Raw genomic sequence first — 71,332 nt, forward strand, 5'->3', positions numbered from 1 at the left:
GCTCCAGCAGTGCCAGGCTCTGCTGCAACCCCTGTTCAGTGGGTGACAGCAGGACCAGGTCATCTGCATAGAGCAGGAATTTGATTTCTTTGTCGTGTAGAGTGATGCCAGGGGCTGCAGACTGTTCCAGCACCGTAGCCAACTCGTTGATGTAGATGTTGAACAGTGTTGGGCTCAGACTGCAGCCCTGTCTCACTCCACGCCCTTGGGTGAAAAACCCTGTTCTTTGGTTTCCAATTTTCACACCACACTTATTCTCTGTATACATTGACTCTCTCTCTCTCTCTCCTCTCTCTCTCTCTCTCTCTCCTCCTCTCTCTCCTCTCTCTCTCTCTCTCTCTCCTCTCTCTCTCTCTCTCTCTCTCTCTCTCTCTCTCTCTCTCTCTCTCTCTCTCTCTCTCTCTCTCTCTCTCTCTCTCTCCCTCCTCATGGGGATTCAAACTTCGAATCTGTTGTTTTGTGCCTCATAGCCAGCGCATTGTTTTTCTAATCCGTTCACCACCTCCTACATACTACTCCCTTTAGAGGTAAAAACAAAAAAAAAAGTGAGCATTACAATTGTCCTCTGTGTAGTCTGATCGACAACATACCTTGAAACTCACTGATACCATTACGCCGTTTCAAAACAGTTTTAGCTGCTGTATATGTTAATGTGTTCATGTTTACATTTGCCACAAGATTCACTAAATGTAATCAAAATCCATGTGTTACCCACCACCGACCAAGGGTGCTGCCCTGTAGAAATTGCCATGGAATTTGCTTTGACAATCAAATCCGTGTGGCAGCTGGCCTACACACATAATAGTTGACTACATAATAGTCAACTGAAAATGTTTCACTACTGACTTATATTTCACGATTCGATTTTAAGTTTCCGTTTAGCAGACCTTAGTTAGAAATCGCCAACGTAACTTTCTCTGCAGGTGAAGAGTAAACTTCCTGGATATGGAAAGCTTATTCTGATCTGCTGTGCTACGTGTCCACGTTGCACTGTGTCGTCTACGTGGAAAGGCGGGGCTTGGGTTTGACTGACAGCAACCTCAGTGTGATGTGGAAGCTGTGACCCTACAGTACAGAGTCAATAGTCAACATTACTGATACAAAGAAGAAATGATTAAGAAATTCGACAAAAAGGACGAGGAGTCTGGTAAGTAATCGCATTAATTTTATTTACGAACTAACCTTTTTAACACTACATTTTCAGTCGGAAGGGTGTCCAAGCGAATATGTACCGTACCTCCTTATGCAGGCCGTACGAGCCTCGATATGTTCTTACTTTTTCTTCTGGGATTGGAGCAGTATTTGGGGCCTGATTCTGACTCTTTAAGCAGTCGTAAAATACAATAATCAAGATCATGCGGTAACATAATTAACATTAGCCCAGAATATTAACTTTGTCAGCATTAATAATACATCTATGTTAACGTAATGAATGTACTAATTTACCGGTACTGGTTGCTGAACAATACATTAACGTAGTTAATTTCACACGTAAGTAATGCAGCTTGCTTTAAGTTGTACATCAGTGATGAAGTAAAATAGTTCAGAATATATGCAGTGTACAACTCAACTGCCAGCTGTGACACCCAGCGTAGTACCCCATTCAGATCTGACTCATCAGTTGCCCTATGTTGGTACATCTGTATGACAGTTTACCATGATATACCAAAAGTATTTTTAAAAAGTATCATTTTATTTTTATGGTATCTTTATATATATATATATATATATACAATCACTTAGATGACCATAGACAGTGCAAATAGCCAGTATTTGATGTTTTTGTTATGTAGTTATAAATCCCTTTCTAATCTTTATTTTTTTATTTGTCTAGGAAGTGGCTCTAACCCTTTTCAACATCTGGAGAAAAGTGCTGTTCTTCAAGAGGTGGGCCAGTGCAGTTTCAATGAAATTCTTTAATACTGTACATACATGTATTATTTTTATTATTGTTATTAGTAGTAGTATGTATGTATTAATATGACTACTATTTTTATGCAAAGGAAGAAACAAGAAACACTAGATATGTTTTAACTATAGCAAAATCACCTTGGGTACATACAGTTGTGATATTTCCAGGGGTCAGTCATGTGTATTTTAAAACTATGTTTTATATTCAGCCTGGTTTAGAAAACCTTAATAGTCAATTTTGACAATGTGTTGTTTTCCGTTTTATTTCCTAATCTGTTTCTGTGTGGATTGTTTGCAGGCTCGTATTTTTAATGAAACTCCAATAAACCCCAGAAGATGTCTTCATATCCTCACAAAGATTATTTATCTCCTGAACCAGGTAAGAAAAGGACATTTTTGGTAAATCTGTAAATATATCAATAAACCGATTGTAAAACTTTAAATATCAACTTTTTTTTGTATAAATATTGAACTGTTTTTATAGGGTGAGCATTTTGGAACAACAGAAGCTACAGAAGCATTTTTTGCTATGACCAGGCTGTTTCAGTCAAATGATGTAAGTACCGTTTTGTTTTCTATAATGCACCAATGCATTATCTACTAATGCATACTACAGCTGACTGGCAAATAACATTGTTAGGTAAAGTTTCAACAACGAAAAATATTGTAATTTAAATATTTGACATCATTCAGTAAACCAAACATTGCTTGGCATCTGTGCATTTTTTAAATACCAATAATTATAATTATTTTTGTAGGTAACCTGTCTTTTGAACACAAGGTTTTTACCATGCTTTCTGGCTTTAGTGCTTAACAGAATATGTAGCCTTCAGTTTTGTGAAGGTATTGATTCTTCAGACACAAATATCTTTATTCATCCCATGATTATATGAATAACTTATTTTACAGCAAACACTGAGAAGAATGTGCTACCTGACTATAAAAGAGATGGCAAACATCTCGGAGGATGTGATCATTGTCACAAGCAGGTAAGGATGTTATGTTTATTGGGTACATTTCTTTACACTCGCATAAAAGGTAAATAAGTATGTCAGGTTTTGAATATAACATTTATCTTTGTCCGCATTAAAATTTCTCATTCCCAGAATGTTTTGACCCTGACAGTACTTTCTCTAAAGTTGTCATACATAAATCTACTTGGACAACACGAGAGTGCTGAGCTTACTGTATTCAATGCTGCTGATTTTTTTATTTGAAAGGAATTTTTTTTATTATATACTGTATCATTTTATAATCTATTTGCAACAGACAGCTGCATTGTGTACTTTACTTGATCAAAGTACCAGTAATTCCCTGAATTCCACTGCTTATCTTTAGTTCAAGGGTATATTTTTCTTCTGTACATGGTTATTATATAAACAAATTAGTTCATAGACGGTACAATTTTATTTTTTGGCCATCTAAAAATGATTGTATAATGATGCAGATTTTCTGCTGCTTCGTTGTAGTTTGACCAAGGATATGACAGGAAAGGAAGATGTCTACAGGGGCCCTGCGATCCGAGCTCTTTGCCGTATTACTGATGTGAGTGCCTATTGATTTTATTAAGTATTTCTAATTGTAGTCTTTCAATTTCAAGATGCAAGTACTAAAAAAGCCTTGTTTCATTATGCATCAGTCACAAGTCTCTCCAAATCTCACAGCCTAGTAAGAATACCAGACTGAAGGGTCAGCTGCAGTCAGTCACTGCCTGATCCTGGTTCAGTCAGCCCCTTCCCCCTCCTCAACCCACGGAAAGCAACCCGCAAAGCATGATCAGGGTATAGGGATTTTAGATAGGGAATCACTCAACCAATTGTGAAAAAATGAGGACATTCTTTTCTTTGCATACAGTACAGTATGTGTGTATATATATATATATATATATATATATATATATCTATATATATATATATATATATATATATATATATATAATGTGTGTGTGTATATATGTATATATATATATATATATATATATATATATATATATATATATATATATGTAACATGTATTTTATGTTACACAGACCACCATGCTGCAAGCAATAGAGAGATACATGAAACAGGCCATTGTGGATAAAGTGCCCAGTGTGTCAAGCTCTGCGTTGGTTTCCTCATTGGTAAGTTAATAAACTGAGCTTCAGGTTTGTTGTCACGTTCAGTTGTTACTTGAATACTTTTGCATGATGTCTGTAAAGCACCACCAGTCTTAATTTCTTAGTGTTTGTGAACACTTGCAATAAGTCTTGAGATTAATTTAGCAAGTAATGTCCTTTTTGTTTTTAGCATATGGTGAAGATGAGTTATGACGTTGTTAAACGTTGGGTGAATGAGGCTCAGGAGGCTGCCTCTAGTGACAACATGATGGTGCAGGTAAGCATGTGCTGAGGTGCGCAATTTCACAAATAGCTTTCACTGATGGAATTGCTTTAGGTCAAACTTTATAGTTTGTGGTTATACATTTGAATCCACATGGGGGAAAAAAACATGTTGGATATACATTTTTGTAAATGCTGCATATTTTTTTTATTATTACTCCTTTATAAGATGACCCAACTGTGTATATTTAAGGTTGTGTGAAGCCACACATTTCAGATTTGACAAACTGACCCCCATAATTTTATAATTGCATGTTTGTCTTAATTAAACAAATCTGATATATTCAGAAACATTTTTACTTTGTATATTTACTTTCTTTTTTTTTTATTCCACACATAGTACCATGCATTAGGTCTTCTATACCACCTGAGAAAAAATGACCGCCTGGCTGTGTCGAAAATGTTGAACAAATTTACCAAGTCTGGCCTGAAGTCCCCGTTTGCATACTGTATGCTGATACGTATTGCCAGCAGACTGCTGGAAGAGACAGATGGAGGGTAGGCTCTGCTTCATGTCCAGTGAATTCTTCACTAAATGGACTTTCAGTGTTTAATTTTACATTTGTCGACCAGTGAAATGAAGAATTCTGTTTTTCAGCTAACTTTCATTTGGTTATTGTTTGCAGACATGACAATCCTTTGTTTGACTTCATTGAGAGTTGCCTGCGGAATAAGCATGAGATGGTGGTATACGAAGCAGCTTCTGCCATTGTACATCTTCCCAATTGCACAGCAAGGGAGCTTGCACCTGCTGTCTCAGGTGAATTTGTAGAGATAAGCTATATTTATTTAGTGATTGTAGTAATTCATCACCTAGCCATATTAAACCTTTTTTTTTTTTTTTTTTTTAATATAAACAGTGCTCCAGCTGTTCTGTAGCTCTCCAAAAGCAGCTCTGAGATATGCAGCAGTTAGGACTCTTAATAAGGTAAGTAACAAAACATTAGAAGCTACATTCTTAAGTGCTGGAAAAAAATGTTTTACATATTAGTGTGGATGCAGATGTTTTAATTGTCAACCCCTTTATTAATGTATTTTTTTTTGCAACTGACTTGTTTGTGAACATGTGGTGAAATTATGACAACTGTGTCAAGAGCAGCAGTGTTGCCATCGGATAGCACAATCAACACAGTACTCGTTCTAGGAACATTGAAACCTGTCCAGCACAAACCATTAGGGTTTTTACTTGCATAACATTTATTTCTGTATTTGGGTTAGGTGGCGATGAAACACCCATCAGCAGTAACAGCCTGTAACTTGGACTTGGAGAATCTAATTACAGACTCAAACCGCAGCATTGCTACCCTGGCAATCACCACCCTGCTGAAAACAGGCAGCGAGAGCAGTGTGGACAGGCTTATGAAACAGATCTCATCCTTTGTGTCTGAAATATCAGATGAGTTTAAGGTAAATTGATTTTGGTTAAATGTTTTAACAGTGGGTGAAAATATTAAGCATCAAGTATTGTTGGATTGAGTTGGTAAAAAGATAGTCTTTAAGTATTTAGTGTTTGAAACTGATCTCCCACTCTTGTGCAAAAAGCTTGTACAACAATGTATGATACATACTAGGTGCTGTCATCAATCCATTGGAGGTCCTACTAAATTTAATAAACATACACTGAATTGTTGTCAGTACTTAGTCAAGCCTTTTATTTTTTTTACTGAAGGTATTATTCACTTATTTTGGTATAATGGTATACAAATACATATATTGTCATTGAAAGATGTGACTGAAATGTTAAGTAAAGAAACATAAAACAAGTTAATCCTGCTTTAAATGAAGCCTTGTGTTTTAGGTGGTTGTAGTGCAGGCAATCAGTGCACTCTGTCAGAAATACCCCCGCAAGCACAGTGTGATGATGAACTTCCTCTCCAACATGCTCAGGGATGATGTAAGTTGTATATTTATTTACATGACCACAAAACAAAGGATGATATTAAGAGTTATTTTTAGAACAGAAAACTAGTGTCTCTGAAAGATCAGTGGGGGAATTGGTTATAAATATGATGGTGACTTTTTTCTTGTCAGGGTGGATTTGAGTACAAGCGTGCTATTGTGGACTGCATTATAAGTATCATTGAGGAGAACCCAGAGAGTAAGGAAACTGGCCTTGCTCACCTGTGCGAGTTCATAGAAGACTGTGAGCACACTGTTCTGGCCACCAAGATCTTGCATATGCTGGGCAAGGAAGGACCGAGGACCCCCACGCCTTCCAAATACATCCGCTTCATTTTTAACAGGGTTGTTCTTGAGAGTGAAGCTGTACGAGCAGGTAGGGAAACTTGCAGTTTGGTATTTCATTGTAGGAAATAAAAAAAGCAAGTTATAAGCTTTTGACTATTGCAACAATGAACATGATCTTATATTGCCTGTATTTGCAATATAGTTCATAACCCCCAAATCTTTTCCCTTAGCTGCTGTGAGTGCTTTGGCTAAGTTTGGAGCTCAGAATGATGACCTTCTGCCCAGTGTGCTTGTTCTTTTACAGAGGTGAGGATTAGGCATGTGTGTGTTCCAGCACATGCAGCTTTAATTTATTTATTTATTTATTTATTTATTCATTCATTTAATTAATTATTGTATTTATTTAACCTTTCAAGTCCTTGGCTAAGCCTTTTGGTGTAACATTTTTGTTGCTGTTACAGGTGTATGATGGACAGTGATGATGAAGTACGTGACAGAGCTACATTCTATATGAATGTGCTCTTGCAGAAACAAAAAGCACTGAATGCAGCCTACATTTTCAATGGTGAGAAGAAAGACTTATTCTTTCAAAGTTCAAACAAAAGCAATCATTTGCTAGATACCAGCTGTTCTGTAAAGTTTGGTCTTTTTTACTCCCTTAAGTTTTTTTAGTAGGTGGTGTACTGGCTAGCAAGTTCTGTTTTTCTACTACAATAATGCATGCACCACAGTGGTGTTAATAGTTAATTTACCTTCCAGAATTGATGCTACTATAAATAGAAATGTAATCTTCTAAATTGTTTTGCAGGTTTGTCTGTATCTGTCCCTGGCTTGGAAAAATCTCTACATCAATACACTCTTGAGCCCACAGAAAAGCCATTTGATATGAAAACTGTTCCTCTGGCTTCTGCACCAATTAATGAACAGAAAACAGGTAAGATAAGATCTTTTTTAGATAGATATATTGCATTGTCATTACTGCAACAAAATGGTTTTGCCAGTATAAAAACAGAACATAGTCTTGTTTAAAAAATCTTAATCTTCTTTGCTATTTAGAAATTGCCACAGTGGTTACCAGTAAAATGCCAGAGAAAGTGGGTCCATCTCGTCAAGACATATATCAAGGTAAGTTCTGAAAAAAATTCAGAAAAATAAATAAATGAATTAAGAAAACAAGAGATATGTTTGGTGGTCTGCAACCCTGTAGAAAAATAGGATCTTGAGAGTACATTTCTTTTCCAGAACAACTGGCAGCCATACCTGAATTTAAGGCCCTGGGTCCTCTGTTCAAATCTTCTGATCCAGTTCAGCTCACAGAGGCGGAGACGGAGTACGTGGTTCGCTGCATAAAACACACTTTCACAAATCACATGGTATTTCAGGTATGACTGCTGTCTTATTTATTTTTTTCCTATTCAGTTTTTATTAAACTTCGTTACAACAGTCTTCACCTTTTTTAATTTGGAGTGTAAGAATCTGAGGATCTAGAAAGGGACCTGCCATGTGTCACACTTGCAAAGCACAAGTTATTGATAGTATCAGAATTTGGGGACGCATGGAGATGCTTGTTCTCTCTGTCTGTCCTTATCTAACACTTACATTTTTTGTTTTAATCTTTCAGTTTGACTGTACAAATACCTTGAATGATCAGCTTCTACAGAAAGTTATGGTGCAGATGGAACCTTCGGAAGCTTATGAAGTGGTCCATTATGTTCCGGCACTTGATTTACCATATAGCCAGCCTGGGTCATGTTACACTCTTGTCAGACTGCCTGATGATGATCCCACTGCAGGTACATGTGGGGCATTTTTAGGCTCATGGGTTAATTCACTTGGTGGTTGATCTAATGGAAAGGGAGATACATTTTTAAATGAATATTGTTTGCTATCACCCTTAGTATTTGCAATACATTTGTGCACTGTGTACAAGTGACTGAATAATGTGAAATGTAGATGTCTGGTTTTGGGACCTGTCAGCACTTCCATACTAAACCACCTTCAAATGTCGTGTTCCAAAGACTTGAAAGTATTTAAACAATACCGTGGTTTGTTAGATGATCAATGATATGGTTAGGGTTTACCAACACATTGCTAGTTAGGAAATGCCCTTAAAGGTGTATTCTTTTTTTTTTCTAGTTTCTTGTACGTTCAGCTGCACAATGAAGTATTTAGTACGGGACTGTGACCCAAACACCGGGGAGCCAGATGAAGACGGTTACGACGATGAATATGTGGTAGGTAGTGTGTGTATATAGATAGATAGATATTGGCCATGACTTATGCAAGACCAAATATCATAAAAAATTCAGATGCTGTTATTAAAAGTCCCTGTTGTCCTTTTCCAGTTGGAAGACCTAGAGGTAACTGTGGCTGACCACATACAGAGGGTCTTAAAACCCAACTTTGGAGCTGCATGGGAAGAAGTGGGAGATGAATTTGAAAAAGAAGAAACATTTGCTCTTGCTTCTGTAAAAACTCTTGAAGGTATCAGCATTCCTCTTGCAAAGAACTGGCATTTACAGTTACTGCTTTAGCACATAATTGGTTTACTGGGACCAGTCTAAATCCCTATACGCCCAGTCTATTGCTAAATTGTAAATTGTCATATAGAATTAGTTGTTTATAGAAGGCTGCTGAAAGCCTTTTTTTAATATGCATTTATTGAGACTATATCCATCAGATGTGGAACTGCAATCATGCTAATCACTGCTAGGTTTGCAAATGCAAAGTCAATTGCACTATAACTAGCAGATCTTTGTATGGCACCTACATAATTACTTACAAGAAATTCAGAATGAGCATAATGCAATTGTGTGGGTCTGGATTTAACCACAGATAGTCTGAACATTGAAGAATTATGAGAAAATGTACTTTTACTGTATGCAAAGAAAGTCTTTGCTAGTAATGGTTTGAAAAAACTGGTCTAATGCATACTTGTATTACAAATGCAGTATACACAGCTATCTAACTAGTAATAATACTGTATATTTTAATAACCTTACAGAAAAACATTGTTGTAGAAATTATTACTAATAGCATTTTAGTTTAAGTGTTCATGTATGGCATGTTGCCACCTTTCATGGTATAGTTTTTAAATAACGTATTCTTGTACTTTCTATTGCAGAGGCTGTCGGTAACATTATTAGCTTCCTGGGAATGCAGCCATGTGAAAGATCAGACAAGGTCCCAGAGAACAAAAACTCACATGTGCTCTTCCTTGCAGGTAAACTGAGAGATTTCTGATGTTAAAAAAACACAAAAACAGCATTCATACATTTGGTCTGAAGCAGAATGTGTTAGACAGAAAATTGAGGGTGATATAAGTTCAGGTAGTTCTATATAACCTGTGTTAATACGGGAGTTTTTGTTATTTTACTTGTATTTGTTTTTTAAATATCCATGTACATTGTATGTGCTGAACCCTCTGGTATACCTGTTCTTTTCCAGGTGTTTTCAGAGGTGGCCATGACGTGTTGGTGCGCTCCAGGCTTGCTCTAGCTGATGGAGTCACAATGCAGGTGACAGTGCGGAGCACAGAAGAGACCGCAGTAGATGTCATCCTTGCTTCTGTTGGCTAAACCTGTTTCGGTACCTGCTACTGTGTACGTTTCCGACCAAAACCATTTTTTATAAGAAAATCGGTGACCCCTGCATAAAACAGTGGTTTCAGTTAATCCCTTTATTAGGTATATATCTGTGTTGTAGAAAATTACCTTGCATGTTTAATGTGTTGACAGCTTAACTAAATGTACTTTCTCATTTACATTATTTTGGGTCAATAAAACGGTAATAATTCAACTTCGCTTTGAAACTTTGTTGTAGTCATATAGTTATACTGTCAAGTTTAAATGAACTAATTAAGTTTATTCTATATGCTAAGTAACAAAGTTCACTTTTTTTTTCCTTTTTATATAAATAACCACAGTTAGGAGTGTTTTTTTTTTTTTTTTTTTCCCCCAGAATAAATCTTAAATGTATAGTGTCTGGATTGGCAGAATGCAAGGAGCCTTGCACACTATTTGTGACCAGGGAATCATGGACCTAAAATCTTTATAAAACAGGCCTTTAATCAGCCAAAAATAACTTATTTTAACTTTAATTGTTTTTTTTTCTTCTTTTAACACATAAGAAGGACCATTTTGGGCCTGATATAATATTAAAGGTAGCCAAACACTGAAGAACTTGTGCAATGTGTTAATTATGAACAATACACATACTTGGAATTTGCCATGGAAGTTTCAAGCCTGAGACAGACAGGCGTGGCACGGCACCGCTAGTCTGCACCCGGACACACAGGAGCAGTATGCACTACACGGTACCTGTCAGCCTACAGTACCAGTTCTGTAGGCTATGTACTCGAATATAATTTACATATACGGCCAAAAGTTTTGCATCACCTAGTAGAATATTAGGATGCAGATGTAATTTAAAAAGAAAAAACTATATGAACATAATTTCGATGTTTTATTTAACAAGTCAATAGTAGTACAGTATTTCATGTTAGATTTCGAACATTCGTCACATTTTTAAATTTTTGGTAAGCTACAAAGCATCATGTAATTTCAATATGTCAACATAACATTAATTCTATAGGGCGTGATGCAAAACTTTAGGCCATAGCTGTAATGCCCCCCATATAATCAAATAAATAAAAACACTGGTTTGTTTATCAAAGTTGTTTTTCTGTCATCTATATGCAGGTGTATGAAATGAGCGATCAGCTTAGCAAAGAAACATACAATACTTTGCTGACAGCAAGTAGCCTACTACTGGTGTTAGAAAATATATCCTTTTACATCCAGTTATTTAGTAAAAATAGTTAACTACAGAAATAAAAAAGGCAAAACATGATAACAGTATCAAATTGGCTACAGGAAGGATGCTTATCAGGGGCGATGTATAAAATACTGACTTGCCAATCCTTGTATGAAATATGGGAGGGATCAAACACTTCAGGGTGCTTGGACACCTCCTTAGACAACAGATTCATTCATGATTTTTCCTGGCAAGCACATGTTGTCAGTACTTGGCTGTGATTGGTTAATCCACCGACGGTACCGTGTGGCAGTCAGAAAATAAAAACACTGGTTTTGATTTGAGCGGGACTAGTGGTATCGTCCAGCGCTGATCTGTCCAACACCTCATGAAAGCAATGCCAGCGATACAGGCGGCAAAATGCCTTGCGTGCTGCACCGCACCTGTCTGTCCCGGGATTTACACTGTATTTCTTTATAACATGAACATTGACACATTGCTATAAGCTCTTCAGTGTAGTATTGCAACTGAAATTATTATTTGTTGGATAATCATGAACAGAAAATCCAATTTTTGAAAAACTAGTTTATTTGCATAAAATAAAGATTAATTATAATTGCTTCTTTTGAATTTGTTTTGTTGCTCTGTTTAGCAAGAATGGCAGTACATTCCTTTATAATTTCACCACAAAAATACTGTTGTATTAGTATACACTTATTAAAATACACTACTGTATGAACATACAACACTCATGAAACAGGGAATCCACTACCCCTGGAAGTTCACTTATCAATACAAGTCACTCGTACCTTGGTTTTCACTGGCTTAATACTGGAGGTCTTAAAGAATGCTGATATTTGTAGTTTCTTGAATTACTACTGATATGCTTGAAATTCTACATTTATTGTTTGCTACATACTGTATTTGTATAATTTAACTCCATGATTTATTTGATCATTTTAAAGTTCAGGTATTAAACGCTTTATTGAATTTAAAAGTAGTGATGGGCACCAATATTGTTATTGTTTGATATCGATAATTTCCATATTACAATATCATGGGATTCTAAGGTATCTGCTTCATCACTAACTTTTTCAATGAAACTTGGGAGCTTTCTGTGAAATAAACATGGTGTATCTAACGACTAAGCTAAACAACAGTGTTCTTGAAGTTCAACACTATCAATTTGCTATGCTGTAATGGGATTCATTTTTCAGCACAGCGAAACCAGAAATGTCACAATACATACACTCCATAAAGAGACGTATGGAACGCTTGCAGAGATATGCTTTTTAATGCAAATACTGCTACAATACTAACACAATATAATCAAGTTATTTTATATTGAGATACAATAAACCCTATCCATAACAATCATTGTCAGTCTCAAAGACAAAGAAACACTGCACACTACCTTATTACTTAAGAATTTTATTTCACTGATTGATATTTGGGTACCAAACACTATTTGCATTCAGCATTAAGTTTTGCACTGTTGGCCGTCTGTAGGGTGTTATTCCAAGGATATCATGAAGCAAAGGATCAGTAAGTTACTGCTTTTCATATGTAAATTTTCATATCGTTGACCACTATTTTAAATGGTTGGAGGGGATGTAATTCAACATTCTTTAAGACCGCTGCATCTTAACAGTTACAATATAGTCTAAATTGGAAGGTACAGGATGTCGGTAACTGAGGCACTCCATGTAACACTGGTACAACATGCATTTTAGTTTGTGATCACTTAAAAGAAAATATGGTTTGTACCCCACGGTTACTTGGAGTAACCTCAACAGTAAAAAAAAAAGTCTTTTTGGTCCAGGAAATATTGTAATACGGATGATACTATCCTTAAAACTATCATTACCAATGACTTTCTTTGTGGGTATAATTGGCAAAGAATATTTTTACTTTAAATAATAATAGGAAGAGACCCAATCTACTAAATCCACCATATATCCTAATAGGGTGGTAAAGTAATGCAAAATCATTTTTTGTTTAGTTTTCAGGGAGCCATATTAATCTAAAGCTTTAAGCAAAGCAGTAGTGTGTGATCAGAAAGAGTTGATAAAGCTGAGGTAAGCATTCATGAAGCCTGTAGGATCCTCCAGATGTGGATAGTGACTGATATGATCATCAAGAACTGACACTGTGGACCTCTGAACAAGTTTTCTGTTGAGAAAAAAAAAGTTCCTGGTTAAAAACAGCTATCCTCTACACTTCTATAGCTTTCATATGTGCCTGCAATGGTGTGAAGGTTATATTTAAGTTAAGCATGCCTATGTTTTGACTAACTTGATGACGGTAACATTTCAATACAGTGAAATGTGTATATTTGCACTTACTGGTACAGAGTAATAAACTGAGGATGAGGGTTCACTGGGTCCAGCGGTCCATAAATTAGATGTACTGAAATACAGAGAAAAAAAAAAAAGGGTAGCTACAAAGCTGCCACAGTATTTGGTGACCATGAGACAGATTTCTCAATAAAGTCCTGTTACAGGTGGTGTCCCATGAATATCAGTCATTTCAGTGCTACACTGTTTTAACCTCTGGTCACAATTATACAGACCAATCACTTTCCAGACAGTTGGTACACTGCTATAGTATAAATTAGCCATTCCATTGACACACTGTTTTAAACACTTGAAATATCAACGATTCCGATCTTTTTCACATATTAATCTTACTTCATGTTTAAAAACCATTCAATCGGATATGAAATCCCCTTGAATTATGCCCCCGGAGAAGCTTGGCTTTTGTTCACAAAAACACCCATTTCTAGTGTAGACTTATTACATACTGGTGGAACTTTTAATTGTAGATCTAGTAAAAATGATTTGTTTCCTGCAGAACGCTTGTTTCATCATAGTAAAATGTGGAAAATGTCCATGTTAATAAGTCTAGAGACTTATCAGATTATACAGATGGTGCACCAAGTAATCAGCTTAGTAGATTGTAAGCATGGGTATCTTGCAACATCAGTTAAAATAGATTGGCTTTATACCTGTAAAGTTTATGATCGTCCCAGTCCTTGCTCAAAGAAACTGTAGCATATTTTAGTAGGGAGTTGCTCACTAGTGGTAGAGTACACCCTCGCTATAACACCCTTCATTATAAAGAACCTTCGGCTATAATATAAACACACACTGTCAACATAGCGGTCTGTACGCACGGGATGCCACCTCCACAGTGAAGTCAACTATTTTGTCTTAATAAAAAGCGCACGCTGTGTAACTATGTAACAAAAATAATTTCATGTTGCAACAAAGCTAGAAACTAAATTGATTGTAAAAAAGGAGTAACGCAGGCATATCTCTGTCGTGAATATAGGTTGTCAAAAAGCACTGTTTTTTGGCTTGTTCAGCAACCACGCGGCAACGCAAAATTGATTAAAGAAAAGAAGAAAAAACCTTAAGGATCTGATGAAATTTTCATGTCAGGTTGATTTGGAATAAAAGTTCAGTTTGGGATTCTTGCATGTTGGATTAAGATTTGCTGCACTTTGAAACGATTCATGTCAGACTGATTTTGAATAAAAGTTCAGCTTCAATTTGGGATTTTTGTTTTTTGTACTGAGTTTTAATTCTTTAACAAATAGGATAAAGCAAAGGCAAAATACTGTATACATGAGACAAACAGGTACGTGTAATTCTACTTTTATTCACAATCTCATCTCATTAACTTACTCCAACAGTTTATCGTTCATTTTGATTGTCCTTTAACTATAACGAACAAAAGGCTTGGACCTTCTACATATGCAGTGATGGAAACTTGGTCATGATTGATATAAAATCTGTATTTTAGTAATTACCACAAAACACAGATTAAGTGAAACCAGGTATTCTGAGTACATTACTCTTGGACACTGGAAGTGGGTTGTAGCAAAGTTATCCTAGGATATTAATTTTTGTTCAACATTATGACAGAAAGTTCATGCAAATTATTGCCTAGATAAAATATGAATGGTTTTAAATAGGAGGTGGTGGCAGGATATGCAATGATTTAAATTTATTAAGATACTGTCTTGCAATTCTTCCCAGAATATTAATATAAAAATATTCATAGTTTATAGGAAATTCAGTAAATATCATTTAGCAATAAATGTGTTTTATGTTTTGAAATGCCCCTTAAAATGAAGTATAATATCTGACACATTACTTGATTGTTTTAAAGAGGTAAAATGCCTTCTCAGAACTTGAAGGATTACTGCTACCAACTAAATAAGTCACTTTGGGTACAAAACACTCTTAAAACATTAACCAAACTTTCAGGATTCAGTAATACCACCCCTTCCCTCAAAGACTGAAGAAATTGATTAACAGGAGCAGCTATTTAGTATATCAATGTAGCACTATTATCATATTAGCCTTAAATTGAATTTGAGAAACATAAAAAAATAACTAAATTAAATTATTTCTCACATTGTTTTAACAATGTTTTATACAATATCCAAAAATTAAAAGGCATTTCTGCTGAACAAACCTCTGGTTAACTGAAATTCATTAAAGTAACCAGAACGAGGTTTACCAAAAGCATTCCCTGACAAATCAAGTGTTTAATTTGGTTTCATTTAACAGTTACTTTAAAAAAAGGTGTTTTTTTTTGTGCCTAATTGTTTCATTGGTGAACACATACTTACTGGGCATAACAAAATTACCCCATTTCCATTCTACAGCTATGGCCAAAAATGACTTGAACATATTGAATTACATACTGCTTTGTAGTTTTCCATATACTTTACGAAAAACTGACAAATTGAAAAATGTGACATTTCGAAATCTAATATGAAATATTGTACTACTATTATGGCTTCCAGTAGACTTTTGCGATATCATTTTGTAGTTTCTTTGATGAGATGATGTTAAATAAAATATGTTAATATAGTTTTTCTTTTATTCTATCTCAATCCTAAAATTCTAGGTAAAACTTTTGGCCACAGCTGTATAATTCAACAGGGTATATATTCAAGTAGGAACACATAGGATTAAAAAATAAAAAGAAAACAGAATGTTTACGAACAAGTGGCCATTCAGCCCATCCATGCTCATACAGAACTGAACTCACAAGGTACTGTGGTAGTCGTGAGGGCCCCAACCCATCGGTCTCTGTGCTTCAGTCTCTGGTTAATGTACTGCAAAATACTAAAACATAAATACCTTTTAGGTAATCTTAATTCTTCAAACACAGGGAGAATCATTCTCTTACAGGGCTATATTTTGGATCACTTTTGTTTGACAAACTATATTAGTGGTAGATTTTCTCTTAAATCTAATAGGTCCTTGAATGCATCTGTAGGCTGATAAACATCATTAGAAAGGTTTCAGTGTAATCATAATTTGTATTTAAGACTAGGGATATACTGTAATATAATTATTACATATATAGGTTTTAATATAAGGCAAGCCCCCTGTATGATATGAACCCCAAACTAATAGAACCTTTCAACAGTTGACTGATCTTACCAAGGCATTATGGGATTTGGGTTTTTGTTATTTGATTATGATAGTATTTCAAAGCAAAGTATCTGTGTATTATTTGTTTATTTAGCAGACGCCTTTATCCAAGGCGACTTACAGAGACTAGGGTGTGTGAACTGTGCATCAGCTGCAGAGTCACTTACAATTACGTCTCACCCGAAAGACGGAGCACAAGGAGGTTAAGTGACTTGCTCAGGGTCACACAATGAGTCAGTAGCTGAGGTGGGATTTGAACCGGGGACCTCCTGGTTACAAGCCCTTTTCTTTAACCACTGGACCACACAGCCTCCTGAATAATATGGGCTCAAACACCCACATCTCCATCAAAACCTTACCTAGTTCACTTCCACACATGTTGAAATGTCTCCATACCACACTTCATTATCAACATCCAGAAATTAGGGCTCTCCTAATGCAATGCAGAGATGCAAGAACAAACACATTACCTGTCCATGACAAGGTGGCCATCATTCACACGGATCCCTATCCACATATCCCAGAACTCACCATCTGTTGGCTGAGTGTATGGACCAAAAACAGCACCAATTCTGCAACATAAAAACAACACTACTCATGTATTACAGAACTGAAATCAAACAGAATACTCCAGTTTAAATGTAAAATCAGTCCTGTTTGCATTAACCGGTTTCTGTGATACCTGGTGATTATTCCTGGATAAAAAATGGAATGGCTCAACTCACCCCTTTGAGAAGAAGACAAAGTTAATGAGTCTGGTCAGAATTGGAGACAGAACCCCACTGTCTTTAAGCAGCTGTTTTAAGACACAAAACAGGAAATAAAAAGGTAAAGAACTCCCAATATACAGTAAAAAAAACAAAATCCACACTTTGAAGTGTTGCCCATAATTGTTGATGTACTGTTGTTTCAGATACTGGGTTTTCAATTATTTTGCCGTCTAAACATACTGTTACTTGTTCATGAAATACTTAATTCACATTCAGTGACACAACTGACAATGGCAATACATATTTTGCACCATGAGGTTAAAATAAAAATTAACAATAAGTTAGTAAAAACACCCATTTACAGTATCTTTGGTTTGATCAAATCTGGGTATACCTTTAGTCTCTTTTAGGTAGAGCAGTACAGTACAGGAAACACCAAAGTGTTTAATAAAATTGCATGCTTAGTTAGCAGTAAACAGCTGCTGTATGTCTTTGTGTTTGTATTCCCTTGCAAGTGTTTACTTCTAAACCAACAGCAGAATTTTGCTTGATTCATATAATCTATCAATATCAGTAACAAACCTTTTGTAGGAATCTTGGATAGTGTGTTTCTGGAAAGATGCCTAAAATGCAGTAATCAAAAGATTAGGCATTACAAACAGAATCACCTGTAGAGACATCAAATACAAGTTAGAGCCCAAATAGGCAAAATATAGCAACCTTACCTCCATTTGACAAACACAGGCTGCTGATCATTAAATGCCCTGTTTTATTGTGTTCATGCCTGGAAAGTTATGAGGAATGAGTTAATACACATTCCATCATACTGCAGTAAATAAAACCAATGCAACACCCATTTTTTCAAATATAGTAATGATGTTACTGCTTTTGTAAGCTCTTCCTATTAGACAACAACTTATACTTCAGAAAAAAAGCATCCTTGTGTTACATGTTTAGGAAGCAAAGGCACAGATTGTAAAACACGCTCTGCAGTTATTTTCACCTGAAGAGGAGTTCCAGTGCAACTGTGTCTCCATAGTCATGAGAGAGGATATTGGTTTTCTGATTACGCAGGCCCAGATGTGCCATCAGTGCTTCCACAATGTTGGCCTGCTCAAAGATGGAATACTGATGAGGCCTCTGGAAAAAAAAGGCAATTAATAAATCAGGCTTTATTACTGTATGAATAAATGTACCATGTTGTATATTACCAGTATATTTACTAGTATTTATGAAATCCACAATGTGTGAATGAATAATACTAACTTTGAATACACAACCAAATATTTTAACAGAAACTGTAACAAATATTACTTTTAAAACAACAACACATTGTTCTGTAACAAAAGCTTACTAACCACAGTGTTTGAGTCACACAGAATGAATCACTGCCAAAGAAACAATACCTGCAAGATAAATACAGTACTTCCATTTTGACAAAATCAGGCAATTAAAACAAAAACACTTACAGGTTTGTCACTGAAACCAAAACCTAAGAAATCAAGTGCAATCACTCTGCTGAACCTCTGATTCAGTCCATCCCATATCTAAAATAGAAGACAAAATGTAACAAATATATGTATAAGCCAATGTGTTGTTTAACAGTTCCTTATTGTTCAATGTCATTACAAAGATCAGATTACCATTTAATTTGTTGAATATCCATACCCTTTCATGGGATCTTGTTATGAGAATGACCTTCCTCAGGTCTTGCCAAGCTTTAACAGTATGATGTGCAAGACACATCAGTAAGTCAGTATCAAAAATGTCTACACTAGTCAACACTACTGTAACTCACCTTATACCAGTCATAACTTGATGTTGGGAATCCATGCAAAAGTATAACCACATCAGAACTTCCTACTGCACCCAAGGAATCTGACTCGAAAGACAGAAAAAAAGCAGAAACAAAATATGGAATCAAGCCATAATATTTACTGTTGACATTTATGCACTTTGAAATCATAGAGTGTGTACGTATATGTATGTGTAATTATATATATATATATATATATATATATATATATATATATATATATATATATATTTTGTGCAAGTCTTACATTATGGATTTTGCCCTGAGAATTTATTTCTCACAGCTTTCATCACTGACCAAGTCCGAGAGCCAATTTTAGTTACGGCTGCATGATAGGAATACAAGGTCTGAAATAGCCTTAGATATCTAGAAAGTATATACCCATTGTTTAACGAAAACAGTAAATATGTTAATAATTCCTCTCACCTCTGTAAAAGATGTGGTTTCCTTTGAATGTAAAAAAGGCCCCGGCAGTTTTCCATGAATTAAGGGTTGGAGAAATGTGGGGTGGAGGGATGTGGAGATAGACAGCAATGAGGGGCACTGTCAGGAGCCCAACCTGAATCCACCACTCCCTCATCCTAAAGAAAAATCATATCAAATATGAATGAATATCTTGGAAAGCCTATGCAGACATATATGCCAACCTGCACTTATAAACAACCCATTTTGCTGGCCACCTGACAGCTGGTATGTTAAAAAATATTAAATCTATAACCACCTTCTCATCAGTGATCAGAAGTAACAGTGTGTTAGAGTGAACCTAAACAGAGAGAATCGTATTCTACATAAACCACAAATAGCATATTGAGAATTACTTTACATAATCTACTTAATCTTCTTAACAGACCGAGAATTAAATAATCTTTATTTATTTTGTTCTTATTATTATTGAATAAATACATGTCTTGCTATATCACTGATCAGCACTTTGAAGTTAATGTTAACGAGCTCTTGTGTCAATAAAGGAGCCTTTGCTTTCTAAATGTTAATAACATTCAGCAACAAATGTGATTTCAATAAGGTGCTGTATTCTTTTTAAAGAAATGTTTCAACCATGAATACTCCGTAGTCGTGTCATCTGTAGTCTACATTGCATTTCCTAATAGAAATGCAACTGATTAAACGTCAAATCACTTTGCAGTAACACGACATTAACAGGTTTAAAGAAAACTGTTCGGCAATGGCATTTTAACAGTGTAGATGTATATATTAAAACATTACTACATAACATTTTAATAAATAAATCACATACCTAATGTTGTCCTGGTATACCCCCTCTCAGGTGCCTGTTCATTGTGAACTGGTGAACTAAGCACCTCTGTGAAGCTATGTGACCTGCACTATCAGTCTGCTACAGATAAGAGAACTGTAATTAAAATTAAAAACAGACACCACGTAGACGACTGCCATCTACGGGCAAGGAGAACTAACAGCAACTAATTTCTAAAACTTAAACCTGGAACAGAGTATCATATGAACTTAAAAAAACAAAATCTAAACAGGAAAACGCACCTGAGATGTTGCAGACTAATTTACCAGTAAATCCGCAAAATTATTAATATTTTTTTCAGAAAAAAAAACATGATTATAAATCTTAAAGAAGTGATAAATGCTACAATGGTTCGCGGTTCATGAGCAACTGGGTATACATGTGTCAGGCACATACAGAACATGTCCGATTCTCAATGTTTCTTGTTTCAAACGTTTATTACATAGCAAAACAGTTTTGGGAGACTTGTATTGCATAACATAGTTTTGACTGTTGCAAACGATGTGTTGATTACATTTGCTAAGAAATAAATAATAATAATAATAATTTGCACATCGAATCACCAAATCGCTGAAATAGGGAACCTATATACAGTATTTTAAAAATTGTAAAACTTCGAAGGCGGGATGTGGGGAGGGAGTCGAGAGATCAGCGTCGATGCTACCTAGCAACAATTCCTAAATGTGTAAACAGAGACCTCGTAAAAAGGTTCCCTGTGATTGGCTAACATAAGGTTCCATTCAATCAGGGAAAGGGTTGTTAAACCGTTCTGAAGGTTTTGTGCTTGTGTTCAGTTTGAAAAGATGTCGGCTAAAAGAGGTTTCGGTAATACAGAGGTAATAATAAGACAATTTAATATGTGTTTATTTATTGAATATATTGAATCTAGTATTTGATATTTTTTGAGATTTATAAACGCACAAAAATTCAAAATAGAATGGAATATTTTCTACGCTGCTGAAAAAAATGCAGTCATACAGGCATTGGTAAAGCACACAGGCTTATTCAAAGCTTTGCCTTTGTCTTAAATTATTTATTTATGTATCTATTTAGTTCTTTTTAAATGCCTGAAATAAAACGTTTGAGATATACCTACCGTAAACTGTGTCTGCTTTCGGGATGGGTGGTCTATTGATGACAGTCTTGGACTGAGCTATGTCATCAGTACACATAACTACGCAGGGTAGCATTTTAGCAAGACACTGTCTGTCTCTAAATATAATTTGAACATTTCACTGAATGCTGTGTGAACCTACGACAACATATACATGGACTAAACCAACATACTGTTACTACTGTATGTATTAGTTACTAGTTCGACACTATACTGAGCTGTAGCGCTTGGTGATGTGCGCCTGGGGCTGTAGTATGAGAAAGTTGGTGCGTGTAAAACATTGTTGAAAAAAAAGATGGTCTTGTATCCATCCCTGTATTTTCAGTATGTAGACTGTTACTGAAGAGGGCTGTTTTTAATCAGTTTAAAGTGTTTAATTTTTAGGGGTGTTAATAATGTAGTTTAAACGTTATCCAAAGATTAAACGTTTAGAATTGTCTAAACATGTAAAATACTAGAAATATGGTTGTGAAACATAATGGTATCAGTGTACAGTAGCCCATATTATTCAGGAGGCTGTGTGGTCCAGTGGTTAAAGAAAGGGGCTTATAACGAGGAGGTCCCCGGTTCAAATCCCACCTCAGCCACTGACTCATTGTGTGACCCTGATCAACTCACTTAACCTCCTTGTGCTCCGTCTTTCGGGTGAGACGTAATTGTAAGTGACTCTGCTGCAGCTGATGCATAGTTCACACACCCTAGTCTCTGTAAGTCGCCTTGGATAAAGGCGTCTGCTAAATAAACAAATAATAATAATAAATGTACAGTGCAAGGTTATTCAATTAATATTCTGTATTTATAAATTTCATATTGTACTCCATGTAAACATTTGTCTTGTACACATTTAGCCAATACACATATTGTAGTCATTATAGTGCTTCTTGTTAATTTGGATATCATTTGGGGAAAATAAACAAAATCAAAAAATTTCTTGCCAAACTAAATATCCATTTTCCTCAATCATTTGTGAATTGTCAACCATAAACAATTTCATGTAATTTGTGTTTTTTATCATTATTATTATTATTATTATTATTATTATTATTTTTGCAGTACTTAAAAAAGAAAGTTCCACAGAACCCAAAATACCAGCATGTAAAAACAAGGCTTGATACAGGTAATTCAACATCTGTTCTGTCTGTCTGTCTGTCTGTCTCTCTATCTATCTCTCTATCTAGTGAAATGTATACCTTTGTGTGGGCCTAACATGGAATTGCATTTACTTTACGTACGGAAATTCTATGTTGCAGTTTCTAAGGATCTAATTTCAGTTACTATACTAGGTTAAACAAAATGTAACTTGATACAATTTATTTATTTATTTGGAGAGTAGCTATTTAAAACGGTATGAACAAAGAAACGGACACCAGGGCTGTGACATACTCTGCACATTGCAAAAAAAATGTAAACTATGGGAAAACCACATATATTGCATTCTTATAAATGTAATTAATAATAGCAGTATTTTAATATGTTATATTTAAGCTTGCTACTATTCGATTTTTATTTTTTGCCAAATCGAAGATTAATAGCGCCATTTATTTTAGAAATAATTTACCGTTTTTTTTTCAATCTTTATTTTTCATTTCAAGCAGAGAATGGGTGAAATCGACCTTTATGCTTATCAACGTTTGTCCTATATAAATTTATTTCAGTCTAACTCATATTTTTGGGGAATTCTACGTTTAACGAGCTTTACTGATTAATATCGAAAAGTAGCAAGCTTAGTTATATTCTGTCTCTACTTTAGCCATTTGCAGCATTATTACATGCTTGTCATCACATGTATGCCAATATTTACAATATTGCTTAATAGTTTATTTTTATGGTATATTTATTAGGCAACAGCTTGAGCAAATACATGGAAAAGGTGGAAGAGATCAAAAAAAGTAAGTTCAACTTGTTTGTTGAATTACAGCAGTTTGAATTATTTATAATGGTTAGGTTAGTTTCTTACCAGTTTTGTAATGTAAAGTGCCTTAGTATCCTTTCAGTGGTTTGCATAATCGCTATAAATATTTTCCTTGTTTGGTGGACGTTAATTCAGGTTTTTTGGAACCACTCTGTGTCGTCTTCTTTCTTGTTTTGCAATTGCCCTTTCAAAACCAATAGAAGAACCCCAGTCATCTTGATATTAATGGACTGTGTACTGCTATACCTCAGAGACTGGTTACTTTGTATACAATTGATATTTGGTAACATGTTGTTCTGATTTCTCATGGATAAGAATCACTTATCCCTTTTTTAGAAGGGGATTGTGTCATTCCCTACAGTAATTTCTCTGTCTAGCTTGTAATAAGAGTGTTAAATGGACATATTTTTGTGCCAGTGACATTTTCATGTAAAGATCAGTAGAATACAAGAGGCTGGGCTTACTGTTGCCTCAAAGCAGGTATTAAAATACATCTGCAAGAGGTTAGCACACTTTAGAGAGAACTTTAGGGAGAAATCTTCTGAAGACAGTCCTTGTGGTTAATTAACAGAGACAATACGTTTTGTAAAAGTAATGTCAGCAAATCAGGAGGAATCACAAAACTCTGAGAACCAGGACCCAGGTAGGTGATGCTGCTGCAGATGAAATTTGTTTTCACATAAAGGTTAAAGAAGACCTAGTCTGTTCTGCCATGCTAGAAAATCATTTTAAAATATAGCGTGTTTTCATGGAATATCTAAACTGCCAATGGAGATGGCGAGTCTTGGTAAGATGTTTTGTTCTGTTTTTTTAAGACATGAAAATGCAATTTGATTATTAATCAAGTGATTATTAAATTAATAAGAATCTTGCTAAAATACATTTTCTTTAGATTACAGATATAAGAAAGATGAGCTGTTCAAAAGACTTAAAGTGACAACATTTGCTCAGTTGGTAAGTGTAAAATATATTGAGACCCTTTCAATTAAAATGTGTCAGAATACCAACTCTTTTTTTCATTGCTTTTCTGTAGAAATGTGTACGTCATGATAATTTGTCATGCTTATCATGACGTACACGTTTATCAGGACGTAATGGGATACTTTGTAACAACTTTAAGTTGCCCCTGATAAGGGCTTCTGCTAAGAAATGTAATCGTGTCTATGTATATTTCCTAATTGTTATTCCTACTTCTGGGGGTGGTCATTTTCTTGTGTGTGTGTATATGTGGAGAGGGAAACACATTTATTATTTCTTTCAGGTCATCCAGGTAGCTTCAGTATCAGATTTGAATGATGGTGAAAATAATGAGGAGTTATGTAGGCTAGATGGTAAGTTACTTTGTAATGGGCTATGTTATTTAATGTCTTAATTGTGTTTGAGTAATTTCAAGATCACCAACAGTTGTACAGAGATTGCAGCTTTTATTTTCTCAAACAGGGTGATTAGAAAGTAAGTTCACCACATCAACGCACCATAGCATTGATGTGGTTAAAAATGACAACAACAACATTACCATTATTGATTTGTTTCTTTGTGGTAATATTGTTTGACTTCAATTTTATTTTGTAGTTTTAATTAATGTTGTTCATTATTTTTGCTTACTGTAGACAACAATTCAGTGCTGTCTGGCACAGGTGCAGAACTGCTTTCAGAAAGAACCAATGGAAAGGGAGACCCTGAGGGGATACTGCAGACTACACCAGTGCAGTTTATTGATAACAGAAATGATTTGGGAGAAACTGAACTTTCACCAAGGTCAACACTTCAAAGGTAACAGTTACGAAAAGTGTGTTTTTTTTTTTTATCAAAATAAATCTACTGGATTATACTCAACATTATTGTTTTATTCAGTGAATTTGTTTGTCTAGGAGTCCAGGGTAATTTTTTTATGTTTCTGCACTTTGTGTATTCGGTTACATTTATTAGGTAATTTCTTATGGATTATAGACACATATAACCCAGTTCTATATAACATGCTATGCAAATAGCTATTGCTTCATATGTTCTTAACAATGCATTAACCAATATGACAACCAAAAACATATATTCTGTTCAAATTAATGTGTTTTTTTTTTTACAGTGTAATAAGTGGCGTTGGAGAGATGGATCTAGATAAGGCTTCACAGAAGAATGTAAACGGTACACCTGCTTCAAGCCCAAGGATCACAAACAAACCATACACTGACTGCCCATACTTGCTGCTAGATGTTAGGGACAGAGATGAGTATGAACAATGCCGTATTATTGGAGGTAAGAAATTCTAAAAAAAAAAAAAAAAAAATACTGACATTTTATAGATTTTAAGTTTGTTTTGTCAAAGTATACATTAAAGGTCCGTGTAACATTTATTGGTTAAATTGAAAAATGTGAATTTTGGTGAAAATTACCACCATGACTTTGTTTTTTGGTTTCTTAAAAAAAAAAAAAAGTCTGTCTTTTGAGATTACACACTTTATTTTTTTTTTTTTTAACTCCAGTTAAAAAAATGGAAAACGAAACAACGGTGTAACTTGAAAATACTTGCTATTTGTGTAATGAAAGGGTCATAGTCAGCCTGCACCATAATGGTGGGGGAGAACTGCAGACATGTGGCAAACAAAAAACAAATAAAATAAATGTACAATTTTTTTAAAGTTTTATTGTTATTTGTTTATTTAGCAGACGCCTTTATCCAAGGCGACTTACAGAGACTAGGGTGTGTGAACTATGCATCAGCTTACAATTACGTCTCACCTGAAAGACGGAGCACAAGGAGGTTAAGTGACTTGTTCTGGGTCACACAATGAGTCAGTGGCTGAGGTGGTATTTGAACCGGGGACCTCCTGGTTACAAGCCCTTTTCTTTAACCACTGGACCACACAGCCTCCTATCCTAGACTGTAACAATAACAATAGCCTGTTCTATTGTTATTATTATTTCAAGTATTCTTTTTTCGTTTATTATTTAAATATTTAAAAAGGTGCGCATATGCAAACACCTTACTGTACTATTCAGTACAGTATTCATTTTCCAGACGCAGAACCCACATTTACTTAAAGCACAACGATGCTGAAGTTGGCTTCTTATTCGGTCGAGTAACAGAGAGAAGTGAAAGGAGCCTGGACTTTTCTGACAATGTATTTGACTCCGTAAAGCATGCTGGTTTAAACAATGAGCGTGAGTGAATTAAGAGTTTTAGCTTGTCGATAGCTGATTGGAGCCTATGGTATGGAAAGTAAAAATATTTTTTGTTATACAGATATTTTCCCTTGCTCTGAAGTTCCCTTCCCTACACACACAACATGTCAAATGTTGGTTTTTTTTTTTTTTTTTTTTTTTTTTACAATGGTTTGTTTTATCCTGTATTTTAAGCCTGGTTAACTAACAGTACCTTTCCTAAATGCACTCAGCACTTTTTAAAAGTGCAATATTGCAGTTTGCACTGTGGCGTTGTGAAAAATCTTAATTATGATGGAAAGTCTAATTGACCACTTGTATATTTTAACAATGTGTTGCTACTTTTAGCCGTGCTGTCCAATAAAAACGTTCTCATTGCTTTTATGTGTATCTTTTTGACTGTGTGTGTTTTTTTTTGTTTTGTTTTGTTTTCTTCTTGGTGACATTGTTTCCCGTATTTTAATTCTGTATCCGAATAAAAAGAACCTCATCATGTATCTAATATTCTGTGCTTTATCGCACTGAACTGGCGTAGTCGCGCTACATATTAAAAATATAACCCTGTGTTTTGTAGCCCCTCTGACCGAGTGGGTGTTACATAAGGGCAGGAAGGCAGAGGTTTAAACCAGTTACTTATTCAATTTGTGCTATTGGTGAACTTGCTATCTGTGCCATGTTTGCCCGCTGTTTTTGTATCAAAATCAGTTTTGGGCCGGGATACATACACATGAGGGTCGTAGAGAGGTTCCCACTCTGTGAGAATCAACTTTGAAGTAAGTGGCCCAAAGCGATTTAACCACTGAAATACCCCAGTTACTTATTCAATTTGTGTTACATTTGCGTTATGCAAATAAGAAGCTGGTGAATAAGAAGCCAACTTCAGCATCTTGAAAACAAGCGTTACACGGACCATTATTTTCTTATTCATTTGTGTGTAATTTTATTATATATATATATATGTGTGTGTGTGTATATGTATATGATATATATTATACACAGGCATACTATATAATTTTTTGTTTTCCCCCAACAGCATACAATTACCCCATTGCAACACTGTCCCGGACGATGAACCCATACACAAAGGAAGTGCTGGAATATGTATCTTTTTACCAGTATTTATTTTCCTACGTACCAGTCTCCATATTTAGAGTTCATTTTTTTTGTTGATATATACACAACATAATAAAAGGTTTATAGATGTAAAGAAAATACATTCCTTAATTGTAGTACAGTAGAAGAGGAGACACTTAAGGTGATTTCAGGACAATGTGGGGCATTACCAGGATTCGCCAACCCCACAGTGCTGTAACATCACCTATCCCTGGGTCTTTCCTTAGGTAGTAAGACTTCACTGATCCCATAGGGTGGTCGGTGGTCGGGTTTACATTTACTTATAAATACTTTGCAGAGTTGAGCTCACTAACAAAGCAATTCTAAATAATAATATTGTGGCTGTTTGTTAAACCTACAAACAGGGAGACATGTGTTTTTTGTTTTTTCTTAACCCATGACTGCAGAAAAATGCTTCTGGCAAGATAATTATTCTTTATGATGAAGACGAGAGAGTTGCCAGCCAGGCCGCCACCACGATGTGTGAAAGAGGATTTGAGAATCTGTTCATGCTTTCAGGAGGTGAGCTTTAAGATCATTTTGCTTTTTTTATAGGCGGTTCACATGTTAATTCACATTAAATTGAAAGAAGAAAACATTTGTATTTATAAATGTGTAATGTAAAGCAGAGCAAGACTTGATAAGAAGTTAGCTTAGCTTTTTTAATTTGAACATTGAGATATTTAATTTGTTTTATTTAACTAGTTGCTTGAAAATGTTACATTTTTGTAATTAACAGAATGTCCATATCTTAATGTCTGTCCATTTCAATAGAATGTTTGTTTATTTTTGTATTTCTCTCAGGGTTAAAAGTGATAGCTCAGAAGTTCCCAGAAGGTTTGACAACTGGTTCATTCCCATCATCGTGCCCACAATCAGTTCCACCAACATCTGGTCGCAAACGCTCTACTCCCAGACCACCATCATACCCTGCTGAAAATAAGTGGCAATTTACTTCTGAAGATCTGAACAAAATACAGTTTTACTTGGAAGATATGCTAATTCCTACAAATACCAACAGTAAGAGGCATCAATAAATAATAAAATGTCAATACAGTGGATGTTTTTGCTCTTAACAGCATGTTTCTGTTTTTCAGGTCGTTTGAGTCGTCTTTCAGTGGGAAGTGCACAGTCAAAGGCATCTAGTGCAAGAAGCAGCTACACTCCATCTGCTGCCTGCTCAGACAGCGCCCGGACTCAAAGCAGCACTAGACATTGGAAATGACAAATGTTTTGACTAGAATAAATGTTACTGTGTCAGATGTCACCAGAATGTTATTTCAGCATCAGATGTATTCTTTAAATATAGTCGGATACCTACAGTATATGTTAAGATCCACACTTTTTAAAATTAGAACTTATTTTAATCCGAATATAAATACATCACATTATGGTAACATACGTAAACGGTGCCAGGTGACTGTAGGTGTGTGCCGTGCAGTATCTTGCAAGTTGTACATTTTATATGATCAATACATTTGCTGCTATGTATGCTGAAGTGGCCCACTTCACTCTCTAGATCACTTGGCACAATCAATGGTGATATATTATTAAATTAAGGAATGTGCATAACTAGTGTCATTTTTAGAGGAAAAACAAAATGACTGACCCAGAAGAAGCAAAACTTTATTTTTGCAAAACAAATACTGTACCTGAGCTACTGTAACTACAAAAAATTATTGTAGGGAAAAAACTTTGTTTCTAGAAAGGCATATGCAAACTTTAGAGAACCAAAACAAACCATTTGATGTCTTTGATCACTGTTTCATGAGATTTAGCAGCAATTAATTGATAACTGCTCTAATAAGTGCAAGTATTTTTGTGTGATATTGGTGTTCCCTGAGTACTGTATCTGGAATCCTAGTTAACTAATGGTGGAAAAAAAGTGATATGGTACATACTACCTTCAGATTTAATAGACATTTGTGGTTTGTATATCCACAGTATTAAAACATGTTTGAAAGGTAGGAATATAAATGATATTTTTATATGTATGTTGGCCAAGATTACATTTAAATAATTTCTTCGCAAACGGGACTGATACTGGTGTTTGTAGCAGTGGGAGGGAGTTCCTGTGAAGACTGGGGGCAGGCTTTCAAAACTCCTGGAAGCTCATTGTTCAGCTTCATATTCTGAATAATAAACTATCATGAATGCATACAATCTGATAGGAATTAAATAACAGTAGTTAGAAAAATCACTTCACAATATTTAAAATGACTGTCTATTTGAAGAGCTAATGGAACAAAAGTCAATCATTTTTTTTAACAGACTAAAGACAGTGTACATTGTGTCGATTTTAGTACTCTCACAACCAGTATTTTTACTTATTTGAAACTGCCTTCTGGTAATAACATCTTATTATAAATGTTACTAAATGCAGCACCAATCTTCATTTGCAGTTTAACTTCATTAGAATTAAGCTTCTATTTTAAATGCTTGTCTAAAATAAAAAACTTGGATCACTTGCCTTTTAATTTAGTTTTTTTAGTTATGAAATTGTCTTAACTTTTTCATGGCTATTCTGAAACATTACACCTAAATACATTGATGTTGTTTCCCAGTATGTTTAATGTTGCTGGTACATATTCTGGTTTATTGGGTGGGAAATGTTTCTATTGTTTAAAGTATTATGTAATATAATAAACATGTAGCGGTACACTGTGTACAATAGTCTTTCTTTTAAAAGGATTTGATGTTGTAGCTCTGCGAGTGTTATAGTTAGTAATCTTTGTTTTGTCAACAGATATATATATATATATATATATATATATATATATATATATATATATATATATAATCTCCATGTTTCCTGTTCACAAATGTGACTTTCTGCACTGATAATGATGTTGGGCTGGCTGGTATGAGCTATTTTTAACTGGCTGCTGGGAGAAGATTGTGTGCATAAAAGGTCCTGATACTGCAATAATCTGTCTTTTATAATGTTCATTCTAGTGAAGCTGGTTATTGTAATGGAATTTGTTTTTCTAGAAAAGTTTGATCTAGGAGGGATCAGAACCAAATGTAATCAATCTAACGGATGATTGCTACCCAATGAGTGCATTGGCCTTACTGTGTAGCCCAAGGCTGTCAATGCCTAACAACAAGGTGGAAATGAAACATGATGATATACAATCTAAAATGTGCTAAAATATATGCGATTGGGTTGTTTGTGAGGTTTTCTATTAAAGTGTATCATTGTTTTTCCTTTGTGTGACTAGTGGAATCCCTATCATTCGCTTTCATTGGGATTCCTGTGAATACCAGATGGTTACAATAAAGAAGTCACCAAATGACTGGTTTTGTTGGAAGAGATTGGGTGCAGCATAGACTTTTAAAATCCAAATCACATAATAGGTGTAATTAGAGAAAGTGTACTTTGCAATAACTCCCCCTCACTAGCATAACCACCTCTCCACTAAAAAAATCCCCTTTTACACTGTAGTGTATGCTTTATTATTGGTGAAAGCTGTGCATTTCCTAATACCTAATTGATTGGTAATACCGTTATTGTTCTTGTTCATCAGATGTGTCACCTGAGTTCTAGATCAACACTGCCATTGTTTCGACAATTAATATAGGGCACTTTGCACTAATGTTGTGAAAATCAGTTTGGGTATCTTTAGTGTATTTCAGCTGGGAAAAAATATTATGTAAAACAACAAAGTACAGAAGCGCATTAATTAGCGTCACAAAGAAAAAAAATATTGTGTTATTTCACAATAATTGCGTTATTACGAAATAGTTTTCATCCGTGATAAAGATGTCCTAGTAAAGTATAGCTGGATAGTGAGAAACTAAAGTATCTCTATTACAGTTTTTGAAAAGTCTTCACTAATATATAATATCGTTACTGCAGTAATTTAATACACATTTTCAGTATCACATAGGTGAGGCCAAGGGTTTTCAATTTTTGTGTGTTTAGAGACAAAAAAGTAGATACAGGGACCCCCTCCTTGCAACGGCAGAGTGTGGTTGTGGTGCGAAATAACGCAATAAAGATTTATTTTCTTTGTGGCGTTATTAATGAGCTTCCCAGCGCTCCAGATAAGATTTGGGGTCTGGGGGTAACCCTCTAATTTTACCACAGAGAGTAAACTGTATTCTCAATGGGGTAAAATGCAACATTACCTTGAAGTCGTGAGTAATCTCGATAAATACTGTACGCTCTTAATGGTAATGGGGTAGCCATTAAAAAAGAGCCTTCCATTTTAACTGCAATGTTGCATTGAACTGTACAACCACGCGTGTGTTCTACGCGATTAATTATCGGTTCAGCGCATTTTTTCAAGGCATCACACGGACTGCAAATGAATTACGCTATAGTTTAACAAAGTTATAAAACAGTTTGTTTAATATTATAAGCACCTTTTCTTAACACTTGACTTTGGCGATGATTCCAATTGGATTTGTAGCTGGATTGGGGTGTTTACCCTTCTCAACCTGTGTCGCGGCGAATTTTTCTTATTCTTACTGTGATTGGCTGCAAAGACAACAGTGCTAGGCAGGGATTGGATAATGTTTGTTGAGTTGTTTTTTTCTTGTGTACTATTCTGGGAGATGTAGTTGTTCGTGGAAAATTTAGGGGAGGCAGATAAGCTGTGCAGCAAAATTACTGTGTATTTTTAGGCACTGAATTTAAATTTAGTGCGTATTTCGGATTTTTTAATGCGTCAAAAAGCCAGGTACGCAGCTTATCTGAACCGCTGGAGCTTCCGAAAGAAAGGGTCTTTTTTATTGATTCAAACCAGGGGAAATTCTCAACAAACAAGTGCAGGCACTCGTATGCACAGCCCGGTGTAAACATTTAAAAAAATGGAGACAACTTGAGTGCCAATGAATAAATACTTACAACATGTGTACATATCGGTACACGATACATTTATGAATACAAAATAAGCCTTCAAAAATAACTGATCAATTATAACCAATTCACCATAAACAAGGAAGCTGAAAATACTGAAGCGTTGTATCCTCTGCATGTATCACTCAGTCATCTACTGTAATATAACACTTACGTTAAACCTTAAATGACAAGCATGCACGACTACTACTAATGATGTACTTGGCCATTTTAATCTCCATAATATTCTCTGAAATCATCCCCGTACTTTCCAGACCCTGGGCACTCACCTACAACAGGACCTGACCATGCGACAATAATAGCCGTGGATTAGAACATATATCCCTGTTTCTTTTATTTATTTTGTACTTATTACTTATCTTACAATGATATGTTTGGTGTGCTTCTCTGTTGTGTTTCTGTGTAGATAAATTACCATGATCTATTCCATAAAAAGATTTTCCAGGCAGAAACAGTATAAAAGTAGACTTTAAAAAAAATCCCTGGTATTATAGTTTCTGCACAATAAACAAAGTGGCAAACGACACATTTTCATAAAGTAATATCATTACTGTGGTTTACTTATGCATTTTTTAAAAATATATACACGTAACTGAAAACTCATGTTTAACTTAAATAAACTCTTGAAAATATTTTAGAAAAGGGGTCATTACAAAGAAAAAACACCTCACCGTTTTGGTTTTCGTTTATCAGTTCTATAACAGAAAATACTAGGATCACAACAAAACAAAACGTTGATCACTATGCTTAATATTTACCTTGCAAGTTGGGGCAGTGTTTGAAAAGCGTGAAGCACACATACATGTGTATCCTGATTCTAACTCGCCTACCAAAATCTGAAGCAACACTTTCTTGATTTGTGACTCATGCCAAAATGAAATCTGATCAGAATAAAAGCTCGGCCAATCAACATGCAGTGATTTATACTGACGTTAATTATGGCCAATAGCAGCTAACAGAAACAGAACCAGTATGCGGAAACAGAATGCAAGCAGCATGAACTGTGCTGAATGAAACAAAGCGCTTTTGAGAAACGTTGCGTTAGGAGACTGAGTGGATGGATTCCATCCATGTTGGATGAAAAGCAGATTAAATAAATCCCGGTACCCACCATCAAAATAACTCCCGGTACTGAGTACCGGCAAAATTTCACCTGTGATTCAAACTGTGTTATTTCGTTCCACCGCCTTTCAGATCTACTGAATAGACCTGAGTCTTCATATTTGGCAGCTGTAGTCTATGTATAAAAAGGAACCTGAAAAAATCTGTATGAGTTTTGCATGAGGAAATCATTTTATTGAAGTTTCTATTCAGGATATTCACAGATTATGTTTGTTACTTCACAGTCAACATTTGGCAATTAGGAATCTACTTAAGATAACAGTTTGTTCATGTAATAAAGTTTGATCTATATTTAGTATGGATTGTTATAGGTGTGCTCCATGATGGTCTTAATAGCCAGCCAGGTCTCCTGGGCGGTAGGAATGATTTGGTTGGCAGGCAGTATAAACCCATATCTACCAGTGTCACGCAGTTCAAAGGTGTAAGAGTACTTGATGCCCTGGTTATAGGTCCAGTCAATGGTGCCACCACTGGCTTGATCTAGTTGAGAGACAGTACAAAATAATAAGATGAGCATCAAAACTTGTATATCCTTTATGATATTTTTGGTTATGAATAAATACATTTATATTTAGAGAAAGTGCATTTACTGACTTTACATTCATATTAAGTATGTCACCCAGGCAGATAATCCATGAGTGTTTTAAGGTTTAATAGACAAAGTACATATAGAAATCATTAAGAAGTAAACACTACGATCCCGCTAGTCACTTTAATTACCCATTCAAATTATTAAAAAAAAATATATATATATATATAGATAATAGAAATACTTACAGATGGTGTTGATAATACTGCCGTATCTATAGCTGGTTCCATAAAGAGTCGACAAAGCATCAATAGCTTTTTTGGCAAGGTTGTCCTGTAAAGGTAAACGGATAATATTTGATGTTGTAGCTCCATGTTTTTTTTATAGTTACATATTATTTGGCATATAGAAGGTACAAAATGCATAATATAGGATTATCAAATATTGATGAGCTGATGCAAAACTAAATGCTATTGTCTTTGCTCAATTTATACATACAGTGGTGTCCGTGGGTTTGGTTTCAGATAATAGAAAACTTGTACAGTGAACCCGGTCTATATTGTATTTTATTTACTGATGTTCATAAGGGGGGTCAACACAATCATCCTTGGAGGGAATCACCAGCAGGATTAAAAGATCATATTTTATCACTCTACCAGTTCCTGCTGATCCGCAGCAGGGGTCTTTGTATATCCATAAGGATAAAGAAGCATCTGGGAGTAGCTGTGGATGGAGATGAAGGCCTTAAAGTTGCCATGGCTCTTCACAAAGTCAACAATGGATTTGACCTCCGATTCAGAATTGGCACGTGGTCCACGGTAGGTTTCAGAGCAGGGGTTACTGCTGGCACCAGCTCCTGGGATTTTCAAGCACAATTACTTATTAAGCATTCCCTTAAGGCTTTTTTGTTGCATAGATGATTCTTGGCCCATTAAAAATGTAGTGTTTGTCAGAGGCCATTTTCTCTATAGGATAATTTTATGATTAAAACAAAAACTTACCTCCAAATCCAGCATCCCAGTTCCTGTTTGGGTCAACTCCAACACAAGAGGATCCTGAATTGGTGGACCTGGTTTTACGCCACATGCGGTTCTAAGTTACAGCAAAAATGAACAATAGCAGATTTTAGTTTTGTTAATCTTTTATAATCTATTATGTCCTATCCTCATTAGAAAGTATTAGTAGCAACTATGTTTAAAATTTTGCAGAGAGAGTAGATCTTGTACTCAGAATGTCAGTGTCAAAACATTCCTTATAATCAGATTAAATGATACCAGCTTTTGTCTGTGTTTTTTTTGTTTGTTTAAATATAATGGCTTATAATTTGTAAATACTCAAACAATTTCTAAACATACATATCTGTTAAATATTATTCTATTCGTATAATCGTTTCATAATCACAGATAAAATGGACAGAAAAAGTGAAGTCTAAAAAGCTATTTTCACTTACTTTGGTGTGTGTGAAATAGAAGCCATCAGGATTGGTAACAATCTCAATGAAGATATCCATTTCATTTAGGATAGAGGTAATGAAGGCATCTTTTCCGTAGTCGGTTGCAATCTAGATAATACAAAGACATTATTACATCAAACTAACACAGTGTTATGGTCTCAGTAGAATTCACTTTGTAACTAGAAATGCATCAACTGGTGTGTCAGATTTTTACTAAAATTGTTCATTTTTAAACAAATATAAATCACAAATTTGATGTATTAATCTGATAGGAAAATATATCTCTTTAATGTACAGTATGTCTGTTTAGTGGAATGAAATCATATAATGTATTAAGCAACACGTGAAGCATGTCTGCAAGGAATGTGTGCTTTTAGCTGAAATGGTACTGGAACTTCTAAAACTACAAGGTGGTGTCCTGTAAGTTATGCATTATAGGCATTATTTCAGGTGTGAAATGTCTAAAAGCAAAGAAGAACAAATTCAGATCATTCTGATGTGAACGTATGCATAGAAATTGAGAGCCATGATTTTGAACACATTCTGTAAACATACTGCATACTTTAGCCATATGGCAGGAGTCGCTATACCTTGGATGAGCTCATGAGGTGAGGCACAAGGCAAGCCTGAGTGCTATCAATCACCCGAGAAGTGCCGATATCCCACAATGACACACACCTTGGATTACCATATTACAATTATACAATGGCTATGTCATAATTTACAATTAAAAACAACAAACAAAATTAAGGTTTAAAAGGTCATCATGCAGCTATTGAAATGAATAAGAGGATGATCCTTGCCATTGTATAATATATAATGAATTATTAAATGGTTACCTTCAGAAGTATTTAAACATAAAAGGGGAAAAGTACCTTTTTTGCCATCCAGATTCCGCTAGCCTGTGTGACCCACTCACGTGAGTGAATGCCGGTATCAATCCAGATGGCCGGGCGTTTGGTGCCTCCTGTGCTGAACTGAGAAAAATAAGAGCAATCTAATAATCCAGAAGAAACAAGCACATAACATTGTGGGTTTCAACAGTAAACTGATCAATATCTAATCTATCCAGTATTTAAAGCATGAATGATTGTACAGTACAGAGCATACCTTAAGGATGTAAATAGGGCGATTCTCAAAGGTGGAACCAATGTGAATTTTGCTGACCAGGTTAGACTGTTCGGAGACCAGCATGTCCATCCAGCTGTAGATCTGTTGTGAGCGAGGTTGAAATATAGTAAATGAACTGTTCAAGTCTTAATAGTTATTTTATTAATCAAAAACCTAACAATGTTACACAATTGAAACCTGTTGTACTTAAAGGTGTCAAAAATACTTCCATTGGCTCTCACTAGATGATAGCATCAAGCATCACGACTCCCTAGTGCATTCAGGGTGAGCTTGCCAGTGAGTATATGAGTTTTTAGTCTTGATTGGGTATCAATTAAGCTAGCATCAGTATATATGATTTTCAACATTACATTTAAAATCTAGGCAGAGTACATACATACCTCTGTTTTTAATTATTTATTTTTAAACCGAGACCTTCACGTAGGGGGTCATGTTATAAAATTACAAAATTGTACCTCATCCAGAGTGTGGTAGCTGGCATAGTTAAAGCTGTTTGTGTTTCTCATTTGTTCAGTGGAACGAGATCTGCTTATCTGAATCTTTTCTTCTTCCACTATTGACTGTGGAATAAAGGATGGCATGAATATCAGATTAATATAAACCATTCCAATAACCAACCCATTTTTATTCTCTTCTACTTTTTTATTTTTCATTTTGACTGTGGCAGAAAGATGCACACTAATTCTAATGGTTGAACTCAACACACAACATGCAAACAGACATGTCAGACTTCATAATATTCGGACAAACAAGTCAAGGTGCTTCTAAACAATGTTGCATGTTGGTTTGATAGGTGGATGTCATGTGAAACGTACCTGCAGATTCTCAATCATGATAGAATATTGGATATTGTTGGACTCCAGAAATACTTTGACGGCTTGAAGGCTGGCAAATGGAACATGAACATCAGTGGGAAAATCAGGATGTGTGGGACCCTTCCAAAAATCAAGCTAAGAAAGAAAGGTTATTGGTTTAATTTATTCCTTGGCATATTTGTTTATTTTTTTCTACAACGTGTATACTGTTTGGTTATGAAACCCTCCCAACAATACGTTCCTAAACAGTGCTGTACCTCTAAGTGCTCAAGCTCTTCAAGATCCTTCAACAGGGTAATCTGCTCCACATCCTTAGTCGCTATCCTCAGCACTTGATCCCTAGAATACATTTACAATAGTATTACACACACTGAAATGCAGACTTCCCTGATCATTTAAGGGCTGTATACTTCTTTAGAAGTTGAATTCTTATTTTACGTAAGACCTGAAAAGCAGATTGTAATAGCAGTTAACAGCTTCTCGGTCACAAGGGTTATATAAACAAAAAGAAACAACATCTCTGATATGCAGTAGATATCTGGTTTTATTTGGAATTTTAAGCAGTGTTGTCATTAAATAATTGTACACAGTTATTTTAAAAGCGAATAAGCTTTTAGTGCTTCAATAACAGGGTAGAGGTACCATAAATACTGCTATAATGGTTTCATATCTAGGGGTAGATTAAATCTAAAGCGAATGTGGGTTCTGAGAAGCTGCGAGAATTTCCAGGTTTCTCATACACAACATCAACTCAAACAATTCTTGAAATTTAAGGCGCCACAAAATGTGAGGAATAAATACCATAAAAGATCTTGACTTATTATTATTAAAGACTAAGGTATTGGAAAGGAGTTCAATTTATTTTGTTTATTTTGACTTTTGTTTTCCTTTGCATTAGGTATTTGTTGGAAATCTGGACGAAATGAGCTTTACTACTATTTGCCTGCTCAACAACCATTAAAGCAAAAGAAAAAACATGGTTTGACCACTGAGCTTAAATAACAGCTCTTCACAAAGAAAGCTGTAGTCAAAGGAATACTGCAGAAAAACCCTCTATTTCTGTTGATGCAGTGTGACAGACTTGATGCAATCAGGATTGTTTATTAGGGCAATGTCTAGTTTTGATCACTTCTCCTGAAACGATTGCACAGGTGCAGGAGGAGCATTGTTTTTCAGTCATGTTTCAGTAATAGGACCGTTCAAATGAGGTTGTGTGGTTTGATTATAGTGCTTGGATTCGGCATCCCGATCACTGCTCGCATCCAGTTCAAGACTCTTGTACTAGCCTACAGATGCCTTGACCAGACTGCACCCAGCTACCTCCAGACCCTCATCTCTCCCTACACCCCCACTCGACCTCTCCGCTCCGCCTGCACTAGAAGACTAGCTCTACCTCCGCTACGCTCCCCTGCCTCCAGAGCCCGCTCCTTCTCCACCCTTGCTCCGCAGTGGTGGAATGACCTTCCTACAGATGTCAGGACTGCCCAATCCCTGACCACATTCCGGCGCCTCCTTAAGACTCACCTCTTCAAAGAGCACCTGTAGAACTCCTCTGTTTGTATCCTGGGACACTATCACCCTTCATTTAAATGTGCCTTATTTTGCTCTTATCTGCCCCCTATTTTACTGCATTTAATCCTGTACTTCAGAATACTGTAATCTGCCAAGTGTTTAACCTGTAGTACTTTGTATTTAATCATATCCTGATGTAACTATCACTATTTAATCATATCCTGATGTAACTATCACTTTTATCTGCTGTATTATTGAATTGTGGTTTGTCACACTTGTACTTTGCTTGAACAAAAGTTATTGTATTTCTTGCTCTTATTGTATTACTTGTATTGTAGCACTTGAAATGTATTTGCTTACGATTGTAAGTCGCCCTGGATAAGGGCGTCTGCTAAGAAATAAATAATAATAAATAATAATAATAATAATTGGTGGTTGCTTGTAACATAAAAATACCATCAACATTTTTTAAAAATATTTTTATTGTTTGGCCAGCCAAAGTTTGTGCGAAAAAGGAATAATGTATAAACTATATACATTATAAATATACAGTGTATCTATACATTAATTCAATTATACATATATCTATAAAAACTAACAACTAATCTTGGCTTAATATGTTTAAATGAAATATTTTACATACAAAGCCTGCAAACTGTAGAATATGATACTCGCAGTGAATCAACAAGGGAGCATTTGTAAAACTTATTACAAGATTTGTGTATAGAGCAACCTGCCTAAGAGGCATTGCGTGGGACCAGAAAAGTGTACCGGATAATAACAGTGTACTGGTTTTAATCTACCCCTTACTACAAGACCTTGATAACACTATGCTAGTCTACACTCCATTTAACCTTAACCACAAGGATCAGTGTTGCAATAGACCACAACATTTTAAAAAATTAAAAACTACTGCTAGTATATTTGTGCTGTGTGAAAATATAAATGAGGTCTTAGAAATATAACCGCCAGGTCAGGGAAATAACTGCCAGCAGAGATCTCCGCTGTCCAATAAATAATTTTGTTAGGAAGGTGTACAATCCTGGGAAAATAAATACCATACTTAAAATAAGTAATATCAGAAATGGTAAGCTCTATTCATTAATCTTCATATTAAAGATACTGGCCATTGAAAGAAAATGACTTACCCCACAAAGATCTTCTGGCTGAAAACAGCCACCAAAAGAGCACTGAAAAAAATCACCCCCTTCATTGCTGGTGGAAGGTAGAAAAGTAACAACACAAGTATCCTTTTCCTTTTATACTGTCTCGTGCTAAGATGGTCTTGGTGTGTCCTTGTCCTATTGGCCCTTAAGGTTTCAATTTACTGAACTGTTGTTTGCAGATATCTCCCTGCTGTTCAGATTCCCAGAGAAATATTTCAAGTACTGATACACCTGCTGTTGGTTTTGAACCAGTTCAATAAATAATTTAACAGCTGCTGTGATGTTCCATAACCAGCAAATAAGAAGAACTTGAGTTTTTATACTTTTTATTTATACTTTTTTTCTTCACAGCATGCCAGTTCATTTTAATTACATCGTTGTATGTGAAAGATGTATGTCTTTATCTTTCACCAGGTCTACAAAGACAACCATATATATATATATATATATATATATATATATATATATATATATATATATATATATATATATATATATGCTGCACCTTGAGTGTCGAAGAGCAGCTTTGTGGTTGTTGACTAGAAATGGAACTGACATGAACTGACTGGCTATGAATTATAATTTATTTTTTATTTTTTATTTGTATTGATTAAGGTAGTTATAAAATGTAACAATAAAACGACAATGAGCTTGGGTAAGATTCTTCTTTACTGTATGTGCTAGTATTTGGGTATACCTGTCTGCACATGTGCATACAGTGGATGTAGGTCACTTTTTCATGTTACTGCTAGCTCTAAATTTGCATTTACAGGGGAAAGTTCCACTACAGTATATTGCACAATTTACAAACATCTGAATAATTTTTTTTTTTTTTAGGGTGGACAGGTGACACACCTGGCCTCTTTACCTATAAATGGTTCCAGAAACACAATACAGTAGCTTTAATCTGTTTATTTATGGCCTAAATGTAATATTTAATATTGTGTTTGTAGAACGATAAGTAACAAGCAGAATCTCAATGGGATGAATGCCATTGACATGCTTGTTAAATACAGTGATACTTTCTGTGTTCCACCACAGAAGACATGTTGAAGAACGCTGTCACCTCCACTTTCCATTGCAGGGATCGCTGCACTGAAGTTGATGAACATAAGAACATGAGAAAAGTGTGACAATAAGAAAAGCCCATTTGGCCCTGGAGGATCACCTGGAATCTGCTTCGGGAATATGCCTGCATGAAATCATCTGTGTTCACATCAAGTAAATGGCAATATTCTACTAAATTACAACATACAGTAATTTAGTTATCTATGTGGTATGTCCCTTATCAGACAGATAACGGATACATGTATATACAGTATTGTATAAACAGCTTATATAAAACAACACACAGGTGCATGATTTTTATTTTTTTCCATGATGAAACTATAGAAAAAAGTGTTAAGTAATTATATGATTTAGGTGTGTAAACGTTGGTAGATGTCAGTGAGTAAGAATGCTGTAACAGACTACATTTAATTGAGACCATACTGTACAATTGGAATTTAAATGCCATTGAAAGGTGCTGCAATAGTACTGCAGTGTTTATTATTGTCTAAAATGCCCTCCAGCTTCCAAGCTAACATTTAAAATTCTAGTCACGTGATGTATTTGCTACATGTATAAAATAAAAGGCATACTATACTTTTTTGGTGATCAGCCATTCTTTTACTACTCAGTAACACTAATTAATGACAGGTGTTCTAGAACCACTGCTTGTTAACGAAATGGTGTCTTGCTCTCAAAAAGTTAACTCTTTTAGTGGACTACACTATTACAGCGTAATCGTGATGTGGGATATTCCTCAAAAACAATGAAACTCCTTTGTTCATTTATTGCCAAGTAATAGGCCACAGCAATGTAATTATCTGTTCATTATGACATTCTTATAACATGTTATAATAGCTGTAGTTGAAATAGCTGTAATAAGTCGAACGTTTATTTAGAATATGTGGTCTGCTTTTTGTTTTACCGAAACTTGCAGTTTATGAATATACAGTTGGATGCATTTGAAAATCAAGGATTATTTCTGAGGGGCAGAAAAAGTATAATCTTTAAACCTTTATTTTTATATGAATTTATATACTCATGTATTTCTTTAAAAGAAAAAAACTTCATTTGTACACATTTTTCATTATGTGATGACCCTTCATTAAATAGTTCAGAAAACAACATCTTGAATCTGTCTATTTATGGCCTAAATGCAATAAACAACATGTTACATAGTTTGCAGAAACATAAGCATTAAGTAAAAAGTATTTTTCAAATATTGAATGAGACCGTGTTTTTGTTTTCTTTAAGGATTTATTTTTCAAGGAATGTACTGAAATACAGCTACATTATGAAAAGCAGATTTGAAATTGGATTAAACAATTATAGTATTTGTTTGCTGTAATCTCCACAGACATTTCATAATTTAATATGGATTGTCTCGGGCATGCTCCATTATCTTCATGAGTGCCAGCCAGGTCTCCTGAGCAGTTGGAATGATCTGCTCTGCTGGCAACAGGAAACCATAGCGACCGGTGTCTCGTAGTTCGAACGTGAAGGAATACTTAATGCCATTTAAATAGCCCCAGTCAGCTGTGGTACCACTCGCTGGATCTAAACAAGGAAATAAATGGTCACTTTATACTACACAAATATAAAGCTTAGACGCACTTGTCAAAATTGACATCAGTGGTGAAAAAAATGTTTTCTAAAATTACACAGATTCAGCATTTTAATGACGTATCTGACTACATTCATTAAAGAAACTGGTGTTGGTATTTACTTCTTAATGGGAAGGATAAACCCCTTTTTAATTAGTCAAAACTATCATAAATTAAAGAGTGATAATTTATTAAAAGGGCTCACCTACTTACTCTGAATGAATGTGCCACAAAGAAGACTGTCTGTGATACATTTTGGTATTAATTATATCTTTTAAAGAAACATCCATTCAACTCACAATCCCCAAATAACAGGTACAACTGGGCTGCTATAGCCTAGTGATTGGGACTGTGGATTAGGTGGATAAGAAATCCTCAATTATTAATTAAAGTCTTTTTATCCACTCAGAAAAAAAGAAAAAAAAAACGATGTTGATTGAAGTAAACCTACAGATAGTGGTGATCATGCTGCCATAGGTGTACTTGGTTCCATGTAGTGCAGCGAGGGCATCCACTGCACTTTTTGCTAAGGTATGCTGCAAAATAGGAGGAAAACATTTGTGCATTTAGGAATACCATGAATTATCATACATTTGCCATCACAATGAAAAATCTTGAATAGTTTTACACATAGCTCAACTCAATGGAATCAGTCAAATCAAAAGTGAAGCACTTCATACCAGTTCCTGTTGATTCGGGGTCTCTGTTGAAGTGTACCCATAGGGGTACATCAGCATCTGGGAGTAGCTATGGATAGTAATCATGGCCTTAAAGTTTCCGTGGCCCAGGATGAAGTCTACAATTGATTTCACCTCAGACTCAGAGTGTTCAAATGATCCAAGGTAGGTTTCAGAACAGGGATTCGTGCTGGTGCCAGGACCTGTAAGAGATTATTTTAATTATCCAGTACAATTTGGGGTTTTAATGGTAAAGTAACTTGTAACCCTTTAATGTGCATTAAGAATAAATAACATGTAAGACATTATATAAATTGAGCCATACCTCCAAATCCTGCTCCCCAGTTCCTGTTAGGATCCACTCCAACACAAGATGATCCAGGGTTGATGGACCTAGTCTTGCGCCACATGCGGTTCTGAAATACATACATTCATGAACATGAGTTCGGTTTAATTTGATGTGCTGCATATCTAACCTTTATTATACAAAGTTCCCGAAGGGGTGAATTGAACTCCCAATAATTGCATTCTTTGATTGGAATTCCCTACCTACACGTACAGTGTAATAATGTTGTAACCCAGTCAACACTAGCAGTAAGAACACCCAATTAAACTAACCCCATAAGATGTCATTTTTAAATAGTTGTTTAAATATTATATTTTAAATATTGTGTACAATGTAATGTAGAATAAGCCAGTTTAGTATAAGTACTTGTAATTATTTGCTGTAATTAACAAACCTATGCAATTTTACCTTTTAACTTGGGGCTATAATTTTGGAAGACCTGTGTGAGTAGCACATTGTTGTGACTAAGCAAATGCAAGTCTGTACTTGAATGAATCGCAGTGCTCTCATTTTCTCAGATTGACTGTTGTTGCTTTCTTTGAGCCCCACAACCCCGAAGTTCATGGTTTAAAGCTAGAAAGAAAATGTAAGGTGCTCTGTAACTGTTACAAAAGTCATTTGTCAGTTATCAGTTACCAGTAGGAGTTTGGGGTTCTCTGTTGTCATTCTGACCATGCAGGAAATAGAAACCACAGATTTGCAACAACAGGAAAAAAGAAATAAACTTTCTCAAGGGGAGCTATTAGGAAATGTCAACTGTAAAAACCATAAATCCCAAACCATTTCTGAATGTAAATCCTATATGTAACTATAATTAATTATTTTCATGGACACATCCTGAGACAAGTCCAATATTTTAGTTATTTCTAAAAACTCGTTTCACTTTAGTAAAACAGGTGATATATAGGACAGGCCTGCAATAAATCAGCTTTATTTTGTGATTTCTTTTTTATCTTTATTTATTTATTTTTTATTGTACTTTAACTTCAATAGGCTATTCCATGGTACTGTATATCTCCTTGGTTCAAAGGTACATACACTGGTGTGGGTGAAATAATAGCCATCGGGGTTGGTGACAATCTCAAAGAAGATGTCCATCGTGTTCAGTATTGCAGTTAGTGAAGGGTCGCGGCCATAATCGGAAGCAATCTAAAGATCGTGAAGAATGTGAATGTCAAAGCGTTAGCCACTCAAAGAGAACATGATGCATGGTATTTAAAGTTTTACATATAGCACATTTTGACAAATAACATTAAGAGCCTCCTACTGTACTGTAGTCAAAGGCAGTTATCGTTGTAATCATATCTTCAGTTTTGTACCTTCTTTGCTGACCAGATCCCAGTAGCTGGAGTGATCCATTCACGTGCATGAATCCCACTGTCAAGCCAGATAGCAGGACGGTTACTGCCCCCAGTGCTAAACTGTTCAAATAGATAGGAATAATCACACAGCGCAATTCAATTAACACATGTATAGCGCATATAAATCATAAACAGTGGGCTGTAATATGCAGCATTCACAATTAAATTGTCAATTAACATTGTACCATAAATTACATATGAAAAACAACATATTGTAGCGATCTTGGTTCCCGCAGGCAGGCGTATCACACAGGCGGGCGCGAACCCGGGACCTCTCGCACTAAAGGCAGCATAGCGCCGATACCGCCCTACTGCCTTTCCCCGTGCACGCTACAATATTATCATCTTATGATGACTGGTAAGATTACACCTGATAAACACTTGTGTTTCATGAAAATCCTCTTTAATATATTGATATATAGTAACATTAATGAAAAGCAAATACTAATATTGTGTTTATATTTTGTCCTGTATCAGACGTCTTCTTTGAATTCTGATACATGGACTGTACCGCCCATGACCACTAGGTTGCTACATACAGAAAGAGGAAAGCAGGACCGGAATACGTCTTTCATTGTTCGTTGTTCATTGCAGTCATTTTGTACAGTTTTTTTAAAACTGCGTCAGACCTTTTCTGGTTTCAGAACTGTTTCCAGACATTTGTGAACCCTACGATTAATAATTATATAGTGCAGATGTAAACAATGAATTCGTAAAAACCAAACTTCTGTTTGTTTCCATATCGTCGACAAATCAGGCTTGTTTCTTTGCAATAAAAAGCGTTGAATAAACATGTCCTGGAGATATTGTAGCATTATTAAATATAAAATTATCAACGTGGTGTGAAATTTGAGGAGCAGAACATGTTTTAATAGAGCCTCCTTTGTCAATTATCAAAATATTATTCTTTGGCCATCTTGCACAATTTTATTATTTATTTCTTAGCAGACGCCCTTATCCAGGGCGACTTACAATTGTTACAAGATATCACATTATTTTTTACATACAATTACATTATTTTCTTTACACATTATTTTTACATACAATTACCCATTTATACAGTTGGGTTTTTACTGGAGCAATCTAGGTAAAGTACCTTGCTCAAGGGTACAGCAGCAGTGTCCCCATCGGGGATTGAACCCACGACCCTCCGGTCAAGAGTCCAGAGCCCTAACCACTACTCCACACTGCTGCCCTTTTGTGACCTCAATGTTGATTTACCTGGTCCTAGAGCTGCCTTTCAAAAAATAATCCAACGTAAACCTGGGTTAATATTAATCAAATTAGAAATCACATTTGGTGGACTGTAATGATTTAGTGTATAGGAGGCATTGTTTCTTTACCTTCAGCACATTAATGGGACGACCCTCAAAACTGGAGCCAATCTGAATCTTGGTAACCAGGTCTGGGTACTCAGCTTCTAAACTGTCCATCCAGCTGTAAATCTGTATTGAACATTGAAAAAAAACAACATTTTACAGAAACTTTTATGACGGCTTTTCAATGCGGCCAATTACTTAATTGGTTATTGGGAACCCAGATAATTTACATTAACTTGTTCCATGCAATTCTCTATAACATATTTGAAGTATTAGGACAACCATTTAAAAGCTTTTTGATCATTTTCGCTCCAATGGAACATCTGTTTATGTTACAATTAATTATAATATTGTAGATGAATTTTGTACAGAAATGTACCTCCTCCAGTGTGTGGTAGGAAGCATAGTCAAAGTTGTTGGTGTTTCGCTCCCTGTCATGAGAACGGAACATTTCTTCCTTTTCTTCATCCAACAGCATCTTTGTAAAAAAACAAAAAAAAAAAAAACAACATAGGTTAATGTTATTTTCTTTCTTCTTTTATCAATGAATGTTAATATTTTCACAATTCCAAATGTAAGAATGTATTATTGTAATTATTTTTGTATAATGGACTCAAGTATTTACTTTCTGTATAAACATTAAATTCACAATAATAATAATAATAATAATAATAATAATAATAATAATAATAATACCAACAGTATTGACAAATGTGTTTATATTAGAGAAAAATATATTTTACAAATAAATATGGGACAACTCATTTTGGTCCTAACTGAATTAAAATATCAGTTTTCTTTACTATCAGGGTTTCTTCCCTGCAATAACGCAAAACAGGAAATAAATAAATAAATAAAAATAAAAATAACTGTACCTGGACATCATCAATCATAACCCTGTATTGGATGCCATTGGATTCCAAAAAGACCTTAAGTGCCTGAAGACCAGCAAAAGGAACGCGCACATCCACAGCTAGAGCAGTCTTCACAGGCTCACGCCAGAAATCAAGCTAATAACAAAACATTCAACAACAGCATGAAAGATTAGGCGCAGAACTTTATTAAAACAATGTTAAAATAACAGTATTACTCAAACTGTGTATTTTGTCCTGCCTGTATTTTGGGGGCTCGCAATTCAGCGCACTTAGTAGTCCCTGCTTGGGAGAGACAAAGCTTTTGGGGGAATCTTGCATTGCACCAACCTCCACCATGCCTTCCTGCAGCATTTTATATTGTCCACATCTTCCATCATCACCAAACAAACTATACAACTATTGCAGACAAAAGGCTCCACTGCTACCTTCAGGTGTTCTAGGTCCTGCAGCTCCTTGAGAAGTGTGATCTGCTCCTCGCTGCTTGCAGTGATGCGGAGAACCTGGTCCCTTTAAAAAAAAATAAAAGCATAATCCCAAATGACTCATTGTAAATCTTCTTTTACATAATATATGGTTATGTCAGTGGCCTGAAAACTTCAAACAAGCCCTAAAAACTAAGCAAGTAACCTGTACAAGACCTCACCACCTTGTTGCTAAAAGCAATATCATTATAAAAATGAACGTAATATTCCCTGATTTTCATATTGGACTAATGCAACCAATGCAATTACATTTAATGTAAATAATATCTGAAGCATGCAATTGTAGTAGCCACTTCACTACAACTAATCATCTGTTGACAACCTCTTGTGGCTGTATTAAAAAGTGTTTGTTGCTTTTTCTAACATAAAAAAAAAATATTAAAGTGATTGGATCAACTGTATGACTATGATAGTACCTAATACGATTTATAGAAAACCCCCAGAAATTATTATTATTATTATTATTATTATTATTATTATTATTATTATTATTATTATTATTATTATTATTAATAAAGAAGACTTACCCAACAAAAAGCTTTTGGTTAAAAACTGCCACAACAAGGCTACAGAAGACTACCAAAGACCTCATTGTTAGTTATGCTCAGAAGAAATTGAGCCATCATGTTATTTTATGTGCCCTTATCTATGTGTCTCAAGGTTGTTCTTCAACCTGTCGCTTCAGTGTGTGAAGTTCCCATAGCAGAATAAATCATTAACATTATAAACCAAATATAATTTTCCTCCATCTAATTTGCTATACAGCTCATGAGTAATTTTGATACAATGCACACCTGTTGCGAAAACTACACCCAGCGTTTAGTAAAGCATTTTAAACTTCACTGTGCAGGCCTTGGAAACTGAAAGAACAATTCAACTTAAAAAAGTTTGTCTAACCTGTCAAATCACACCAATGTACACCACTCGCAAGTTATTATTCTTATAGATTCAGCGGGTGATATGGGGGAACAGTTTGTTATGATATAGAACTGTTCCTGTTTTTTTTCCTCCACCTTTATGAAACAATATGCACATATTCAGGTCAAGTTATAAGCCTCACAAACTTTCAAATAAACAGATAAAGCTGCCAGTGCTAATAAGCGGTAAGAAATAGGATTTTTAAAACCTCCGGTAGCTGTGCATTTGACAGCATGCATCAGCTCTAGTCCCCTTGTCACCCGCTCCACACAGTGGAAGATGCAAGGAAATAGCTGAGGCTTCCTTGACAACTGGCATCTGTGTATTACAGCTCCTCCCCAGAGAGGCAACCACTAACCACACCACTTGAGATACAGTGACTTCCTAACTGTGTCGTTAAGCTGCCTCTCTGACCGCACCTTGACTTGCAGGGCTTGAAATAAACAGGCACTTTTCTTAATCACAGGGCAATGATGCCTAACCATACCTTCCCATAATAATAATAATAATAATAATAATAATAATAATAATAATAATAATAATAATAATAATAATAATAATTGGTTGGTGGACTATCGTTATTTTATTTTAATTGGCAGCAATCGTGACATTTGTCAGACTGAATCACCACAAACCTCATGGAATCAAGTTTGTGTAGCTTTCCAAATGAGAAATTGTCTGATGTACACTACTTCAGACATTGGTTAAGTAAAGACATGGAACTTGGGGCTGTTCCACCCCTGAGACTAACCCCCCAGTATCCTTATATTGCCTAAAATGAGAATGAATGAGGCACAGGGCTTTTAGTTTTGTTATGGTAACTGATGTACATCCGTTTTATTTATTTATTTATTTGTTTGTTTGTTTGTTTGTTTGTTTGTTTGTTTGTTTGTTTGTTTGTTTGTTTTGTTATAAAGATACTTAATCATTTGTTTTATGTAGATAACAGTTAGGAGTGGAGTAGCCCCAAATTTGTTAAAGGAGAGGGTAGAATAGCCCCATATTGGGTGTGTTAGTTCTGGGGAGTTGCCTTTTTTATACTAGAAAAAATGCCAAACTGTCTTGCTTGAAGTCTTGGTCACTATTTTTTTTTTGTAAAATACATTACATTTCTATAACATATTCTGTATGTATGAACCCCATTTCTTATTTACTTGTTTACGAACTAGGCTGTGTCCTAGTCTAGCTCACTGACCCCTTAGCTTTATCATCAGTATGACAGATCAGAGAAACATAATGCACAGTACTGTATCTGTTTGGAGGTTGGACAACAAATTAGAAATGTGTTTGTTTGTCGTTTTATTCTTTTATATGTATACTGTAACAGTTTGACTTCCATAAAAACAGAATGATCAGGTTACCCGTGAGCCCTATAGAAGGTGGCTGTCAGTTGCCGTTAGAATGCCAGTGTTTTACAACCGGATAAATTAAACTGCATACCAGTATTTGCACCTCATGTCACAAAGTTAGTTTTAAAAAATGCATCACGAATGAATATGCACACACACAACATGATGTCAAGCATGAACCAAGAGCTTGATTTGATTGGTGTACTGCTTTCACTGGCCGAGCTGTGATTGGCAGGCATGTACTTGGGGTTTCTGCACTGAATCACGATTGGTGGAGGGTGAGGCATTTGTTAAAATAGCGGAAGTGCTATTTAGAAACAGTGTAAGAACATTGTGCATTTACTGCTGTGAATGGTTGGTGGTTAATTACAGTACTGTGAGGCGCAGTCACAGCTGGACCATGGAGTTGGAAAAAGAAGTTAAAAAGGTAAGCCTTCCTTTCACATAACGTGCTCAGAGTGCTTTTGTTTTATGTGGCAACGCCCAAAGCAAAGGTGTACGTTTTTCAGTGTAATTCATTTAATAGTAACGCTGGGAAGACATGGGATTCATCCTAAATTTACAAGTAAAAAAAAAAAAGACTGAAACCAAATAGAAGAATGAGCTGAAAGGTGCAAAGATTTCTGATATAGTTTTTTTTTTTTTTTAAAACCGTATTTCTACATGGTGGTGGACTTGATTTATAGTTTGGAGGTCTTTTTAATTGCGTGATTTGTGCAATAATCACCTTGTTAAAGTTACTTTTTAAATGTAGCCTATGTGGAATAGAATGTTATTAAAATTATGTTCAATAAGTCTATTATGCAACTCTAAAAGAGTGTAAAAAATGAGAGTAGGCTTTTTTTTCTGGCACAGATGCTTTGGCCTGTAGCTGCTGCACTAAACGCATTCCTAATATAACTAACCATTTCCCTTTTTCTAAACTTCAGGCCAGTAAATTAGAAACATTTCTCTTTCTTCAGTCCTGATGTTAAACTACTGGCAGTAGTGCTTTGGGCGTTTCTACTGCTGCCAGTATAGTTACTACTGCTTTTTTGATTAATAAATAAATAAATAAATAAATAACAGTAAAAATGATGCTCCTGTAGCAAAAATAAACTATAAGAAACTAAAAGTCAGGGGTGGTCAAAGTTCGCATTTCCAGTCCTGGTCTTTGTTCCAACTCAAAATTCTAAATTGTTTGATTTAGCCAATTAAACCTCCATCCAGACCCTAAAGTATCTAATGTTACCTGTTAAACCTGGAGTAGAATGGTCCTCCAGGACTGTGATGTGACACCCCTGCTAAAAGTCAAACAGACAAACGTTTCGCTTGTGCCTGTCCACTGTTGTAGCATCAGGGTCTGGACAAAAAACTAGAAAACCTGCCATTACACTGTTAGTGGGTGTGTGGAACCATTTGATGTGAGGAGTCAACAAGGTGTTTAAATGGGTGGGGTACCTGACCACTGCCTGTATTTCTATGGAAGCTGAGTGTGGAAATCAGTCTGTTCTCCAGAATGATCAATAGAGCCCCTACTATTGTGGCTCAAACAACAGTAATGTATGAAAACACCCGCCAACTGAGCGCTTAATATCAGTGACTGACTTGCAGAATTTAAAGGTAACATTTAATGTCGAGTAGTTTCTTTGCACTCGCATCTTTTTAATGAGCCTAGTCTAAGAATTATTTAATTTCAGCATGGTGCATACGAAACATGACTTTAAAAGGAGCAGTGGAGCCTTCTAAACTGTATCTTGGTGTTTTAATCCACTGCATATTAGAACCAATCCCTCATTTGTAAACACTTATGGGTTTGTTTCCCTGGTTATGCTAAAAGCACCTGTTCATCATTGTCAAGTGTTATGTTGTAGTACACTTGTATCGTTAGGTGTAACTGTGTAAACCACTGAGACTGCTGACAAAATAAAGCCTTAATTGTGTTAAATAAGGATCGGATGTAGTTATCTTATCACAAGGTGTGAGTGTGCATGTGAAACATAGAAAGCCTGCTTTTCATACATTTACTGTGATGATAACTGGATGCCATCATAATTTGGCAGTTCTGCAATTATGTCTCATGGTTTGTTACACCGATTCACAAAATAAGCTGAAAAGGCGACATCCGTATTTCAGATGGTTCTCAGTAACCACCCATTTAAACAGCACCACCCTGGAAAACACAGTTACATATATGGAGTTTATGAAATAGGCACAGCCGTTTACAAATATTTACAAACTTTTATCACAGAGTACTTTAGTTATAAATGGAATGAGTCAGCACTGATCTTAGCATTGCTGACTCATTATCTAATTATCTTTCTGAGAAATGTAATGCAGCAATTCCATTTTTCAAGGACTTAGGAGGTTCAGCCTTCTGAATGCATGTTTTCTGGGTATGCCAAATTCTACTACCCTGGTATAATACCAATTTGCATGCCTGATTTCCCCAGAAATGAAAAAGAATGGGTTCACTTTAGTGTATTCCTACATATTTAAATAGTTGCCCTTATAAGGAAGAAAGTTTTCAAAGTGTTTCACTACAGACAGGGCTAGTGTATACACTTACACATAGAGTTCAAATAGGGGTCTGTTCATGAGTCAGAAACACTCATGCTGAAGACACATTTTGAAAAGACCTGGCTTTGAAATACATTTTTCAGAAATGATTGTTCATTTCTTTGTGTGCGTTCCATTTATGCTGGTATTACAATTATATTCTAGAAAAGTGGAACAAAATACTACTATGTGTGTTAAAAGCCACAGTTCACACATTACTACACTGGCATTGGCAAAAATAACATGATCAGTCATTGAATACATTTCCTCGACTGAACTAGTACTAAAGTACCTATGCAATCGCTTCTTTAATTAAATAAAATATTATTTTGAGGACATTTCTGAATCCCTCAAGATATAATTGCTAGAACATGACTGTTACAGAGAATCTATTAAATTAGTAATCTTCCTCTACAGATAGAACAGCTTTTTCAATTGTTTTACAGCGTAATTTGCTTGATTGACAGGCATCTGAATATTATTTCTCTATAAAGAATTGTTTGTTTGTGAAGTTTAATAATTAAATTTTTTGCTTTGATGTAAAGTACATTTGTTCTTAAAAGTGTGTGTTGACCCGTGGAGCATAAAACACGTCTCTGAGTGAAATTCCAGGTAAACCTGCGCAAGCTACAGTAGTTTTATTTAATAACAATGAGCTGATGTAAAATCACCAAATTGGAGCAAGCATGTTGTGGTGAACAAGTCAAGCAGGTTCAGTAATAGTGAAATCTCTTCTGATGATGGAATTAAAAAGTTAGATTATCCCAGTGTTGTGAAATATCTAAGCAGTATGAGGTAATTTACAGTATCATCTGACGAGTTTTCTTGATGTATTGCATAATTTCCATTTTCTTCTCAGATCACCCTCGGACATGAAACAGGATCGGGAGCCCAGTGTTTGAAATGCAAGGATAAATGTGAAGGGTTTGAGCTGCATTTCTGGAGGTTTGTATTACTGAATTATAATAGCCTCGTTTTTACTTAGCATGTTTTTATGTAAACCCAAACATACTGTACAGTAATGTATTTAGTCACAAAAAAAGTAAAGGTATATTTATAGTAAAATAAAACACAGGATGCAGCTGCTCTTCATGTGTAAGAACATTAGATATCACAGCAGATGAACATGTGCTTGTGATTAATACCATTCTAGCTTATAAAGACATTGATAAAACATTTGTGTTGAAAAATGTGTCTCAATTTGTTACCGAGTTTCTTTTTAGTACGATTTATACATCATGCAAAGAACTGATTTTGTTATATTTTTGTTTATTTTGTAAGCCTATATTTACCATCGAACAAGACATTCCTCACACTGCCCTTCCATTGTGCCCCTTAAGATGAGGGGAGTTTAATTTGTGATCGTGATTATTTATTTATTAGAAGCTGGACTGGAATCTAATCCTTGAGAGTCCTCATCTTTTTCCTCACCAATGGCTTCTTCCACTCAGGCATCCAGTTCATCAATGCTTTGTCAACACATGAGGCCACCTTAGGGATTTGGCAGCATATACAGTAATGGGAAACAAGTAAAATGTACAGTATCTCTGGACAAAAGAGCCAGAAGGACTAAATCTCTCTTCCCTAACGTGTGTCTTTTACATGCCTGCAACAATTATAATACATTGATGTAAATTCATAATGGAACTGGTTTAACATGGCTCAGCTTCAGTCTTGCTGTGTGGGGTCTGTGTCTGCTCCATATTATTTCATATGGAAAGGGATTGAAAGGGTCTGTGTCTGCTCCATATTATTTCATATGGAAAGGCAACAAGTGCCAGAATCTAATGAATTAGCAAAAATGCGGTTTGACATGAGTGGATTTTGTAATTGCACTTTGCTGTTAGGCCTGTTAGCCACGCTCAGCCGCTTGGCTCAGCCGTGGAAACACCCTGTTGTGTTGCTGGAGAAGTCGTAGCCGGGTGCGCCAGGCACAAGAAACTGGGCATTATTCAAAAAGATCCAACTGAAATTCTTAAAGTAGTTTGTGTAATTCTGTACAGTACATCAGGTTACATCATATTCTTAGTATCTACAGTACACATATTGACTGTTCTGTGTTAATCAGTCATGTCATAGTTGATTGCTAATACAATCAACCCTCTTTATACTGCCTGGTAAGGGCCATGGGCAAAAACGGGCAATAAGCGAGGGTGGCGTTATAGTGAGGGTCAAGAAGAAAAACACCCACACAACCTTCTATGTTTGCAATAATTTCAAACGTTTTTTTTTTAGCTATACAATTACAGTATCTCCAGGCCATTTTAATAAAACATTAATCTTTTTTTAAACTACAGTACTAGTTCTTAGGTTTTTCTACCATAAACTTGAGTGACTGTATGCAATCCAACAGGATATGGAGCATTGATAAGGCACTGTAGTTATTTCAATTTCCTGCACATTTATTCTGTATTGTTGCCTTGAATTTGCAGAAAAATTTGTCGAAACTGTAAGTGTGGCCTGGAAGATCATGATGTGCAAACCACCACAGAAGACGACAAGAAAATTGGCAAGCTGCTGGAGGACACTAAATACACCAGCCTCATAGCCAAGCTGAAGACTGATGGGGTGCACCACTACAAGCGCAATGTGGTGACACTGACCAACTCTGTGGCAGCTAAGAAAGATGTGGCCATCAAAGCTGTGACCTACGAGTGGACTCCTCCTGTCCCTAATCAGTCTCTGGTAAGGTCTGCTTCTTTCAAAATGGAGAAGCTTAGGATGTAATGAAATGTAGGATGTAAAATGAAGAGCAGTAAGCACCCACTAGAGAGCCCAGTTTTCATTACATTTTATATTCTGAAATATTTTCATTATAACTTTTTAAAGTCTGTTTCAAAGCTCTTTTCAAAATGTCTGCAGTAGTGCACTGGGGTTTGAGATCTGTCCTCTAAATCACTGCAGGAAGAGTGATTTTAAAAATAAATAAATAAACATAACACGTGCTCTGGCTTTTCTGTTCTGTACCACGTCATGGATCGTTATTGCTGTGTTACAAAAGAGCTTTGAAATGGATTGTAAAGTTATAAGTGTAAAAAGTTCTCAGGATGTTAAAAAGGAAAAGAAAAACTCCAGGTACATTATTTAAACAGTTGTAGCACAAACTGAGGGCCATCTGCTGACATTTGCCCATGTGCAGTTGGCTTTATTTAATTTTATTAAATACATTTTTTGAATAAGAATTTGTAACCCAAAAACAAATTGATAAGATATTTTTAACTAGATTTTGTTTTTAACCTTTTAAAAAATGTTCATAAATCATTTATTTAAGTTAGAAGTATTTTATAATGTTTATATGGGCATATCTTTTAATCTTGAAATTGATTTTAGTACAATCAAGTGGTATCCATGTAAGCACTCACATGTTTAACTTCTTGAACATCATTGAAATAACTTTGGGGACCAATGAAGAAGTATACTGTGAAGTCCCAGGCAATACACATACACTCTCTCACACTCTCTCTGTCTATTCTAATGGGTGTCAATTCCTTTAATTCAGGCTGTGCGCTACATTGAGTTGCTACCAAAGGAGAAGCAGCCCGTGGCCGGCACTGTGGGGGCTGTGTACCGTAAGAAACAGATGGCTAAGCAATTGCCTGAACATGATCAGGACCCAACGAAATGCCACGAATTGTCCCCTAATGAAGTGAAGCAGATGCAGCAGTTTGTCAAGAAGTACAAGGAAGAAGCCCTGGGAGTTGGGGACATCAAGGTTCCTGAGGAGATGGAGGCGCAGAATAAAGAGAAGGGTGCGAGTGAGGCCGGAGACCGAGGCACCACTGCGGTGGTGGGAGCTCTGGGTAACAAGACGGCTCCTTCAAAAGGAGCAGCTTATGTAAGTGTGTCTGGTGATGCCAGCAAACTCATTTTTAGAAGTGAAAGGCTGCATTGAATTCTGTAAGCAATCGTGCATGATTTTAAAATTGAATCATTTTTTTTCCCTTGGGAACAGAACAGTACTGTTGGTTGGATTTTGTTTACGCAGAAAACAAAAAAAGCCAATTTTAAGTATTGCATGTGTGTATAAATTATTTTACTTTTTCATTTATATGATTGTTAGATTATTTTTGTATGTCATTTCTTTAATGTCCTGCTAATCTTATCCGTATATACAGTACTGTGCTACATTAATCTATTTTATCTCGGCAGATACAACAAACTTATTAAACCAGTTTGAGTATTTTATATTACGCAATAAAAGTTTGTAGGAAATTGTGTTTCCACTCCTCTACTGCAGAGATAACCCAGCTATCGTCTAAATCAGTTTTACATTTTCAGTGTACATGCTTCCTGTCCTAGTCATCTTTTTTATGATATGATTGCATGTCAGCACAATATATACAAACAATAAGGGTATAATAACTCATTTCATCACTGTTTTGACATTTAATAAAAAAAAAAAGTGGCAAAAACCTTCTGTGCTTCATGGAAAGTACCAGCAGATGGTGGCAGTGTGCCGTGTAAGGAAAGTGTGTCAGTTGCATGGGCGTAGAAAGTGACCTCCTCACTTCAGACCTAGACCATGGGAAAAATACTTCATACCATCCCAGTTGAGAGTCTGTTTCCATCTCTGTCTATAAAAAGACCTTTCTAAAAATTGTAGCTCTAAAATTACTTAAGGGACTAATGTTAAAAGCAACTGTACCACATTAAAAAAAAAAAAAGTTTAGTATATTGTAATATATTAAAAAATATAGTGTGCATGAATAATACAAAATATATATTTTTAAAGATAAATCAATACATTTTTTTGTTTGTTTGTTTGTTAAACAACACACAGGTTTTATTTTGTAGTGTTTCTGCCCAGACATCAGAGATGGTATGTATCTGATTCATAGTAAATTTGTTAGTAAATCTATTATCAACATCATGCAATTTTAATGGTTTTGTTTTAATTGTTTTTTGTGCTATTTATGCAAATAAAAAGTTGCCGTTCTCTTCACTAAGTAACAACACACCCATGCTCTGTCTCTCCCTGACTGGCAGTCTTGTTACCGGTGCCAGCTGGGCATGAAGGAAGGAGACCCTGCAGTATATGCTGAACGTGCTGGCTTTGAGAAGCTGTGGCACCCAGCTTGTTTTGTGTGTTGCACCTGCAGTGAGCTTCTGGTGGACATGATCTATTTCTGGAAGAAAGGAAAACTGTACTGCGGCCGACACTACTGTGACAGCGAGAAACCTCGCTGCGGTGGCTGTGACGAGGTACGAAGGACAGCAGCATCATGTTAATATCATAACCGCAAAGAATTGAATCCCATATAGATGTATATGTATTTTGATATTTCTCATACAAGAGTTTCAAAATATTTGCTTTGCAAATAAGAAAATGGGGTGGATCCCAGTTATTTCCACTGTAATTTCTATACTGATCTAATTGTTCCAGGCTTTGCTGTTGCTGTACCAGCCTTGACAGAAGAGCTACACTTTTGACTACAAGGCAACAGTTGTAGAGATTCTGGCTGGACCACTTTCTATATGGTTGCCCCGCTTTGGTCGTGTGAATGAAAAGTTAAAGATACCTGTTTAGAATGTACTTGCCGGTATTGATTGGCCATCTTACTTGTCTCTTTTTATTCCTCTTTCTCTTGTTTTAACCCATTTAGCTGATATTCAGCAATGAGTACACCCAGGCAGAGGACCAGAACTGGCACCTGAAACACTTCTGTTGTTTTGACTGTGACTGTGTCCTTGCTGGAGAGATTTATGTCATGGTGAACAGCAAGCCTGTTTGCAAAGCCTGCTACATGAAGAATCATGCTGCGGTAATCACCTTTTATTTGCTGTTAGTTGGTGTCTGTTTCAACAGGAGCTTTTAGTGCTGGTCTACAGGAGTGGATGTTAATCAGTGTTTATCATTAAGACTTGACTAGAAATTCGACTTAAAAGGGAAAATATCAATTGAAGCTTTTTTTGGGTTCCTGCATGAAAATAAACCTCTTTGAATGTTGCTTACTGTATAGTATGTGTTTTTGGTTATGTGTATCATGTGAAAGCCATGTACTATAGAAAGGAGATGCTACTAAAATATATTTATTTTGAAAATATACTGTTTTATAAAATAATCTGCAGCATTTACCGGTACAAGACAATACACAGATTTCAAACAAGTGGTTTAACACTGTTTAATAGATATTTATCACTTTTTAAAAAAAATGTAATTTTACTAAGGCTGCAGATCCGGGTAATTTTATTTTCTCCCCAAAATGTATTAACAGGTACAGTGAATATGAAAATGTCTATAGTTAATTTTATGATTCGTGTGTGTCTTGTATATCTTAATGAATTCAAGAGACGGATTATCATTTTGCTAACATTGTTTTTTTTTTCCTTTTCCTATAGCTGTGCCAAGGCTGTCAGAATGCTTTAGAACCAGAGGCTCAGCGAGTGACCTATGGGAACTTCAACTGGCACGCAGAACCAGAGTGCTTCCTCTGCTCCTGCTGCACCAAGTGTCTGATTGGCCAGAAGTTTATGCCGATTGAGGGGATGCTCTTCTGTTCAGTGGAATGCAAAAAGAAAATGACTTCTTAAATGATAGCTGTAAAAAATGGTTACTGAAGCTTTACTTATTCTGTACAACCAAGAACACTTATTACTGTATCACTTTTATTATCTGGGAAGGTTAAAGTCCTGGATATTCTGCACGTATTCTACTGATCTCTTAATGAGCAATACTACTAGGCTGAGCCTATATTCACTTAGCTTTATATAGGCAGTTTTTTTTTTTTGAAGCGATAAAACTGTCATATTCATGCCAATGTCCAGATATTAATGTATTAGTGACCACTTGTTAAGCACTTAGAAATGTTATGCATTTATTATCACTGTGTAAATGCAAACCATGTATGTGGAACATTTATAAAAGTGCAGTTTTGCACAATAAAATACTTTTGCAATACATTGGAATTAATATAAACTGGATAATTGCAAATATTTGTGAGCATTCGCATGAGGGAAGCTTGTATGAGTTTGCAAATCCACCGACCGCATTGCCTCCTACTGCTAGTACATTCCAGTGTTCTAGAAACTCCTCTGCAAAATCTAACACCACACTTCACTTTGACCTGTGATCTAAAATGGCCTTCATATTGGGGTCATGTGGTCTCTCCTGTGTTGTGTGATTCTCTAAATCGTGGGTGTCGTGCAGTGCCAGTTTTTTGTAAAGCTGTTGCCTCACAGTGTCAAAGTCTTGTATTTCAGAAGCCATTTGAGGTTGTGACTTCATTTTTGACATCTTGTTGTTTTGTACACAGCTGTATTCACTGAAGTTCCATTCCCAATGCTGTTCAGTAAAAACCACAGCGCCTTAATCGTTGGTACACCGTTGTGTTCTATGATTCTCTCCATAAAGTATGAAGGTGGTGTACAGTAGAAATGTACCTCTTTACTGCCACAGTGATTTTATATATCCATTTATACAGTACATTCTTTTTCACAAAAGTGCATAATAATGATCTGTATTCTCTTTAGGATTAAGTGTGTGTGTGTGTGTGTGTGTGTTTTCTGGTCTCCTGAAGAATTAATTTACAATATGTGTCTTCTAGTTTGGAAAACAAGCACAATTAAAGGAAACTCCATTTTGCTCTGGGCTATTGTTTTAGATGGCCACAGTCCAGACTGACAGAATAATTTCCACTGCCTCACCATAGTGTGTTCAATAGGATGGTGTTCTTAAAGCTTGATGTAACATTTGTGTGTGTGTGTTTTTTTTTCTTTCTATCTTAATACTGTAACATCAGCAAGCCTGTTGGAACAATATGGACCTTTATGACTGTTTGATGCAGAGGGTCAAGGCAGTACTACACGTGCTCACCTAATTGAAAATTACTCTAGCATATACAGTAAAATAATGAATGTACTCCATTTATTATCAAAAATATAATAATTTCCGTCTGTTCCAAGAGACGGAAAATAAATGGAACATGGATAGCAGGAACTTATGTAAACCTCTCTCTCTGATGAGTTTATAACAAACGTTTACATTTATTACAACTTCTATAAACCTCTATCTCTGAGTTTATAACAAACTTTTACATTTATTACAACTTCTATAATCCTATCGCTGATGAGTTTATAACAAACATTTGCATTTATTACAACTTCTGTAATAGAGGCAGCGCCAGCCGAATACAGCCCAGGAGGCTCAGCAACAGCAGCAGCAACCCTGACGGGCTCCAGCCTCAGGCCCTGCACTTGTTTAGCCAGCACCACCTTCTGGCATGGAGGCAATGCACCACCGACACGTGGGTGCTTGCAACCGTCCACTCCGGCTACTCCAGTTTCAAGCCGGACCTCCTCCCTTCCAGGGGCTCGTGAATACTTTGGTGTCTGACCCCGCACAGGCCTCTGTCCTTGCGCAAGAATTGGATGCTTTATATGCACAAAGCGAGCAATTCACCTTGTAGAACCCCCCCATGTCAACAGGAGGGTTTTCACTTGAGGTATTTTCTGGTACCAAAGCAGGATGACGGGATCCGTCCCATTTTGGATCTCAGAGACCTGAACGTATTCCTGAAGGAGAGGAAGATCAAGATGCTAACTACCCGTCACATTCTCCAGTCCGTCCGGCCGGATGACTGGTTTGCAACCGTGGACCTCCGGGACACGTACTGGCCACAGACAGTACCTGAACGGGAGTGTCTGAGTGCCCTCGGACTCTCAGACTCCATTATAGCTACACTGCAGAATGCTAGAGCCTCTTCAATGAGGTCTCAGTATTCTTATAAATGGAGGATTTTCCAGGAGTGGTGTTTGACGAGAGACCATGACCCCACCTCCTGCCCCATGTCGGTTGTTTTGCAGTTTCTACAGGACCTCCTTAGAGGAGAGTAAATCCCCCTCTACGTTGAAGATGTACCTGGCTGCTATATCTGTGTGCCATGTCAAAATTGACTTTGTGTCTCCCAGAGCTCATTTTTTGGCAGTGCAGTTTTTAAAAGGGGCTAGGTGGCTCCGCCCTCCCCTTAAACCGATAGTTCTTTCCTGGCATCTGGACTTGGTCCTAGAGGCTCTTGCGAATGCTTCCTTTGAGCCTCTGCATTCAGTGGACCCTAAATACTTGTTCTTTAAGACAGCCTTTCTCCTGTCCGTCACATCAGCCAAACATGTCAGTGAGTTACAGGCCCTTTTCATAGAGGGTTCTTGTTTGAGCTTTGCCAGCAGCGTTGATTTCTGCCTAAGGTTGTTTTGCAGTTTCACTTGAACCAGTCGGTGGAATTGGAGGCGTTCCACCCGCCCCTGTTCTCTTCTGAAGCAGATCAAAGACTTAATACACTCTGCCCTGTCAGGGCGCTGAGGTGTTACATTGATAGGTCTCAATCATGGCGACAGACAACCCAGTTATTTTTGTGTTATGGGTCGTATACTCAAGGTCAGGCACTTTCCAAGCAGCGATTGTCACATTGGATAGTGGATATGATCCGGCTGGCTTATGAGCTGGCTAACCTACCCTTCCAAGTGATGTTACAGCTCACTCTACTAGAGAGTCCATGATGTCTTGGGCGGTGTTTCATGGGGCATCCCTACCTGACATATGTAACGCTGTGGCATGGACCACAACGCACATGTTTATAAGGTTTTACTGACTGAATGTGGCTACTTCAGCGGTGCCTTCTGTGGGATCCAGAGTCCTTGATGCAGCTTGCCCTCTTGCACAGCAGCTTTCCAGTTAGGCTAGCGCCAGGGCAAGGCTTGTGGCTGCTTTGGCTCACTGCGACAGCTTGGGTATACATTTCTCAATTCCTAATAGTTGACATTTCGAGATTGAAAGGGAACGTTAGTCTACTTAACGTAACCCTAGTTCCCTGAGAAAGAAATGTCAAGCATTAAATTTGCGAGGTCGCTAGCTCGCCTTCATTGCCATACGGAATCAAATGGCGAAGGTTGCTGTGTGATGTAGCGTCTTGTTCCAGAATGCAACAGACACATGGTCTCACCAGACCGATCAGACATCTTTTTAAATTTGTGCTCAGGTCATGTAACACGGGGGTCATTTCCCAACTCGTAATGGTTGACATTTCTTTCTTAGGGAACCAGGGTTATGGTAAGTAACCTAATGTTATAGTGCCATGTTATTGCAATATACTGTATTACAAGTATGCAGTGGTTCACCTATGTCAAACATATGTACAAAAAAAATACAATTGTAGATGTTTTTCACTGTACTTTTTAAATTAATATTTGACTGATCTAAACAGACCTAATAATACTGTCACGTTAACTATTTAATAATCCTGCTGGGATACCTATAGATCCACCTACTGTATTAACTTATGTGACAGGCTAGCTGCAGGAAGGACTTCAGGCCAGAAAGAAACACACAGAGACAGACAGTACTGGGGTTGAAACTGAAAACGCAAATGGCAGCGCACAGTATTTTAATAAACAATAAATAAACGGTTGAACAAAACAGGACACGACACTTGAGGCCAAATAAAACAGACAAACAAAACGGACTAACACTTAAACAAACGGTGGACGGACAGACACACAAGTATCGTGCTGGTCCTACCAGCACGCGATAGCAATTGTTATTAATTTATTTCTCCTCCTCTCTCTCCCGTTCTCCACTCACCGAACACACAACCCCGTGAGAGTGAAACGTGCACCTATATATACTGTTGTGCCGGGATTCAATTACTAATTAATTATTCACTTGATTCCCAGCATGTGAATTAATTATGTGCAACCTCGTGCTCGCATATTATATACTTTAAATGCACGTGAAGTGATGTGCAATCCCGTGCCTAAATACAATTATACATTTTAAATAACTCGTGCTGCACACACCCATTTATATCCCGTGCAGCCATATCTATACACCAACATTAACACACCACACGCAACATACAACACAGAAATGCACACAGGGGCGGGGCACATTGCCACACTTATTAAAATAAAAATAAAGTCAAATCAGTTTTTTGAAACAGCTACATGAATCAAGTTAGCCTATACTGTATTGCTTTAACTGCAGCTTCAAAAACATGTGACTAAGCAGCTGAACATCCTAATGACTGGGAAGTTTATGTATATAAAGCTGACTGATTAAATGAAAAGTTTGGGTCCTGTTCCAAGAATTAGAAATACATCCTTCATGGAAATTAACTTTTGTAGATGGTCTGTTTTAAAACAATATTTATATCAAATAAGTTTCCACTGCATGTCTTTTAAAAATGAAAAACATTTTTCTTCCTATCTAATATTCCTTCATGCCAATTCACAAAAAAAAAGTATAGTACAGTATACAGTACTTGACTTTATTTGGTGCATCTACAGTAGATTCAGAACAACAACTGTCACCTTTTGCCTGCATGTTCTTAACTTTGAAGCAGGAATTTGGGAGATGCATGTTCTTAACACAGACCAAAGTCAAATACAGCATGGCACTGTACATGATACCAAAGAAAACACTAAAAAGGCCCTATTTTGTAGTCAAGGGAAATTAAAATTCAACTGTATAAAACTAGAAAGGAACAATAATTAAACCTCACATTTCTGCAACCAAGTCAATTGAGATATGCATTGTAACTTTTGTTTCATTAGCTGTCATAGGTATGTAAGGTTTTTTTTTTTTCTTCTTCATATTAACATTCATCTTTTTGTTGACACTTGCATTCTTTTGTCCAGCAGTGTGGACTCAAATGGCTGTCACATGTTATTTACAGTTTAGACTAGGAGGATAGCCCCTGCTCCCAGTTATGAGAGATGCATGTAATTATCATTCATAACCTCACCAGCCTATTCTCATTACGCACTTTCCCATTACATCAGAATGCGGGGGTGTCAGGCTGGGTATTTCCCATCAAAGCGTGGAGGTCCTTGGATTAAAACCAGTTTTGAATCTAACGTCAGCATGCTGTTTGTAAACCACTGCAGTAATTCAGGTTGGACATGTCGTAATGGTAAATGCTGCAGCAGTACAATACTCTTAATTCATCCCCTTTCAAAGGCAATATTTACTTTAGCCAAGTGTTTATTTCCCCAGCTTTTACTTACAGAGGTACAATTCCCAGTACAGGTTCCCAGTGTCAAGTATTGCTCCTGTTTTGTCCAGCAAGGGGTGCTGTATCATGCTTATAGTAATAGGAGCACTTATGGTCAAATATTTGTATGCACTTCTCTGAAGGGACCATGCAGTTTTTCTTTACTTTTTCAGCAGGACAACATTGGCTCCAGTTTGAGTTTCATTCTCCAAATGTTAATCTTAACCTTTCACCTTCCACTACTCTTTAAATGGGATGAGTTTCAGTGTATTGTGATCCCTTAAGGCACTTGATTCCAACTGTCTAGCAATCCTTTAACATGTCTGGGAGCATGTATTCTGGTTGAGTATTGGATGTCCTGCCAAAATTTCCAGATGGCTGTGACTAATGAAGAGGTAGAGAGTATAACAGGAAAATAGCAGATGCACCAAAAGGTGCAGCTACTTGTTTTTTTTTGTTTTGTTTTGTTTTGAAATAAAAGAGGAAACACATTTTTCACTGCAAAAGCTTTGCAAACCAAGTCCGACACTGGCCGCATAAAGTTGTGATTTTTTATTTTTATTTTTTTTAAAGCTGGATTTTTTTAACAATAAGAACTGAAAGGCGAAGGGTCATTTATTTCTGTACTATATTTTCTTTATGACAAAGACTCTAAATAGCTGATAAAATATTATTCAATTCTAAATAAATAAACCGGCTAGGAAAGCATTTAGAAACAAAAAATATAATAAGAATAATCATTTCAACTACAATATTTAGGAGGAGTGACATTTTCTTTATGTCAGTGAATGAAAATGAAAGCAACATTCACAGAATATCACTCTTAAAAGAAAGCCCTTGTGTTGATGTACCAGCGTCCGAGATGGTACAGTGGATTCCAACACTATTTAATCACTGATAAGAACAGATTCCTTCTAAAAAGAGACAGACAGATTGCTGTGGAATGTATACAGGAAGTCAACCTTTCTGGAATAACAGCATGCAAAAAAAAATGAGACCATCCATTCACCTTATGAATAACAGGCAATCATTGAAATATGTGATGTTCTCAAACAACACCAGCTTCAGCTTCTACACCTTCTGGAATGCATGACAAGCACAGCAGTCTGTTTTAACACTTTTCAGACCCGAGTGGTGTGGAACGTATTGGCTCAATGTTATTGCTAAATCACGTTCTTGTAATTTATATGAATTAATTTGTTATGGATATTTGTGCAGGTACTTTTATCCCTGGTATTTCATTGAAAATGAGAAGCTACTCAAGGATCAGGCCTGGTTAATCCCATTAAAGGATACAGTACACATTTCTTATATAATAAGAACAGAAAAGGCCATTTAGTTGTATTTTTTTTTTTAAAGAAACCCCTGTACTGTATGTCCACATGCAACACTAACCCTAGGATTACATTTTAATTTATGGTTGATTTAAAAATGTACAATGTAACAAAAACTATGAAAACTGTGTGCTACTTAATTCATTACGTGGCAGAAACCATCAGTTACCTTCATCACAGTCTTGTTTGTTTTGTAATTTGTTACTTTTTAAAATACACCGTACTTAAAATGTTACCCTAAGGTAAGTAGTGCATGTTGATCACTTTTAAAATAATTAGGAATTTCTGAACAAGTGTCTAAACATACATTCATTTCAATGCCATCTACAATTCTGAGGCCAAATACTAGAACATTAGATTCAGTACCTCTCCCAAGGACTATGTATTTGTATTTGCCAGTGCATTCAACAAAGACACAAACAATACACAATCAATTACATTCCATAAACATTTTTGCCCGTTGTTTTAAGGTAAACTGATTCCATAATTGCATGAACTAGAGATGCTAATTAAAGAAATAGAAGCACGCTGAAATAAGCATGTGCAGCAATGTTCTGTATTCAGAGGGTGCTAAAGGCTCAAATAAATGTTCAAAATTAAACAATCAAACGCCAAGCACTCACCAAATGTCAGCTATCAAGCTTGTATCGTTATTATTATTTTTTTTTTTTATAGAAACTGTAGAACTGTAGAGAATTCATGCTCATGCAGACGCGAGATGCCCCTGAACTTATTTTGAACTTTTCTTGCTCATTTTATTCTAAGAACTCCCAATGTTCTGCAGTGCCTTTTCAGCCCAGCTGATTTAATTAGACAGGACTCCTTAGGAAACCTGCTTGTCTGCAAAAGGTCTCAATACTTTGTTAGAGTCCTCTTCAAAATCAGCTTTGAGGGAACAATCTCTACCGATCTCATTCTCAATGCCAGGAAATCATCTGCTGTAAATTTTATGCATTAAACAGTTTTCAGAAACTCTTTTGACAGAGGATTAAATTAAAAATCCCTTTACTTAAACTTATTAGTTTCACTTTTTTTTCAAATGGTTTCCATTCTTCAACTGCGAAATCTGCTAAATCGCCCTCAACCGTGGTATTCCTTACATTAGCTAAGACTTTCCTTTTAAATAACTCTTGCAGACTAGCAGACCGGGCAGATTATCTTAGTGCCTCTGCCTGTGCAGCCAGTGTAGGTGTTTCATTATGATGAAATATCCACCATAAAAATAAGTTTATGTCGGTGTTGCTTTGACTGGAAATTGGTCCCATCACAGTGATTTGCACCTCTTGCATGGGTTCCTAAAGAGGTTCTATTAAGCAAAGCTGGACCCCCAGACTACTGTATGTAGAATCTAAGAAGACCTAAGGAGGAATAAAGTTATGTCAAGAGATAGGATATTATTCCATGATTCAAACTTTTATCACTGGAGAACCAGGTAGGCTCAACAATCATTGCTAATTTTGTAATTGTATCCTACAATCTGGCACCAATGACAGGACTACATGAAAAATACTCTATTGAGCAAGTCTGTATTCAATAACAGTATTCTACTCTATCCTCTGAAATCCCCTTCTCTCTTCATCACTAATGGGAATAACACTTTTGCTACTAATATCTTTATATTTTTCACTAATTCTAAATCCTTCATGAAAAAAGGATTCAGCATGTCTGACTTCAGCTTGAACTTCATGAGAGAGAATGGGACATATTTTCAAAGAGTTTATTCTGGTCTTTAATTGACTCAAGGAGAAAGGAGAAAAACACCTCCTGTATTGACTCAACAAATCTCGCATCACATATCTAAGTCATGTAACTGAAGGTCTCTTAAGCACTCTTCGCTTATTTGTTTCTCAGTTTTGTATGTGTTAGTTTTCATATTTCAAAAAATAGGAATTAAGTAAAGACTGGGGTAAACGTTTTGAAAATATGGCACAATATATCCCTGAGGCTGGAAGAAGTGGAATTGATAGCATTAAATTTGGTCCTGGGGTCTATTAAATGTTTTACTGGCTACTTGCACTGACTTTGGACTTGTTTCGACATGAGCAAATCACTGCCAGTTTTGAGCAATAGAGTGGTGTGTCTGATATTTTTTAAAACTGAACTATGCCAAGCACTCTTAAAAAACAAACAATATACAGTAGTTGCTCGGTATTTGAAGAGGCAGTCAATTTCCTTAAGGAGGTCCGGTTTTCCCCATGCAGCCTTTGTACAACCAATTTTGGTTTGGGGAGTTTTCATAGACTTTCTCTGTGCAATTATTACCTCTTGAAATCCTTGGGCAATCATTGTTTATAGCCGCTCTCTCGTGATAGACCAGGAAGCTTAGGAAACAAGTTGTACCACAAAAATGTATCCTGCCCCTGTACAAATGCTCGGTGTGGAATATGAATACAATTTTCCATAGAAAATATAAGTATTTCAAACAAAGTCTCAATGGACTTTTCTAAAAGTGGCCTTTAGAGCAAGTGGTCTTTATATCCATGATTTAAAATGGAAAATGTTTTTTTTATCAGTCACCAGAGTGGTCACTACAGCATAAGCAGGTGGTATTTCTATACTGGTGGTCTTTTATACAAGTTTGAAGCTTACCTCACAAGTGGAATATTTTGCTATTACTCTCCCAACCCTTCTGTTAATTCCACATGTATTATGTCAGTATTTTCTTTTTCTTGTTTACATTGATCTTTGAGGGAACTTTTGTTGCAGCGGGAGCAAATAATCAATTGAGTGTTGACAGTGGAAATATACAGAAATACACGTTCTATGAAAGAATATGCAGAAATATTTCAAATACTCTTCGTTTATCGTGTGGGATACACACTTGAAACTCACTTAGAAGTACCAAAATTATATCTTAAAGTTATAAAGACAATCTTAAAGTATTTTGAATAAATCTTTGCTTCTTAGCAATTTAAAAAAATCACTTTTTTTTACTTAATTCCTTTGTATTGTACATCTGAATTTGAAATTACATTTTAAGCTACTGTACATCTGACTAAACTGATACCTGTCCTAGTCTTAACCATGCAGCTAGTTAATTAACCTCTTTATTCTAGAGACGATCTGTGTAAAGCACCCTGATGGGACAATGTATCTAGTGGTAGTCTAGCTCTGGGGTACTATATTAAAGAACCCTTACTACATAATGTAGTCATAGCTGCACTCACAGTTTCCTAGAAAGGGCTTTCTTTATTCATTATAAACATCATCATTTGCAGCTGGTGACTTGAGGAAACCCTTTTATTTATTTTTCCTATACATAACACTCGAAGAATGTTAAATGTTTTTTTTTTTTTTTTTTTTTGGTTAACAATTTAAAGTATAGTAATAAGAAAACACCAGATTTGGAACATCGCCAAAAAAGAGCTACAGTATGTAATTTGCAATCATGCATGAAATCCACTTTGGATTTGCAGTTATGCTCTCTGAATAGCTTTCTTCACTCGGTTAATAATGCATTCAACCTTTCCGTGGTGTAGCTTTTCCTATGTGATACATTGTGGAGTCCCAAAATCAGGGAAGAACCTCATAGCTTTTTCTCTACCTGTTTTGATTACACATGGGGCGATGACGGTTGTAGCGAAGAATCAGTGGCCAAGCAAAATGTATTCATTTACATCATTTTAAATACAATAACTTCCTATTGTGTTCTCTTCTGGTGGCTGATATTCCCTTATGGCAAATTATTGGGGAGTTGGTTGTGGTAAGTAAAGTCAGATGTGTCAAAACATGGTCTTATCCTTTAGCAAAGGCAGCTGTTTGATCAGCAGTGCAGAGCCAAAGCAACAAAAGAACAAAGGTAAAGTGATCTCAGGATTTGAGAGAACTTTAGAGTTATCCATTTTGTAAAGGGTTCAGATTTGTGTTCATTACTCAATCAAAGTACTGTGTATGTCTTTAATATCACGAAAGAAAGGAGAAGAATATGGCAGGTGTGTTGTAGGATGAGGAGACCATTGCAACATCCCTGCAAACAACAACACTTTTTTTGTTTCTGCATTATATACAGCATTAATTTACAGTATCGTATAACCTGCACCCATTAGCCAAATACCACCATCTGTACATCTGGAAATACAGTAAAGTCACGCAATTTGCTGAAGTTACTTTTAATTACCCCAAAAGAGCAGCATCTGCTTCGAAATAACATTTTAAAGTTCTTAAATGGTTCTTAAATGGAAATGTAATAATTGTTCCTATAAATGTTTGTACCCGTAAAGGTTTACTGTTGTCTAGTAGATCTACCATAATTTCAAAATTACAGTTAAATCTATATCCAACACATTGTTTTATTCTAAGGTCAAGCCACACATTTTCCTTTAAGAATAGTATTAGCACAGATATTATGAAGTAACTAATACTAAAGTGTTTGTTTCCCCCAATACTGAAGTGTTTGTTTCCTCCAATTGTACACCACTGTGTTTCCATATTTCCTTTCTGTTCAGCATGTAGCGGGACCCATTATTGCCTCGGTTTTGGCAGTAATTGTCTTTTTCCTGCAAAATAATGTATGAAAATGCAATCAGTTATGACAAAAAACAAAAAAAAAATAGTTAGTAGTTATTAGAACACTACAGCTATTTTGGTGTTGGAGTTTCAGTGATATGCAGTACTTACAGTACTAAAAAAACATCACCTTTACACAGCTCTAAAGGCTAATTATAAACACGCTGAAAATAGCTTACCAAATGTTTCAAATGAACAAATAGCTGAGTTACTGCTGGGGCAGCAAGTGATATATGGAATGCATCCAGAAAGATCTACAATTAATTGGTGAAAAAAAGCCATTTCATTTATCATTGTTGTCATGCATGTTATGTATTTCAGATCTTTACACTGTCTTTATTATCTATTGAGACTTTTGAAACTTCATGCAGACATTTAACCAAAACAATGGATGCATTTTATGGCAAAGCACTTTTCAGACAGTGGTTAGACTTTAATGAATGTAGCACAATTGGGTTTGCAGGGCCCAGCATGCTTGCTTTTAAGATGTTGTCAGTAGTAGCTGTAAATCTGCCTTACTGCATATGTAATGCAGACGTTTCTTATAATGGAGAAAACCTAGAAGAGCCCATGTGATGTGCCAGATTACACACCAGTCCTGGCCACCACATGA

The 71,332-nt window shown here is 35.9% G+C and overlaps 6 protein-coding genes across 7 annotated transcripts; 3 read left to right on the forward strand and 3 right to left on the reverse strand.

Annotated features, from left to right (window-relative positions):
• The first annotated feature begins 936 nt into the window (after positions 1–936).
• LOC117414922 (coatomer subunit gamma-2) lies at positions 937–10,277 on the forward strand. Its single transcript, XM_034024776.3, has 24 exons — positions 937–1,147; positions 1,835–1,887; positions 2,210–2,290; positions 2,396–2,467; positions 2,821–2,900; positions 3,381–3,456; positions 3,942–4,034; positions 4,201–4,287; positions 4,633–4,790; positions 4,919–5,052; positions 5,153–5,220; positions 5,511–5,699; positions 6,091–6,186; positions 6,324–6,567; positions 6,710–6,785; positions 6,941–7,044; positions 7,288–7,413; positions 7,536–7,604; positions 7,722–7,861; positions 8,101–8,272; positions 8,616–8,713; positions 8,825–8,963; positions 9,604–9,702; positions 9,927–10,277. The coding sequence occupies exons 1-24, from the start codon at positions 1,111–1,113 to the stop codon at positions 10,055–10,057; spliced, it is 2,622 nt and encodes an 873-aa protein (XP_033880667.1). The 5' UTR covers positions 937–1,110; the 3' UTR covers positions 10,058–10,277.
• A 1,527-nt stretch (positions 10,278–11,804) lies between these two features.
• Positions 11,805–20,614, reverse strand: mest (mesoderm specific transcript). Its single transcript, XM_034024797.3, has 12 exons — positions 20,472–20,614; positions 19,643–19,797; positions 19,199–19,278; positions 18,870–18,947; positions 18,404–18,540; positions 18,126–18,184; positions 17,983–18,023; positions 17,416–17,486; positions 17,161–17,262; positions 16,302–16,378; positions 13,580–13,643; positions 11,805–13,406 (listed from the first exon to the last, which is right to left on the reverse strand). Exons 2-12 carry the CDS (start codon positions 19,794–19,796, stop codon positions 13,289–13,291), a joined length of 981 nt encoding a protein of 326 aa, XP_033880688.3. The 5' UTR covers position 19,797; positions 20,472–20,614; the 3' UTR covers positions 11,805–13,288.
• A 604-nt stretch (positions 20,615–21,218) lies between these two features.
• Positions 21,219–30,446, forward strand: LOC117415294 (centrosomal protein of 41 kDa-like). The gene is made up of 11 exons (XM_034025439.3): positions 21,219–21,325; positions 22,657–22,720; positions 23,445–23,492; positions 24,408–24,469; positions 24,777–24,846; positions 25,126–25,288; positions 25,599–25,768; positions 27,708–27,775; positions 28,195–28,309; positions 28,592–28,807; positions 28,885–30,446. Exons 1-11 carry the CDS (start codon positions 21,293–21,295, stop codon positions 29,010–29,012), a joined length of 1,137 nt encoding a protein of 378 aa, XP_033881330.3. The 5' UTR covers positions 21,219–21,292; the 3' UTR covers positions 29,013–30,446.
• Positions 30,447–33,921: 3,475 nt separating this feature from the next.
• Positions 33,922–40,450, reverse strand: LOC117415967 (carboxypeptidase A1-like). The gene is made up of 11 exons (XM_034026949.3): positions 40,362–40,450; positions 37,959–38,040; positions 37,702–37,836; positions 37,342–37,446; positions 36,866–36,967; positions 36,631–36,732; positions 35,753–35,863; positions 35,304–35,394; positions 34,959–35,158; positions 34,551–34,635; positions 33,922–34,253 (listed from the first exon to the last, which is right to left on the reverse strand). The coding sequence occupies exons 1-11, from the start codon at positions 40,424–40,426 to the stop codon at positions 34,066–34,068; spliced, it is 1,266 nt and encodes a 421-aa protein (XP_033882840.1). The 5' UTR covers positions 40,427–40,450; the 3' UTR covers positions 33,922–34,065.
• A 2,215-nt stretch (positions 40,451–42,665) lies between these two features.
• On the reverse strand, positions 42,666–49,265 carry LOC117416000 (carboxypeptidase A1-like). 2 transcript variants are annotated; one of them, XM_034027000.3, is made up of 11 exons: positions 49,217–49,265; positions 48,034–48,115; positions 47,609–47,743; positions 47,113–47,211; positions 46,758–46,859; positions 45,373–45,474; positions 45,092–45,202; positions 44,033–44,123; positions 43,711–43,910; positions 43,482–43,566; positions 42,666–42,983 (listed from the first exon to the last, which is right to left on the reverse strand). In XM_034027000.3, the coding sequence occupies exons 1-11, from the start codon at positions 49,231–49,233 to the stop codon at positions 42,796–42,798; spliced, it is 1,212 nt and encodes a 403-aa protein (XP_033882891.2). In that variant the 5' UTR covers positions 49,234–49,265; the 3' UTR covers positions 42,666–42,795. The 2 variants fall into 2 exon arrangements, with proteins under 2 accessions (XP_033882891.2, XP_033882890.1); XM_034026999.3 differs by having other exon boundaries at positions 48,618–49,265.
• A 1,364-nt stretch (positions 49,266–50,629) lies between these two features.
• LOC117415265 (testin-like) lies at positions 50,630–59,793 on the forward strand. Its single transcript, XM_034025374.3, has 7 exons — positions 50,630–50,784; positions 53,755–53,840; positions 55,328–55,580; positions 56,395–56,730; positions 57,882–58,097; positions 58,499–58,657; positions 59,235–59,793. The coding sequence occupies exons 1-7, from the start codon at positions 50,758–50,760 to the stop codon at positions 59,424–59,426; spliced, it is 1,269 nt and encodes a 422-aa protein (XP_033881265.3). The 5' UTR covers positions 50,630–50,757; the 3' UTR covers positions 59,427–59,793.
• Positions 59,794–71,332: the final 11,539 nt, after the last annotated feature.

Source organism: Acipenser ruthenus, chromosome 7 (genome assembly GCF_902713425.1).
Source record: "Acipenser ruthenus chromosome 7, fAciRut3.2 maternal haplotype, whole genome shotgun sequence".
Classification (NCBI taxonomy): Eukaryota; Metazoa; Chordata; class Actinopteri; order Acipenseriformes; family Acipenseridae; genus Acipenser; species Acipenser ruthenus.

Bases quoted from the DNA above. Each gene is read 5' to 3' on its own strand.
- LOC117415265 (XM_034025374.3), top strand. From the start codon at position 50,758: ATGGAGTTGGAAAAAGAAGTTAAAAAG. The intron at 50,785-53,754 runs GTAAGCCTTCCT...TTTTCTTCTCAG, and splicing joins TGGAAAAAGAAGTTAAAAAG to ATCACCCTCGGACATGAAAC. The intron at 58,658-59,234 runs GTAATCACCTTT...CTTTTCCTATAG, and splicing joins ACATGAAGAATCATGCTGCG to CTGTGCCAAGGCTGTCAGAA.
- LOC117416000 (XM_034026999.3), bottom strand. From the start codon at position 48,682: ATGAGGTCTTTGGTAGTCTTCTGTAGCCTTGTTGTGGCAGTTTTTAAC. The intron at 48,116-48,617 runs GTAAGTCTTCTT...TTTTTTTTAAAG, and splicing joins AACCAAAAGCTTTTTGTTGG to GGACCAGGTTCTCCGCATCA. The intron at 47,744-48,033 runs GTAGCAGTGGAG...TTTTGTTATTAG, and splicing joins AGGACCTAGAACACCTGAAG to CTTGATTTCTGGCGTGAGCC.
- LOC117415967 (XM_034026949.3), bottom strand. From the start codon at position 40,426: ATGAAGGGGGTGATTTTTTTCAGTGCTCTTTTGGTGGCTGTTTTCAGC. The intron at 36,968-37,341 runs GTACAATTTTGT...CGCTCACAACAG, and splicing joins GCTACCACACTCTGGATGAG to ATCTACAGCTGGATGGACAT. The intron at 34,636-34,958 runs GTAGAGTGATAA...TTACCTTTACAG, and splicing joins CTGCGGATCAGCAGGAACTG to GACAACCTTGCCAAAAAAGC.
- LOC117414922 (XM_034024776.3), top strand. From the start codon at position 1,111: ATGATTAAGAAATTCGACAAAAAGGACGAGGAGTCTG. The intron at 7,414-7,535 runs GTAAGATAAGAT...TTTGCTATTTAG, and splicing joins AATTAATGAACAGAAAACAG to AAATTGCCACAGTGGTTACC. The intron at 7,862-8,100 runs GTATGACTGCTG...TTAATCTTTCAG, and splicing joins CAAATCACATGGTATTTCAG to TTTGACTGTACAAATACCTT.
- LOC117415294 (XM_034025439.3), top strand. From the start codon at position 21,293: ATGTCGGCTAAAAGAGGTTTCGGTAATACAGAG. The intron at 23,493-24,407 runs GTAAGTTCAACT...CATTTTCTTTAG, and splicing joins GGTGGAAGAGATCAAAAAAA to ATTACAGATATAAGAAAGAT. The intron at 24,847-25,125 runs GTAAGTTACTTT...TGCTTACTGTAG, and splicing joins GGAGTTATGTAGGCTAGATG to ACAACAATTCAGTGCTGTCT.
- mest (XM_034024797.3), bottom strand. From the start codon at position 19,796: ATGAGGGAGTGGTGGATTCAGGTTGGGCTCCTGACAGTGCCCCTCATT. The intron at 17,263-17,415 runs GTGAGTTGAGCC...TTTATGTTGCAG, and splicing joins TTTGTCTTCTTCTCAAAGGG to AATTGGTGCTGTTTTTGGTC. The intron at 13,644-16,301 runs GTGAGTTCAGTT...TCTGTATTTCAG, and splicing joins CACGACTACCACAGTACCTT to TACATCTAATTTATGGACCG.